Genomic DNA, 72089 nt, shown 5'->3' with positions numbered 1-72089 from the left:
AGAATTAAAATATTTTTTGTATATATCTATATTACATACTGTCACTCCTTAGCTTCTACATGATTTTATTTCTTTATATTTTGACACTCCTTAGACCAAATTTTAGCTCCGCCACTGGTGCTTAAGAGTTGTATAGTATGTTTAAGACTCAATTAATTCTATAAATGTATCTCAGCATTCATTTACCCAAATTTTCCAATGCTTTAGTTTCTTGTCAGCTTTAATATAATTCAATATTCTTTAATTTCTTATGGAAACCATTTAATTTCCCTTAGATTCTTATATAAAGTCTTAGATAAAATTCTCCATTTACTTTATTATTTTCCCTATTTAAGTTCCTTCATTACCAAATATTGACATTTTTTCCGTTATAAAAGAGAGATTTTGGTGATTTATTTGGAAAGAGAGGTCGAGTTTATGATGACGTTAGTTTTAATTGCATCTCGCCGAATGTCTTTCATATTTGTGAAAATTTCTTGTATCTTTTCTCATTGTCAAATAAATTGTAATTTGGCTTTGAATATCTCGTCGTCGTCACTTTACAGACGTAGTTAATATAGATAGTTTAACTGATTATGGTAGATGTCCTCTGGATCATATACTAAAAGTGATTCTAAAGAAGAGGAAAAATAATGAAGAATGGACAATTAGAAGGAAACTCCTAGTGGAACAGAAAGACAAAAAGCTCAAATTTGATACACCCTCCGTCCCATTTTATGTGGCTACTTTTGACTGAGCACGGAGTTTAAGAAAAAATGACGACTTTGAAATGTTTACCAAATTACCCTTCAAAAAAGTAAACTCACTTTTTTCTCTCCTCATAAATGTATTAGAGTACTATGTTTAAAATTAAGTGGGACCAACAAGGGTAAAAGAGGAATTATACCTTTAAATACTTACCCATATAAGAAAATGGGAATTGACCAAAAACGAAATGGTGCCACATAAGATGGGGCGGAGGGAGTAATTTTTTTTTGTTATGTTATCATTATAAGTAGTTTTGGTAAGGTAGAACACATTAAATCACTACTACAAATCCTAGGTGATATTCATTTTTCTCTACCTATTCATTTATTTCATATGCTTAGTATTTGATTGATGTTTATCTATACTTTGAAAAATTATTGTAATTTGTAATTATATTTTTATTAATCTATTTTTATCTTGTTTGTAGACATGTAAATACCAAATATTTATCACTTGGTTATTTTTCGTTCATAATATATTTTGGTGTCTTTGCCTACAATATGATATTAATTTTAATACTTTTTATTTATCTCGAATAGGTTTTTCATGAATTGTTTCCTCTATTTCTGTTTTTAAATTCTTTTTAGCCACTCTTGATAAACATTTGATAATCGCTTAATGTTTTCACTCTTTATTATTTTTCCATAAACATATGGAAGAAAAATATTTTCTTCTTTTTCCAGTTTTCATGTCTTGACATTTTTCTTTTATACATTTGAGGATGCTTGCATCAAATTAATGCTTCAATTTTTCCTTTACACATCTCTAAGCATTCTTTTCTTTATTTTTTTCTCTACAATCTCGTGTAGCTCATGGTACACATATTCTACGTTTATGTATTTTATTTTAGATTAAATTTATCAATTAATATGTGATACACGTGCATCACACGTGTTCAGAAACTAGTATTTTGATAAATAGGTTTGTTGAGTTGCAAATATTTTGGTCTTTTGATAGGATAATCTCTTGAATTATATGTCATGAGTTTTCTTTTTTGTAATTCTGTTTCTTCAACAGAGAAGATGTGGGATTAAATTATGAATTAGAAATTCTTTAAAGTAGTGTTTCATATGCTTTTAATTATGTAGTGCGAAGGATGATGGCTCGAAAATTGTATTTAGAAAGTTGTACTATAAACTAAAGTCATAAGTTTTGTATCGACTTTGTTGTTTATGTGATACAAATAATTAATAAATAAGAGTAAACAAAATAATTAATAAATAAGATTAAAATTTCAATAAGTGAAGCAAGTTGTTGTTGATACTCTTCTCTTAAGGAGTATGTAGTATAGCTTCGCATGTTAAATTTTTATTTCATATGTGTTTTAACCATATTTAGTTGTGTTTATGTCATTCTTTCCTTCTCTCAGTTTTAGTGGCATCACATAAACCATAAATATAGGACAAGATATAGTGTATAACTATAATCATATGTGATAATTCAGTGATTAACTATATTTGGTAAGACTCTCTTATTTCTTTATAACAATTTTTTATATTCTATAGTATCAATTTCTGAACTTTTAAAATTTGTTGATTGCGTGAAAAATATGATATGCATACATTATTATTTGGAATAAACGTGCAACACACGTTTCTGAAAATTATACGTCATTTTTTCCTTCTCTCAATTTTGGTGGCATCATATAAATCATAAATATAGGACAAGCTATAGTGTATAACTATGATTATATGTGACAATTCAATAACTAACTATATTTATTTGGTAAGAATCTCTTATTTCTTTATAACATTTTTTTTATGTTCAACAATATCAATTTCTGAACTTTTAAAATTTATTGTTTGCGTGAAAAATATGATATGCATGCATTATTATTTGGAATAAACGTGCAACACACGTTTCTGAAAACTAGTATTATTGGGAAGCTCCAAAGTAAAAAATTGAATTACCATTTTGCCCTTTTACTAAATTAAAATTAGATTAATCATTTAATTAATACAAATATTTTAATTACATAATGACATAATTTAAGTTCTTTAGCCCTTCAATAATTAAATTATTATTTTCTTGATAAATGAGTACATTGATATTATTTTTAATCTTAATTATAACTCTCATAACGGAAGAATTTTAAAAGTTATGATAAATAAAAATAATGTATCCATCATCATATCATATACCATTCATATATTATATTATTATTATTTTATTTTTTATTATCATATTATATAATTGTTATTATATTTTATATTATAAGTGGGAAGATGCTTTGTCTAAAGTTGGATTAAGAAAATGTCCTTCAACTTTTTAATTATCATTATTATATTATTATAAATAATAATTAATCATCATATATTATTATAAGTGGGAAGCTCTAACCTTAAAAGTTGAATTACCATTTTAATTCCACTTAATTAAAATAAATTAATTATTTTTTAAATACTAATATTTAATTACATAATGGTAGAATATGAAGTCCAACAACTACACTTTAGTTTTTTAGTCATGACATTATAATTATAATTAATTAGGTTGAATTAAAGTAGAGTAGAAAACAATAATGTATGGAACTCTTCGAATTTTGTTATTCTTTGAATTTTGAAATTAATATAAATTTATCTATCATAAAACAATAATGTATAAAACTCTTCAAATTTTGTGATTCTTTTAATTTTGAAATCAAAATAAATTTATCTATCATGATTCAATGTGCACCATTAAAAAATTTTGGTAGGTGAAAGGACAATCAAATATCACTATAAATACCAGTTACTTGCTTCCTAGGTCATCACATTCTTTTCTTTTATCATCTACTATTCTCTTTTCTTCTTCTTAGATTTATGATATGAATACAAGTCGTTAAAAAGCTAACTGAGGAGAAGAACAAATAGCTTCATTATGAAATTAAAAGAAAAGTTTTCTTAAAATATAGTTCAACTGTTAAACTTAACAGTATAAGATATGACTTATATATTTCTTTAGATCTTTCTTATGTTAGATTATGATTTTATGTTTTTCTTTTTCATTTTGGGATTACAGTATGGTTGTCTAAAATTGATTGGTATGCAACCCATATTTTTTTGTAATTATGTATTATTTTGCATTGTTATCAAAAGAAAAATTCTTTATTTTTGTGTTTATACTTTTAAGTGTTATTTAATTGAAAATTTTCTATTAATACATGATGAGTTTGATAATACTTGAATAGTTTTATGCAAAATATGCATAGAAGTAATTTAAATAAATACATAATAGTGATATTCACGTGCAAAGCACGTGTTGAGAACTAGTAAATAAATAAGAATAAATAACGAAGAAAAATTAACCAATGAAAAAGACAAAAAAGAAAAGAAAAAAAGAAAAGGAAGCAAAAGAGAAGTAGGAAGCGAAAAAGAAGTGTTGGCTATGGCAGTGAGAATCAAACCTGGGTTGGTTGTGTGACAGACATACTCTTCGCCAATTGAGTTGTTCGACATTTCAGTCACTAGGTGGCAATTATAATATATCTATATAGAATTATTATGCATATATACATATATAAACAATGTTTTTTCCGAGATTACTGGGTGCCGTGACACCCCCACCTGTCCACGTAGATCCGCCCCTGCCGTTAACTGATACATAAAGGAAACTTTCTCTGGATCAGATACATATGTATAGATATAATCAGGACTTGGTAGCTGGGATGGTTAATTAGAAAAGCCTCGACCATTCCACGGTCCAGACCTGTAGAGTTCAATGGAACCCTTCATGATAAATGGTTGTGGGAATCCACGAAGATCAAATACCCAACTAAACTCACCCTCAGAGGGGTCATTTTTTCTCTTCCACGACCTGAGGAAACCACGAAAACCAGTCTTCAGATCAATCCCAAGCTTCATTCCAGGTAGAGCGGTGTCAGTGGGATAGTCAAAACTATGCCACAGATAATCCTCATTTGAATCATCTCGAACAACAAGATTGCATGATTAAGTACCAAATGATGTATTTAAGTACCAAATGCATAGCAAAAAATACCTATACGACCCTGACTTAAAGTTGATGAAGTGACCTTCACAATGGGCTTGATGGGTCGTCGAAGGCATGATTTCCCGTCTAGTGGGTCGTCAGGCTTCCCTACCCGATATAGATTCGATAAATGAGCATAACATTTTACTTTGGGCTATGAATCTGGAAAATTTACTGTTAGAAAAAGGACTCAAAGAGTTTAATTTTTTGCTAAAAGATATAATCATTTGAAGTTAACCTAAAACTCAAATGTTTGATAAGTTTCTTTCACGGAAAGCTTCACGAACCGTCTAGGCATCTGTGGTCCTTAATAGGGACTTAGGTGAAATCTTACCATCAGGTGACTTGTACAGACCCCTTGACGGGCCATCCAAGTCACCATAGGCCATCAAAGGCATCGTCTAGTGGACTCCCTCCCACGCATCCCTTGGAGGGTGGTTCACGATGCCCTAGACGTGAACCCCTAGACAGACCGCCTAGGGTGCCATCCAGGTGACCCTGTGAGGACAGACCTTGTCACTAACGAAGCCCTTAACAGGTTGTGGACCCCCAAACCTCCCGTCTAGGGTGTCGTGAAGGGTCCCTAGTCTATTTTGGGTTCATGGTCTTACTTTTTTCCTTTTTAGCCCTTTCTCAAAATCCGAGGTGTTACAAATGTATTTTCTCACGAGAATTGATTAGACTTTACTAGCAACACTTAAATACCATTTTACTAATATTTTTGTCTCATTTATTTATATACTAGTTTCTGAACACGTGTGATGCATGTGTATCGCATGTTAATTGATAAACTTAATCTAAAACAAAATACATAAAGGTAGAATATGTGTACCATGAGCTACACGAGATTATTGAGAAAAACATAAAGAAAAGAATGCTTAGAGATGTGTAAAGGAAAAATTGAAGCATTAATATGATGTAACATCCTCAAATGTATAAAATAAAAATGTCAAGACATCATAACTGGAAAAGAAGAAAATATTTTTCTTCCAAACGATTATAGAAAAATAATAAAGAGTGAAAAAGTTTAAGTGTTTATCAAGTGTTTATCAATAGTGGCTAATAAGAATTTACAAACAGAAATAGAGGAAAAAATTCATGAAAAACATGTTCGAGATAAATAAAAGGTATTAAAATTAATAGCACATTGTAGGCAAAGACACCAACATATATTGTGAACGAAAAATGATCAAGTGATAAATATTTGGTATTTACATGCCTACAAACAAAATAAAAATAGATTAATAAAAATATAATTACAAATTACAAAAAAATTTCAAAGCATGAATAAACAACAATCAATATACTAAGCTTATACATGAATAGGTAGAGCAAAGTGGATATCACCTAGGGTTTGTAGTAGTGATTTTAGGTATTCCGCCTTACCAAAAATTACTTATAATGATGACACAAAAAAAAAATCATCAGATTTGAGCTTTTTCACTTTCAGTTCCACCGGGAGTTTCCTTCTAATTGTCCATTCTTCATTATTCTTCCTCTTCTTTAGAATCACTTTAGTATATGATTCAGAGGATGTGGCACCTCATCCGTCATAATCAGCTACATTATCTATATTAACTACATCTGAAAAGAGACGACGAGAAGAGATTCAAATCCAAATTACAATGTAATTGATAATGAGAAAATATACATGAAATTTACACAAATATGAAAGACATTAGGCGAGATGTAATGAAAACTAATGTCGTCATCAACTAGACCTCTCTTTCCAAAGAAATCACCAAAATCTATCCTTAAGAAAAGTCAATATTTGGTAATGAAGGAAGTTAAATAGGGAAAAAATTAAGTAAATTGGAGAATTTTATCTAAGACTTAATATAAGAATCTAAGGGAAATTGAATGGTTTCAGAAAGAAATTAAAAAATATGAATTATATTAAACTTGGCAAGAAACTAAAGCATTGGAAAATTTGGGTAAACGAATGTTGAGATACATTTATAGAATTAATTGACTCTTAAATATACTATACGACTCTTCAACACCCTTCACCTATATCTATGTGTTACAACTCTTCATTACCCAAGTCTAACTTTTTAACTAATTTTTAGTTGAAAGATGAAAGCATCTATAAAGAATGAACATAGTTATGTCCGAAAAAATTAATAGATTATACAAAATGCTGGGCACATGCAGAGAATTCTGTTAATACTAAAATTTAATTGATTAGATATTTTAATATAGTATAGGGGTATAATGGTAATTCAACTTTGAAGTTAAAACCTTCCCACTTGTAATAATACAAGACAAAACAGCAAGCAATATACATAATCATCATATCATCATATATATTATTATAAGTGGAAAGCTCCTAACTTCAAAGTTAGATTACCATTTTGCCCTTTTAAATTTTTATTTTTTATTTTTTATTTTCTTGGGAATTTAAGTAAAAAGAAGTCCAAAGGTCATAATCTTTTGATAAATAACTATGTATTCTCTAAGAATATTTCAATTAATATATTGTTATATAACTATACCTCTTCCATGAGAGATGACCAGCGTAAGTTTTTTTTTTTAATTTTCAGAAATGAAAGATAGTTTTTTTCTTTAATATTGATCAACTTTTTTATTTGTTTATTATCAATATCTTAAAATTGAAAGACTTTTTTATATTATGTATATTGCTTGTTGTTTTGTCTTGTATTATTATAGGTGGGAAGGTTTTAACTTTAAAGTTGAATTACCATTATACCCCTATACTATATTAAATATCTTGTCAATTAAATTTTAATATTAGCTGAATTCTCTGCATGTCCCCAACATTTACTATAATCTATTAATCATTTGGACATTAATATATTCTTTTTTAGTAGATGCTTTCATCTTTCAACTAAAACTTAGTTGAAAAGTTAGGGACGTGGGTAATGAAGAGTTGTAACACAGAGATATAGGTGAAGGGTGATGAACAGTGGCGGAGCCACATGTAGTGAAGGGGTGTCGACCAATACCCCCTTCATCGAAAAATTACATTATGTAGATAGAATTAAAATATTTTTTTTGTATATCTATATTACATACTAACACTCCTTAGCTTCTACACGATTTTATTTCTCTATATTTTGACACCCCTTAGACCAAATTCTTGCTCTTCCACTCGTGATGAGGAGTCGTATAGTATGTTTAAGAGTAAATTAATTCTATAAATGTATCTCAACATTCGTTTACCCAAATTTTTCAATGCTTTAGTTTCTTGCCAGCTTTAATATAATTCATAATCTTTAATTTCTTATGGAAACCATTCAATTTCCCTAAGATTCTCATATAAAGTCTTAGATAAAATTCTCCAGTTTACTTAATTATTTTCCCTATTTAAGTTCCTTCATTACCAAATGTTGACATTTCTTCCGTTATAAAAGAGAGATTTTGTTATTTCATTGGAAAGAGAGGTCGAGTTGATGATGACATTAGTTTTAATTGCATCTCACCTAATGTCTTTCATATTTGTGCAAATTTCTTGTATCTTTTCTCATTATCAAATAAATTGTAATTTGGCTTCGAATATCTCGTCGTCGTCACTTTATAGATGTAGTTAATATAGATAGTGTAGTTGATTATGGTAGATGTTCTATGGATCATATACTAAAAGTGATTCTAAAGAAGAGGAAAAATAATGAAGAATGGACAATTAGAAGGAAACTCCATGTGGAACATAAAGTCAAAAAGCTCAAATCTGATACTCCCTCCATCCTATTTTATGTGGCAACATTTGATCGGGCACGAAGTTAAAGAAAAAATGAAGACTTTGAAATGTTACCAAATTGCCCTTCAAAAAAGTATACTCACTTTTTTCTCTCCTCATAAATGTATTAGAATACTATGTTTTAAATTAAGTGAGACCAATAAGGGTAAAAGTGGAATTATACCTTTACATACTTACCCATATAAGGAAATGTAACATTCTTTTAGGAATTGACTAAAAAGGAAATGATGACACATAAAATGGGGCTGAGGGAGTAATTTTTTTTTTGTTGTGTTATCATTATAAGTAGTTTTGGTAAGGCGGAACACATAAAATCACTACTACAAATCCTAGGTGATATTCATTTTGTTCTACTTATTCATGTATTTCATAAGCTTAATATTTTATTGAAGTTTATCTATACTTTATAAAATTATTGTAATTTGTAATTATATTTTTATTAATCTATTTTTATCTTGTCTGTAGACATGTAAATACCAAATATTTATCACTTGGTCATTTTTTGTTCATAATATATGTTGGTGTCTTTGCCTACAATATGATATTAATTTTAATACTTTTATTTATCTCGAATAGGTTTTTCATGAATTGATTCCTCTATTTCTGTTTTTAAATTCTTATTAGCCACTCTTGATAAACATTTGATAATCGCTTAATTTTTTCAGTCGTTATTATTTTTCTATAAACTTTTGGGAGAAAAATATTTTCTTCTTTTCCAGTTTTCATGACTTGACATTTTTCTTTTATACATTTGAGGATGTTAGCATCAAATTAACGTTTCAATTTTTCCTTTACACATCTCTAAGTATTCTTTTCTTTATTTTTTTCTCTACAATCTCCTGTAGCTCATGGTACACATATTCTATGTTTATGTATTCTATTTTAGATTAAGTTTATCAATTAACATGTGATACACATGCATCACACGTGTTCAGAAACTAGTATTATTAAAAGTGGGAATCTCTAAAGTGAAAAGTTGAATTACCATTTTACCCCTATATTAAATTAAAATATATAAATATCTAATTAATCAATAACTATTAAATAGTAATCATATCATATTATACTAAATCTCATACTATTATTTAATACTTATTGTTGTTATTATTTTTATTATTGTTTACGAAAAATACCCATAAATCATTGACAACAAATTTAAGATGTTCTTCACCTAATAAAAGTACAATAAAAAGATTGTTAAAAAAAACTTTCGCTGTGTACATTGAATCTGAAAGTAAAATATTGCTTCGTATTCCAAAAATATTTAATACATCTTTAAATTGCTTAGTTGTTACATGTAATTATTTCAATACTGATGTTTTGTTTCTCACATCTTTCATAGTAATAACCTTTTTACATTCTTTACAACATTCTATAAATTTGCACTAAAAAGAGTATATACATTCAATAACATTATTACATGATCTATCAAATCAAGTAAAAGGTTTTCGTTAGTTCTATTTTCACAGCCTATATCATTCTTTAAAGTTTTTCTCATCAGCATGCATCATCACCTATATATTTTCTCCTTTAGTTTTAGGTTTCAATTACTGAATACTATTGATTTTTGAGTTCAAGCATTATATTTATTTCATGATGAAAGCGTCGGGGGAAAAAGACGTTATTATTTTGATAATGGTATGAGTCTTTATTTGGGTAGAGAAACATGTTGGTAGTAACTCGCATAAATTTTGTATGATATTCCTGAATATTTTTTGGGTTTATATGATGATAGTTCTTTTAGGATAATGAGTTGTAATATTATGCGTGTTTTATATACTTTTCGATAATATTTCTTACAATTAATTTGATGCAAGTCCCTTTTTATTTTATATATATTTGTTCTTTATTTTTCAACTTTGTATCTTATAATAGATTTATTCGGCTGCAATTAGTTTTTTCTTTTGATAGGCTTTTGAGGATAATCGCTTGAATTGTTTGTCAAAATCTTTTTCTTTTGTAATTTTGTGTTTAAATAGAGAAGATTTGGATTAGATTATGGAATGTCAATTTTTTGTATTAAAATTACATATGCTTAAAGATATGTTGCATGAAGGATGAAGACGTCTACAAGGAAATTGAATCTTTTGATTAAGAAAAATAGTAATTATGTCTTTGGTCTCACACTATTTTTGTAGTTGTTCTTGATGGAATGGTCTTAGAGAGGAGCTCACTTGGATAGATTATAACCGACTTTGGAAGAAGGTAACTACAAACTAAGAAATCTATTTGACGTCAGATACAGTTTGGTGATAGCTTGGGTTTAGCACCAAAAAGTTGTTTTTATATACCCATGTATTCTCCAATTTAAATTTTGGATTTAGTAGCATGGTCTCTCCTATAAATATTACCAATCCAATCAAATGAAATTATTAAGGCGAGAACTTATAAGAGATATAGAAGTACATTATATTGTACATCTTAATAGTAGGAACATAACATAGTATGTATATTTTACTAAAGATTAAAGAATATATAATTATGTTAAATTTTTGTACTTCTTCAACTTCAAATATGTAGATCTATTAACTTCTAAAATATGTAAAATAACATTATAACTATAAATAAAAAGTTTTAAAATAATAATATGGGTTACATGTGCAATTAAAAGTAGAAACCCCCCAAGTTAAAAATTAAATTATCAAAATGTCCTTGTATACTCATAATATTTATGGACAAAAATGTAAATGTACATTAATTTTAATAAATATTATCACATTCTATTTAACACTATTGTTCTATATTTATGAATAAAAATATAAATACACAATTTTTTTACTTCACTTAAAATTACTCTTACAATACTTTATGCAAAAATTGTAAATATATATTGTACTAAAAATAAGAAAACTAACTGAATACAAATTTTATGTTTCTGCATATTCTTTTAAATCATGAGTTTGTATTTGATGTAGCTATTAGCTTTCTCTGATTTTTCATCAGTCTCACTTGGTATGTACGTACAATATCTTTAGCTTATAGCCTTATTTTTCATTCTGGTTCTTGTTTTTATCCATCTTATAATTAAGATCTATAATTTACAAAATCTATTATTTCCTATACAATTTTTATTTCCAATTTCTTTTTTTTTTGCTTTATTTATTTTAATATTGTATATAATGATATGTATTTTAGTGGTGTAGTGTTGTCATGAGCATGAATATTGAAGTATTTTTATTCAATTGTCAGATATCATTTTCATATATTTTGAACTTGACTATCAACTAGCTAGAAAAGTATTACATTCATGATTTTTTTTATTTTGTCGTTTATTATCAATAACATGTTGCAATAATAGATGATTATGTAAAATATTTGTACAAAATAATTTGAGATAAGCGTGCAACGCACGTGTCCAGAGACTAGTATAAAAATGTCTTTCAATTATGAGATATTGATAATAAACAAATGCAAAAGTTGATCAATATTAAAGAAAAAATCTATCTGTCATTTCTAAAAATTAAAAAGAAAATTTACTTTGGTTACCTCTCATGGAAGAAGTATAGTAATATATCAATATAATCATTGAAATATTCTTAGAGGAGACATGATTATTTATTAAAGGGAAAAAGGACGGATTTATCCCAGAACTTTAATAGAAAGATGTCATATATACCCTCCGTTATACTATGCGTACACTTATATCCCTACCGCCCAATTAGTGATACAAATATAACCTTGTCACTAACGGACCCATATTTTATTACACGTGTCATGATCCTATTATACTACCCGTTTGACCCCTTTTTTAACCCATAACCCACTAAAAGAATCCTAAACACACACACCCTAATCTAAACATCCAAAGAAAGATCCGCCGCGTTTCACCCAAAACCTTTGTCGTCTCCGCCGCGATTCACAAACCAAAACCCTAGTCGCCGATCGTCTCCACCGCGATTCCACTTTGTCTTCCTAGATTCGAACTAGTTTTCGTCTAATCTATTGTGTGCTCGTTAAAGGTACCCATTCGATTTTGAAGTTATCCTACTTTTTGGTTTTCGTCGTATCTATCTATTATTGATGTTTTTTCTTGTTGTTTCTTTCTTTATTTTGTATAATATTATTTTTATAGTGAAAATTGTTTTAGGTTTTAGTGAAGTATACGATTTAGAAATGAAGTTCACGTTTCATTGCAAATATTATTTTTTGTTTGTTGGTTTGGTAAAGTGTTAAAGAAATATTTATTGTTTGTTTGTATTCACGCCCTACCACCACTTTATCTTGTATTCATGTCTACCTACCACTTTATCTTTTGTGGGAATCTCTTTTTCTTGTATTCATGTCTACCTACTACTTTATCATTTGTAGGAATCTTTTATTGTGGACCACTTTTAGTAAATTAGAGATTAAAAAATTGGGACTTGTCTATGCTTTTGAATTAAAAAAAAAAAAGAAGTTCCTTCCCTTGTATTAAGGATTCTAACTTGGGATTGTAACTTTGACATGATAAAATATGGACTTGTCTGTGCGGGTTATTGTGTGACTTACTTAACTAATATAATTTTCTTAACGTACTCAATGTGACTAACTTACTGTATTTGACTAACTAACTTAACTAATATGACTTACTAATTGCATTACTTAATCCTAATGTGCTTCAAAACTATCCTTCAAGTGAACTGAACCTTAGTTGAAGATAAACAAAATCAGATTGCTTCCATTGTCTTTGTTCCCTGATTAAAAAGATCATTTGTTTACTTTAAGCAATGCAATGTTAGAGTGTAATTGTTATTGAAACGCAGTATCTTTAAATTGTAATTCTCTTTAAATGATGTAGATACCATGATAGAGATATTAAATTTTCACAATCTGTAACTTTTGATGAACTACCGATTGTTCTTTTTACATAAAAAATAAACCCTTGTTAAAAGAGAGGTCGAAAACAGTTGAATAGCTCACTGTTATTTCATCTAACTGTCTTATACTTACTGTTGCGTATGTTGTTTCATAACTCGTTGTAGGTCATTAAAATGGTTGAAGTTACAATATACTTCCATCATGATGGTGAGTGACTAACTAGTCCAGAACCACATTATGATAGAGGAAGTATGATTATTGGAAAGGGTATTATCCTGACCTTATATCTTTTTTAGACTTAGTGAATGAGTACACAAATAAGTTAGGTGTTGTGGGTGTGCAAGAACTTATTGTTCTTGCTCCAACCGGAAAATATTTTGAAATAATAGGTGATGAGGGAGTTAGGACCTTAGCATCTTTTATATCTAGTGAATATAAATCAATTCACTTGTCTGCTATGGATGATTGTGAATTGTCTGTTAATGTAACTGATATTTTGATGCATGATGGGTCATTTTTATTTACACCAATTATTAATGAGGGTACAGATTGTAGTGAAAGTGATGATGACAGTAATAATGGAATGGTATTTAGTTGTTCAGATTATGACACAGAAGAATTAGAAAATTGTCACTAAAAAAAAGAGGAATATAATTGATAGTTTGCAAGAATATAAAGAGATTTTTAAGGGTATGACCTTCAAAGACATAGCAGAACCAAAGCAGTTTTGTAAACTTTATGCTCTAGCTAAGAAGGTAGAACTTGTTGTGGTGAAGAGTGATAAAAACAGATTAAGGTACACATGTGCTGCTGATGGCTGTCCATTGTTACTTCTTATTTCTGGCGATATGACTACTTCAGGTGTTAGTGTCATAACACTTGTAGAACATATAGAGTGTGGAACAACATATGATAACTCTGTAGTCTTCAACAATAGCCTTGTATTTTAAGGACAAATTGCAAAGTGACCCCACGTACAAGGTCAAACAAATGAAGGCTGATATACATAGAGTTTTTGAGCTCAATGCTAGTGAAGCAAAGTGCAAGAGAGCCAAAAAGGAGATATTGGAGAGTTTATAAGGAATCTTTGTAGACTCTTACAACAAATTAGAGGGTTATGCTACTGAATTGAGAAGTTGAATCCAGGGTCTGACATTGTGATAAATTTGTCTAAAGAGTCATTATCTAATGGTAAGAGAAAATTTCTTAGGACGTATATCTGTTTCAAGGCAATGAAGCTGGGTTTTAAGTCTGGGTTAAGACCACTGATTGGGTTAGATGGTACATTCCTTAAATAAAAGGCTAAGGGACAAGTATTGTGTGTTGTTGGGAAAGTAATAATTCTTTCTACCCTCTCGCTTGGGCTGTGGTAGATAAAGAGACTAAGAGGACTTGGACATGGTTTATGCAACATTTGCAACATTCCCTTGAGCTTCAAAATGGTGAAGGACTGACATTCATATCAGATATGCAGAAGGTAACATTATACTACTTATTTGCAATTTAATTACCTTTTCTTGATACTGTTTCCTTTACTAATTCTAGCTGTTTTAATTGGATACTTAGGGACTGCTTGAAGCAGTAAGGACAATCTTACCTGAAGCACATTAGAGATATTGTGCAAGGCATATTGAGGAAAATTGGTGCAGAAGATGGGGCAAATATGATATGAAAAAGTTGCTATGGTGGGCTGCATGGTCATCATTTACAGAGGAGTTTGAGGACCAACTTCAAGAGATCAATAAAGTTAATGGAGAGGCTGAACAAGATTTAATACACAAGTATCCTCCAAAAGCATATTGCAGATCCTATTTAGATACAGTGTGCAAAAATCAGGTTATGGACAATAATTTTACTGAATCATTCAATGTTTGGATACTTGAAGCAAGGTATAAGCCAATTATTGGAATGTTGGAAGACATCAGGGTCAAAATAGTGGAGAGGTTGGCAGCAAAAGAGGTTGTTGTGAGGAAGTGGAAAGATGATGGTTTTAGTCCCAAAAGTGAGTTGTTTTTTAATGAGTATTTGAAGATTTCCAAGGTTTGTAAGGTGAGTGACAATTGGGATAATGGTTATGAGGTTACTGCAAGTGCAGATAGACATATTGTCAACTTAAGAGAGAGAAAATGCACATGCAGAACATGGGATTTGACTGGAATTCCATGTCCACATGCAATTAAGGCCATGGAGCACAAGAAAATGATACCAAAAAAAATAAATTCATTGGTTTAATAGTAAAGAGGCAGCCTCGGTAGTTTACAAACACAAATAAAAATCTATTAAGGGAGAACCATTCTGGAAATGCAACCTTTTGCTTGCTATTGAACCACCAAAACTAGTCAAGCTTGTTGGTAGACCTAAGCTAATGAGGGAAAGAGAAAAGAATGAAGTTGTTAACAGGCAAGGAGTATGGAAGCAAACAAGAAAAGGAAAAGTGATGACATGTAGTAACTATGGAGAACAAAATCATAATGCAAGAGGATGTGAAAAGGTAATTTTCATTTTTCTTAAAAAAAATTAATTTCATCAAATACTTATTCTATTTCACTACTTAATTCTATATCTTCTATTATGATTAAGAAGGCAAAGCAGGGGAAACAACCTACTAAAAAGCAAGGGAAACAAACTGCTAAGGAAAGAAAATAATCTGGCAGGGGAAAAAAGAGGCAGACTAGGAGAGGTTTAGTTGATGAAGATGAAGATGAAGATTATGAGGAAGACATCAATTGCACAGCCCCAGAACCAACACAAGAAATTCAGTTTGAATATGCTTCTTCTAGCAGCTATCCAGTAGCTGAGGATGATGATGAAGACCCTAGGCTAAGGCCAAGAACAATCTCATAAAATCTTTTCTATCAAGATTGAGAAAGAAACAGAACCCACAAAAACCAATTGGGAGTAGAGTAATAGGCTTCAGAGGTGACAAATTTGGTGTTAGTGAACCTACAAATCTTCCCATAGCACCAACTGGCTTAACTTGGAATGAACAGGGTGCAGTTACTACAAATCAGTTATAAAAGTTGAGCCCAAGAAGGGGATGATGTTATTGTATTGGTAGTGTTTTGTATATGTTGGTGCAGTTTTTGCTACTATTTGTGTAGGTTGGTGCCTTAAATGATGTTAAGGCTAAACTTATTATTTTGGTATGCTTTGTGTAGGTTGGTACCTTAAACTTATAGTTCTAGTTTTGTTTTTCACTTCTACTTTTTGTATAGGCTGAGCGTATCAGCTAAAATTAACTATCGTTTTGCTTATATATGACCAAGTGAATTTTATCTATAGTGTCTTGTATCTATTGGGTTCTGTTAATGTATTACGCAGTTTGTGATCTGAAATGAGTTGCACTTTTCTTAAGTTGTTTTGTTATGCATATTTCCTTTGCTCTTTATTGTTGTTTTGTTATGTAACTTTCCACTCTTTCTTTTACTTTCTAATTTATGGAAACAACAAGTTAACATATGAAACCTTTATTCAAGAAAAACATAGTGGAAATACCACAAAGTTTATCCATCTTCAACCTAAAGACTAATATAACACAACTAAATACTATACACTTTAAGGCAAAAGACACAAAATAATGTTTCAAATCCAACACTTGAAATTTACAATAATTTTGAAGCAACAATTGAAAATAATGGCCAACATTCAAATATAAGATTCACTAATACATAGGAAACAATTGAAATAACTAACACTTGAAACTACAAATACTTGAAATAACTAACACTTGAAAAATGCAACAACAAATACCACAAACACAGTAAATGGCAGTATGAACAACATCTTCAACTTCGACACTTTAGCTTCTAAATTTCTTGATTTATTCACCTCGAAGTAGTTTAAACTCTCTAAATCCTCCTATTTCTTCTTCAAATTGTCTCTTTCAATCTTAACCGAATTCAATGATTCTCTCAAATTCTCCATTTTCAACGTAGAAACCTCCAATTTAGACTTCAATAAATTAAATTCAATAGAAGAATTTTCTGAAGAACTGCTTTCCCACCTCCAAAATCCACAATTTTCAATCTAATAAAAATAACAGAGAAAAATCATGAACAACAAAATACAAGCACAAATTATATTAATTTCCTGTTAGGCGAAAAATGTACCTTAGGTTTAGAACATCATAAAATCTTCTTCTGGGGTTCATTGAAGTCCTTGAAGTGAAACAACTAGCCAATTCACCACAGATAAAAGTCATTATCAAGGAATTACTAATTGAATCACAAGAACTTTCAGACATTGTTTTAGGTCTAAACTGAAGGAGACGACAGATAGATGAAATAGAAAATTATGACCAACACACGATAGATGAAATTTGAAAATATAATCGTCGCAACGAAGACAAAATTGAATTGGATGAAGACGAACTTGAATCGCGAAGAACAAGAGACGAACAGGGTTTTGGTGTGTTAAATATTTGGGTGAAACGCGGCGGATCTTTCTTTGGGTGTTTAGATTAGTGTGTGTGTTTAGGATTCTTTTAATGAGTTATGGGTTAAAAAAGGGGTCAAACGGTTAGTATAATAGGATCATGACACATGTAATAAAATATGGTCCGTTAGTGACAAGGTTATATTTGTACCACTAATTGGATGGTAGTGATATAAGTGTACACATAGTATAACAAAGGGTATGTAAACATCTTTTATTATAGTTCGGGGGTAAATCCGTTCCTTTTCCCTTTATTAAAAAACTATAACCTTTTCACTTCTTTTTACTTAAATTCCCAAGAAAACAAAAAATTTAAAAGGGCAAAATGGTAATCTAACTTTGAAGTTAGGAGCTTCCCACTTAGAATAATACTAGTCTCCGGGCACGTGCGTTGCACCTGTACCACGAATGAAAATCAATAAAGTAAGCTAAAGAGTATATCATAAACTATTAGGAGAACATGATGTTTTAATGAGTGTCCTCTTGATATTTTTGATCTACTGCACAATAGATAAGTCTCAAAGCTTACCCATCTATGAGAAATTAAATGTACATACAATCAACAACAACTAAAAATACATAAAATTTTGATCAATCAAAAAGTGATTAGATATCAACATTTGTAAAATATTCCAGAAAAAACAGAAGAAGTTAACCAATTAAAAAGGAAAAATGTGACGTTACTTAAAGTCTTCTTGTATTCTTAATGTGTGTCGTTACAAATACAACTACTTCCTTGCAGACATTCAGATATACCCAGACTTACATTTGTAGGATTAAAACTACTATCCGTCACTGCTAGAGAAGAATTGAAATTGCTACATTTGTGTAAGAAAATGTATATATTTTGCTAGCAAACAATTTCAATTTCAATATATAATTAATAATATAAAATTTTGAAAAAACATAGTTTCTTTTTTGCGGGAAACTATGCTAAGAGAGTTTCAAAAAGAGTTGATCATCATTCAACATCAAACCATATGTGTACAACACTTTTTTTTAATATGTGATTATACATTTCAAGCTATTTATTTTACCTATTAAAATAATTAGAAATTTATCATTCATATGAAGTTAACAAACCAAACAGAAAAATCTAGATTTAATAAGATTATATCTGAAAATTAGGAGACACGTTTGTACCCGCTTAACAACGGAAGCTTATGCTGAATGACTAATATTGAGTATGGTTATATAGAGCATTCTTGAAGATTTGTTGGTAAAAACTCTTTGATATTCCTCAATTACTTAATTTGACTCCTTTCTACTATTAACGCAAATAAAATAGGTTGAATCCTTTTAGTCTAACACTTAGTACTCTAAGAGTCCTTATTTACATAAGCTTGTACTCTTAGCATAGTCCTAGTCTACTTGATACATTGTACTCTTTATAACATTATATATAATATAGAAGGCTCCAATGTACTTATAATGGGAGACTATTATTATACACATTGTATCAGATAGCCTCAATAGCAGTGCAGTGATTTTTTTTTCTCACAGAATTAAGTGGTTTCTTTCTCTCACGTAAAGATGATGACAACCACTGGAACAATTTCTGACCCAATTATCCCATCTCTCAAACAGATTCTACCATCCCTAATGTACCTGCAACATCATCATCAGGTATTTCTGCCAATCTCCCCTCTCTATCTTATTCATTCTCTACACTGCCAACCTCTTTTCCTTATCAGACCTCTTCTCGCACTACTTTAATTGGTCCATCTGTTAGTAGTGTTGGTTCCCCCTTTCAATTTCCATTTACCGGAAATAAAGATCCAGTGTCTCTCTCAACATATAATCATGTTGCTGCTTCTACTGCACCAAACGTCACAAATCTGGTGACATAAAGCTTGCTTCCGTTGAAGACTACCTCACATGGCGTACTCAATTTCAATCTCTCTTGCTCTCCCATGAACTTCTTGGATTTGTTGATGGTTCAATATCTCCACCAAATACCTTTGTTTATGATGCATCTAGAACTCAATAGTTGAATCCTCTTTATCGGTCATGGATCAAAGTTGATCAAAGTGTTTGCTCCTTGTTATTTGTCAACACTTTCTCAAGAAGTTCTTATGGATGTCCATTTACTTCCTACTTCATGTGATATTTGGAATTATTTACAACGTCAGTACATGGATGCAAGTCAGGTGAAATCTATAGAACTGAAGAGACAACTGACAACTATGCATAAAATAGACTCTATGTCGATGGATCAATATCTTTGAGAGGCCAAGCAGATTGCTGACTCGCTTGCGGCAATAAGTTATCCTATTTCTTCTCAAGATTTTATTGATCACGTGCTTCATGGATTAGGCAAGGAATATGACACTTTGGTTGGGATTATTACACACTTTCCTGGTTCACTATCACTTGAAGAACTCAAAACAAAACTTTTACTCCATGAACAACAATTGCAAAGATTCAAGGATATAGATCCTGTTGTCTCACATCAAGCATTCGCTACTCAAAATTTGAGCTCAAATTCATCAAATATCTCGGGTAATCACTCTTCTCCTCAAGGAAGTCGTGGCAAAGGTCGCTCTTTCTCCTCTAAAGGTCGAGGCCGTGGTGGTAGAAGTCGAGTCTCGTTTAGTCGGAGTCAACAACATCAAGTTGCCACTGGCAACTCTTTTACTCATGGTGGTTTCTCTCGACAATCATCGTCAGGTATTGGTAGCATCCCAACAGCTTCATATATTTCACCTTCTGTTAACGTACCTTAATCGTCCACTGGAATTTTAGGTCCCTCACCTTCTCCACTTGTTTGTCAAATTTGTGGTCATCTTGGTAATTCTACTCTACAGTGAAATAATCTTTTTAACCATGCTTTTGTTGCTAACGATCTACCTAAGTCTTTCGCTGCTATGTTGGTCGGTGAAACAAATGATGCTCCTTGGTATTCTGATTCAGCTGCTTCCGCTCATATGACTCTATCTGAAGGTAATTTTATGCATAAATCTTCTTACAATGGATCAGATCATGTATTTGTTTGGAATGGATCTTTTCTTAAAATTGCAAACATTGGCTACGCACAATTACCAATTCCATCTCGTCCCTTGCATTTGAATTCCATATTTCATGTTCCCCATCTCTGCCACCATTTACTTTCTGTCAAAAGACCATGCAAGGATAATAATTGTTCTATTAATTTTGACTCATCTTCTGTTGTTTTTAAGGACAAAGCCTCGAGTCAAATTCTCCTTCAAGCTTCTAGTAAGGGCGGCGTATATCCTTTCTCTCCTTGGTCAAAGTCTTCTCCTCCCCAGGCGTGTGTTGCTTTTCCTCATCCTGGTGATATATGGCATCGTCTCTTGGGACACTGTGGAACTCATGTTTTAGCTAGTCTTAGGAAAAATAATTCTATCAGTTTGTCTAATTCGTTTAATAATAAGTGTGTCTCTTGTCGTCTAGGAAAGTCTTATCATTTATCATTCAATCTAGTGGAACATTGTAGTTCTTTTCCCTTGGACATCATTCATTCATATGTATGGAAATCACCTATATTATCTAATTTGGGTTTTAAATATTATGTTATTTTTGTTGATGGCTTCTCCCAGTTTACGTGGCTTTATCTAATGAAAAATAAAGCAGAATTTTTTCCTCAATTTTGTGCTATTCAAAAACTGGTGGAAAATTTGTTTAATACTAAAATAAAACTTTTCCCAAGTGATGGAGCAGGTGAGTTTGACAACAAAGCCATTATTTCACATTTTATTAGTTCAGGCATTTCTTTTCGTAGGTCATGTCAGGAGACTCCTCAACAAAATGGGGTTGCTTAAAGGAAACATCGACATATTATTAAAATGCTACGCACTTTTCTCACACAGATGCTACTTTTTCATTTAAATTTTGGGTTGATGCTACTTTTATGCCGTCTTTACCATTAACAGGTTACCTACACCAATTTTAGATAGTCTTTCTCCATTTGGGAAACTGTTTCATAAGCTTCTTAATTACAACTTTTTTCGAGTTTTTGGTTGCGAATGCTTTCCTGATTTGTCTTCTCGAGTCGCTCATAAGCTTACACCCCATTCGATTCGATGTTACTTTCATGGCTATGTATCTAGCGATAAAGGTTATCATTGTCTAGATCCCAAAATTGGTTGTGTATATGTCAGTCATCATGTTATATTTCATAAACTAGTTTTTCCATATTCTGAGTTGTCTAGTTCTCCCAGAGTTACCTCTCTTCATCCTCTAGGTCTGATCCTCTTGTTGTCGTGTCGCTTCAAAATCATAGGACTCCCTATACACATCTCGAATCTTTTGTATCTACCTCTGTTCCGTCCTTAAAAAATAATTCTCATGTGTCTCAACCTTCATCCTCTGGATCATTAGATTCCACAAGGTGTAAGATCTCTACTATAGAGTCTAATTTAACTGTACCTCGTTTGAGTGATTCGTTACCACTAGGATTTTCACCGCCTTTATCTACTTCTCCACCTGTTATTAATTTCTCACCTTCTTCATCTACCATTCCTCTGCATCCAATGCAAACTCGATCAAAGTCTGTTATTTCTAAGCCAAACTAACATTTTTCTTTGGGTGTTAATATCCATGAACAGGAACCTTCTTGCTTTTCTCAAGCTGTGAAAAATCCAAAGTGGCAACAAGCAATGGCCGATGAACTTGACGCCCTTTTGGAGAACAAAACGTGGATCCTTGTTCCCTGTACTACAAACATGAACTTACTTGGTTCTAAATGGGTATATCACATAAAATATAATTCATATGGGTCTATTGATAGGTATAAGGCTCTTCTTGTAGCAGAAGGATTTCATCAGAAATCTAACATCGATTATCATGAGACCTTTAGCCCTGTTGTCCGTGAAATAACGGTGAGAATTGTTCTTTCCCTTGCTGTCTCCCTTTCTTGGCAGGTTCGTCAGTTGGATGTTAAAAATGTGTTTTTGCACGGTGTCCTTAGTGAGGAGGTCTGTATGAAGTAGCCTCCAGGTTTCATTCATCCAGACTATCCTACTCATGTTTGCAAGCTATCCAAAGCCATCTATGGCTTGAAACAAGCGCCTCGGGCTAGGTTTCATCGCTTCAGTTCATTTCTTATTTCTTATGGTTTTATTTGCCGCAAATCTGAAAATTCTATGTTTATATATTGCTATTCTTATAATGTCCTTATTCACTTACTCTATGTCAATGATATTATTTTCATAGGTAGTCATAATAGTCTTCTTGATCAATTCATATCTCGTTTATCTCATCTATTTGCAATAAAGGATTTAGGCAATCTTCAATACTTTCTTGGTATTCAAGCGGTTCGTTCATCTCATACTCTTCATTTGTCTCAGCAAAAGTACATTTTTGATTTATTGCTTAAATTTCACATGCAAACATGCAAACCTGTCTGTACCCCTCTTGCTTCTCGCACTTCTATCTCTCTAATGGAGGGTGAGTTACTTTCAGATCCTAGTGAATATAGGAGCATGGTTGGTGCTCTTCAATATTTGACTATGACACGTCTATATATTTCCTATGCCGTAAATGTTGTCTCTCAATTTATGCATGCCCGCTGTACTACTCACATGCATTGTGTCAAGCGTATTTTTAGGTATTTACAGGGTACTTTGACCTAGGTCTGACTTTACATACCTCATCACCTTCTTCCATGGTTATTGCTTACTCCAACACTGATTGGGCTGGTTGTCTTGATAGTCGTCGTTCTACTTCTGGTTTTGCTGTGTTCCTGGGATCTTATCTAATCTCTTGGCGAGCAAAGAAGCAACTGAGAGTTTCAAAATAATCTACAGAGGCTGAGTACCGGGCTGTTTCATACATTGTTGCTGAGACTTGTTGGATTCACCACATCCTTTGTGAACTTTGTATCTTTATTCGTGAACCAATTTCTGCATTGTGTGATAACATCAACTCCACTTACATGACTCGCAATCCAGTTTTTCAAGATCGCTTGAAGCATATTGCTGTTGATTTTCATTTTGTTCGTGACAAGGTTGCACAAGGGGATCTTATAGTCCAGTATGTTTTGACACAATTGTAGTTAGTTGATATCTTCACAAATGGTCTGCCTTCATTTCACTTTTGTTTTCTAAGAGAGAATATGTCCATTACTTCGGCCAGTCCAGATTGAGGGGGTGTATTAACGTATATAGAATAGGTTGAATCCTTTTAGTCTAACACTTAGTACTCTAAGAGCCCTAATTTACATAAGTTTTTACTCTTAGGACAGTGCTAGTCTACTTGATACATTGTACTCTTTATAACATTATATAATATAGAAGGCTCCAACGTAGAACTTATCTTGGGAGAATCATATCATATATTATTATAAGTGGGAAGATTTTAAGTTCAAAGTTAGATTACAAAAATGCCCTTCACCAATTGTTTAAATTAAAAAATCTTTTACTAATTTTTAAAATTAAATCAATAATGACAATTAAACTAGACCAAATACATGATTAGATGTTACAACTTATCATTTTCCATTTTTTAATGAATTTTAATTGTTAAAACTTTTTAGCTTCTACCATTAAACACATTTATGCACAAAACCTTTCATGTACTTAATTTCTCCCTTTATAAATTGGATAAAAAATATTAATCCACCACACTTTGTGTTTCATCATCTAATAGTTCTTATGTGAGGAGTAATTTTTTATTGGTCATTATTTTTCTTATTGATTTGTCCCTTCATTCATTTTTTATTTTCATGGTTGTTGGAGAAACACATAATCTAATAGCTCTTATGATATTTTTTTATTGGTCACTATTTTTCTTATTGGTTTGTGCTCTTCATTCACTTTTTTTTATTTTAATGATTGTTGGAGTATTTATGTCCTAAGAAACTTCTGCCTTGGGGCTTAGTTCTAGCCTTACAAGTTGCTCATCATTCCCCAAAAAAAATTGTTGATATTTATATCTATGTTGAGCAATTTTATATCTTGGGCCTATATAAATTATAACAGTAACAGATGTCAAACGTGCAAGCCACATTTCTAGAACTAGTCATATATTATTATAAGTGGAAGCTCCTAACTTAAAAGTTGAAGTACCATTTTGCCCTTATTTTATTCCTAAACTAAATTAAATATTAATATATAATTAATTTAATATTGAATAATCATATTTAAATACATGCATCTAGACACAATGAATAAAATTCTAATTATTTCAATACTAAGTAATAATTATATTATATTATACTAAATACTAAAATAAGGTGTAAAGTCAAACTTTAAAAAGACAAAAATATTTCATAGAAAATTGTTAGGAATTGCTTTTTTTTAAAAAAAATAAAAATTCTCTATAATTTGTGTGGTTAAATGGATAAATTTGTTATCCTTTCTTTAAATTTTTATAATTAAATGTATTGAATTATTAGTAAAAACAATCAACATTTTCTCTCCCCCATGTCTAAGATCACTGACTTTTGAAAAGTAACTTAAATAACACTTCACCTTTTCATCTTATCCTATAAATCTTTAGCTATATATGTGTATCATGAAAAAGTAATTATTCTTTATCACTTGCCTCATGTTTATGTGAATCATTAGGCAATTTTCATGTTTGTTTTTTTGTTTTAAATATTAATATTTGCTTGACCCAAATTAGAGTGAAATTTTAAAACATAGTTTTATCTTTACCATTTTAGATGGTTATATTTTGTTACGGGAGAAGGTATCTTCAAGAAGTCTATTCCTTATGTATTTCTTTTTACTATATATATTGTTATAATTAAAGTCTTAAGAAGGATATAAATGTTGTATTTTTTCTTATCTGTTTAATTTTTTTGTATTCTTTACCAATTTATACTTCTTTATTTAATCTACTATGAAATTATGAATGTTATAAGTCTACTTTTATTAGTGTTGAAATTACTAATTTATGACTTTTATAATCGTTTTTAAATGTACTTTTATAAAAAAAAATTCTTTTATCCTTTCCTTACTAATATAGTTTTTTTAAGTAGATATATATTTGTGTACTTAGAGCGTAATGAGAGATTATTAAGGAGAAATCGTATAGATATCTTCATAATATTAGATGCTATACTAATATTATTTTTCCATATTTTTTGCTTGATGGTCAATGTAATACTCGATTATTATGAATTTTATTTAATGAATAAAATATAAATTGGTAAAACTAATATTTTTAATTTCAACATTTTCTATATAATAATTCAACTAGGGATAAACGTGCAGCGCGTTCCGGGAACTAGTATTATTATACACATCAACTTCTCATAATTAGCAAAATATGTTTCAACTTCAATATTAATTGAAACTTTATTAGTGTTCATCCATTACCATCAAAAGAAAGAAAACAATTGAGTATAATGATATTTTAAAAAGAATATAGTATTTTGTTGATTCACACATAGTAATTGAGTAGGACCGTTGAACTTTGTATTTTGCTCCTCTATTATTTAATTCAAATATTACTAACTAATTAGATATTTAATTTATATTTTTTGATTAATTATTTATTAGATTTTAATTTAGTATATATATATATATATATATATATATATATATATATATATATATATATATATATATATAGAAAAATGATGGGTAATATCCCTAAGAATTTGAATCATTGTGTCTAGATGCATGAATTTAAATAAAATTATTATTTAATATTAAATTAATTATAATGTTAATATTTAATTTAGTTTAGGAATTAAATAAGGGTAGAATGGTAATTTCACTTTTAAGTTAGGAGCTTCCCACTTATAATAATACTAGTTCTCGAAACATGCCTTGCACGTTTGACCTCTGTTACTATTATAATTTATATAGGCCCAGCTTTTGTTGATATAAAATTGTTCAACATTGTCTGAAGTACTCCTATATGTGTTTTTTGTGCATATAAAATAAACTCTTTTTAATTTTACTTTCTGCCTAGAACTTAAATATCAACAGTATTTTTTGGAGGGATAATGAGCAACTTGTAAGGCTAGAACAATATTTTTACCAATTAGAGTATCACTCAAAAATTCAAAGCCCCAAGGCTGATGTTTTTTGCGACTCAAATGCTCCAACAATCATTAAAATAAAAAAGTGAATGAAAGGCACAAACCAATAAGAAAAATAATGATAAATAAAAAACATTACATGAGAACTATTAGATTATGAGTTTCTCCAACAATCTAAAAATAAAAAATGAACGAACGCACAAATCAATAAAAAAAAATAGTAACTAATAAAAAAATATAACATAAGAACTATTGGATGATAAAACACAAAGTGTGCTGGATCAATATTTTTTATCCAATTTATAAAGGGAGAAATTAAGTACATGAAAGGTTGTGAATGAATGTGTTTGATGGTAGTAGGTAAAAGGTTTAACAATCAAATTCATTAAGAAATGGAAAATGATAAGTTGTAACATCTAATCATGTTTTTGGTCTAGTTTGATTGTCATTATTGATTTGATTTTAAAAATTAGTAAAAGTTTTTTTAATTTTAAAAATTGGTGAAGGGCATTTTGGTAATCTAACTTTGAATTTAAAATCTTCCTACTTATAATAATAATATATGATATATGATATTAATCAAGTATAAAAGTGTTTTTAAGGCTATTATTAGTTGGGGGACTTAAGTAATAATTCAGCCCAAGTTTAGGAATATTTTCAATATTTTTCTCTATTTTTTATAGAATAATTATATATTTGTTCATTATAGTAAAATTTACTTTAAATGAACTATTCATATATTCATCTATGTTATTTACTTATATAATAGAATAGGGGTGTCAAATGAGAGGGTTAGACTAAAATTAGATAAATTAAAATGAGTTGCACTAGAAATCAGATTTAGTCATGATCCACCCAAGTTTACTTTGAGATCAAAGTCAAATGGGTTAAAAATTGGATTAGGTCATGACCCGCCAATTTGACCCACTTAATATCAAGAATTTTAGCCTATTGCTATTTAAATTTTATAACCACAAGTTGAATTTCAACTAATTTTTTTCAGTAAACAAGTTTTCTGTTTGAAGGGTGCACAAATCAAATATTATAGTTGTTGCATAAAAAAATTTCAAAACTCAAAGGCAATTGAAATTCGTTTGGTGAGACGGATAAAGATAAATACTCTTTGGATAAAAAAATAGTCCAGGAATAAAATTTGGTGTCGTGTTTGGTTGTCAAGTTTACGATAACTCATTCCACCATGTATATAATAGTGATGAGATAAGTTATCATATATACTGATAGGATAACTGTTAATGATAAAAAAAAATATTCTCAAGACCAAAACAGATCAAGTAGAAAATCTCTGCTCAATCAAAACCCCATGAAAGCAGTAGCCAAATCAGATTAGTGATAGTAATTGATTATTATATATCAAATCACTTGATTTTAGGGATTGTATGAAATTGTATTGGTGTATATGTACACTTGTAGTCTACAGTAAATTAAATGTAGTTTTTTATTCTCATATATCAACTCTCTCATATGTTATCAGATAAAGTCTTTGCCTAACCGCAATCTCGATCCAACCTCTATTTTTATTTTCTCTTTTCTTCCTTCCTCCATCGATACTGATCCAAAGGCACCAGACAACTTTTCTCGTGCTACATTCACCAACACTCCCAACAAAACATTGCACTGGGGTGAGGTTCTTGTGTGCATCAATGCTGCTGCACAATTACCATTGAAACTGACTTCCACCAACTTTGTTTCATAGAAAGCCTAATTACACTCTCTTCTCATCGATACAATCTGATGGGGTATATCAATGGCTCCGTGCAAGTACCCAATGATGTAACTAATGTTCATAAAAGAAAAGACAAATTAATCATTCATGTTATCTTGGCCTCGATTTCAGAGGCTATTGTACCATTCATATCCTCTTCTAAGACTTCTCACCATGCTTGGATGATAACCCAAAAAACATATGCAAACAAATCCAGATAAAGAATCATGTCTTTTAAAGAACGTATCTTCGTGATTCAACGAGGTGAACAAATTGTAACTAAATGTCTTCAGCAGATCTGCACTATGGCAGACGACCTTTATCTTGTTGGTTCACCTATTTTACATGATGATCTCATTCTTTACACCCTTGATGGAGTTTGCCCTGATTACAAGGAAATAGTTGTTGCTATTAAGGCCCGTGATACCTGCATCTGATTTGAAGATCTTCATGCATGGAAAACTCACATACTTTGAATCCTATTTGGCCAGGTCCAAATCAATGGATTCTGATGTCTCCATTGCCACAGTGAATGCAACAACCAAGTCACTTAAATCAAAACACCGCCACAAATATTTCTACTCTAATCACAATAAACCGAACATGTATCACACAAAATTAGGACAACATGGGGAAATTAGAGATCTCACAAGCCTCGTGTCGTCTGTCAATTTTGTGAAAAGCCTGGGCATGTTGCAAAGAAATGTTACAGAGCCAAAGAAATCCTACTAGGAACTCCAACAACAAACAATACAAATGTCTCTACTCCAACAAATCAAAGATGGTTTATGTATTCAAGTGATTCACATCATGTCACCAGTCACATTCATATCAAAACTCATATGTGTCTTTGGATTATGATGGCCCTGATAAAAAGCAAATAGGTGATGGCTCTGTTTGTATATTACACATGTTGGCACATCCAAAAGAAGATCTTCCTCAAACACATTACACCTTTGCAATGTCCTTTGTGTCCTAACAAATAAATCTAATCTAATTTCTGTTAGCCAATTCTGCAAAACTAACAGTGTACGTTGAATTTTTTCCACAATATTTCTCTATAAAGGATCTCAACACTAGGGAGGTCGTGCTACAAGGAGAGAATAAAAATGATGTCTATGTTTTTCCAACGTCATCCCCACCTATAGTTCAAACACTATTAAAGAACCTATTGCTAATTTGCATAGTCGTCTTGGACATCCTTAAGATAGAATTCTTCGTCACATCATCTACACCAACTCTCTACCATTTTTATCATCATCTCTTAAGTCAAAGTCATGTGTCTCGTGTTCTTGTAATAAAATCCACCGGCTTTCTTTTAGTTAGTCTACTCTTCGTAGTTCATCTCACTTAGAGTGGATTTTCAATGATGTATGGGCCTACTTTAGTTGAATCTATTGACAGTTTCAAATATTATCTGATTTTTGTTGATCAATACTCTAAGTATATATGGATTTACCCATTGAAGAGAAAATCATATGCCATCAACTTGTTTTCCAAATTCAAATCGTTGGTTGAAAACACTTCAACAAAACAATAAAAACTCTATTTACTGATGGTGGTACTGAATATCTTAAACTCAAAGAGCTTTTCTCGACTCATGTAAAATAGGTCACTTAACATCTCCACCATATAGTCCACAACACAATGGCTATGTCGAAAGAAGGAACCGCCAAAAAGTTGAAACTTGTCTCACTCTTCTTCACCGAGCTTCTCTACCTCCATCATATTGGTCACATGTTTTAAAGCAGCCACTTATGTAACTAATTGTGTACCTACCCCAACACTTGGTAGAGGATAACACACCTGTATACGATGCCCTCCTACATTTACATAAATACTGAATAGAAAGGGGAACTCTTTCCATTTGAATATTCATATGGAACAAAGGTTATTTCAAAGCATAGCGTTATTGCCAGTGCCTCTGAAGTGGAAAAAGTGTCTCCACTCAAAAGTAAATATGTTCTGACCATTTCAAGTTTCATCCTTTTTCCCATTTTACATACCAATGACCATATTTATTGCAGAATGTAGAAACTTTTTCCGCTTTAGATACATTGGCAATAATGTTCAGCATGCAAATCACCTTTACTCATTTGTAGATGCAAATGCAAAATTAACCTTTTTAAATTTGGTAATGATGTAAATTTTGGAGGGCCTCGTATTCATGTTTTTCATCCTATTAACTTATCTTGTCCTCTATCAATAATATTTGTACCCTGTCCAATTGTTGTTTGAAAAGGGCTCATCATTTTAAAATTGAACATACTGGATGGGGTTGAGATATTATTGGCAAAGGATGAGAGAATTTAACATTATGAAATACCTTAATACGATGCCCTCGTACATATACATCAAAACTAAATTGAAAAGGAAGCTCCTTCCATTTGCATGTGAAGATAACAATGGTGATCTCCATGCTTTGTGTTATTACAAATACTTCTGAAATGGAATGATTATTTGCATTCATTAGTAAGTATGGCCTCACCATTGTTTGATTTAATCCTTGTTCCCCTTCTACGTGTCGATGGCTATATTGACCTCAAAATGCAGACACTCTTTCAACTTTAGCTAAAATTGCAATAGCATTCAGCAGAGGAACCGTCTTAGGCAGATGCAAAAGGAAAAATCTTTCTTTCCAATTTGGTAATGATGTAAATGTAGGAGGGCATGGTATTAAGATATTTCACCGTGTTAACTTCTCTCGTCCTCCACCAATAGTATTTCCACCCCATCCCCTCTTAAAATTGAACATGTCGGGGATGGGGTGATGATTTATTGGTAGAGGACGAGAAAAGTTACCAAGATGAAACACCTGAATATGATTCCCTCCTACATTTACATCAGACTGAAATAATTAGGGAGCTCCTTCCATTTGCATCCTCAGATGGGGAAGAAGTGGTTTCCTTGCTTAACACTTTTTCCGATGCATCCAAAGTGGATAGAGTGTCTGCATTTAGAAGTAAATATGGCCTCACCATTCTCAACTTTCATCCTTTTTTTCTTCTATGTACTGATGACCATTATTAGTCAAAATATAGACAATCTTTCCGCTTTAGCTGCATGGAAATTATATTTGGTATGGAAACCTCTTTTGCTCCATTTGCATATGCAAATATAAAGAGATCCCTATACAATTTGGTACTAATGTAAATGTATGAGGTCATCATATTTGGGTGTTTAATCCAGTTAAGTTCTCTCATCGTTTATCAATAATATCCCTACCCCGTCAATGTCGATTTTCTTTGAAATAGGCTCATTATTTAAAAATTGAACATGTTGGATATGGGCTAGGGACTTTATTTGTTGAGGACGAGAAAAGTTAATAGGATGACGCATTCGACTATGATTCCCTCCTACATTTAGTTGAAATAACATTGATGTTAAGCATGGAAACCACATTTCTCAATTTGCATATGCAAATGGTAAGAGATCCCTTTTGTAATGACGTAAATGTAAGAGGGAATATATTTCAGGAATTTCATCCTATTAACTTTTCTCTTCATCAAATAATAATATCTCCACCCCGCCCATGTTGGGTTTGTTTGAAAAAGGTTTATTATCTAATATTTTAACTAACATGCTGGGATTGGGGTGGAGATGTTTTTTGTAGAGGATGAGAGAAGTTAGCATGATGAAACACCCGATTATAATGTCCTCATACATTAACATTAGTACCAAATTGAAAGATGGATATCTTTACATTTGCAATTGCAAATTGGACAAAGGTGGTTTCAATGCTAAACATTATCGCCAACACACTTGAAGTGGAAAGAGTGTCTGCATTTAGCAGTAATGGCTGCACCATTATCAGTTTTCATCCTTATTCCCTTTCTAGGTATCAATAGCCTTATTTATTGCAGAACTCTTTCCACTTTATCTTCATTGACAATAACATTAAGCATGAAAGCCACCTTTTCCCCATTTCTAAATCCAAATAGCATGATCTCCCTTTTCAATTTGGTACTAATGTAAATGTAGGAGGGCGTTGCTTTGGGTATTTCATCCTTTTAATTTCTCTCGTCATCTACCAATAATATATTTACCCCGTCTATGCTGATGTTGTTTGAAAAAGATTCTTCATCTTAAAATTGAATATGTTGGGGATGCAGTGGAGATATCATTGTTAGAGGCTGAGAGAAGTGAACAAGATAAAACTCTTCAATTTGGTGCCCTCCTACATTTACATCACTACCAAATTTTAAAGGAATCTCTATCCATTTGCATCTCCAAATGGGGCAAAGGTTGTTTCCATACTTATCAATATAGACAATACAACTAAGGTTGAAAGAGTGTATGCATTCAACATTACATATGGCCAACGGTATGTAGGATGGGAATAAAGATGAAGGCTTAAAATAGTGAGTCCATATTTAGTGTTGAATGCAAACACTCTTTCCACTTTAGATATATTAGTAAAAATGTTAAGCACGGAAACCACCTTTGCCTCATTTGCAGATGTAAATGGAAAGAGCTCCATTTTCAATTCGATGCTGACGTAAATGTAGGAAGGCATCATATTCAGTGTTTCATCCTGTTAACTTCTCTAATCCTCTACCAATAATATCTAAACTCGTCCCTAAAATGTTCAATTTTCAGATGATGAGCCTCTTTATAACAAGATTGGCACTGATTATACCACCTTACCTTCGATCCTCATGGGATATTTATCTGAATTACCTACAATTGCTCAAAATGTGCAAAAAATTGCACCTCTTCTTAGAGTAAGGGCACCACCACTAATGGATTTTAACCTATAATGTGCACCTATTGACCTAGTTGTGGTACTAGATATCAGTGGGAACATGAATGTAACAAAGCTTACTTTCTTGAAGAAATCAATGTGTCTTGTCATAGAGAACTTAGGGCCTTTTGACCAACCTTCTTTTGTTAATTTCTCAACTATAGCTCATAGAAGCTCCCTGTTATGATGGACTATCGAACAAGAACGTCAAAGTTGTATTGGTTATAAATGGTATTTATTTTAATTGTGGAATTGAAAAAGGATTCAATATGGGGAATCGTGTGATGAATTTTATTATGACATAAATGATTTATATGATGATATAGATATATTCAGAGATCAATGATAAAATATATGTATTTACAATATTGGGTAAAAGCTAAAGAAAACATAAAATAATATGATAAAATAGAATATAATGATTGAACCAAAAAGGTTTGAAATTTGGCAAAAACGAAGTAATAATATTTATAAGATAAAATTTATTAAAGACCCAAACAAATTAAGTAAACTTTTTAAAATTTTGTACTTTGTTCTTTTTATAATTATTTTCTTATTTTGACAAGTTATTGTTAATTGTTCATTTTCTATATTGTACGGTTTAACTTTTTCTAATCATTTTATTCCTAACTGTACTTCTGGACATAGTTATCTTCTCCATTGCATTTTGAACATATATGTTCCTGATACTTATGTCCAATCAGTTTGCAATATCTGGTTAATAAGTTTTTTGAAATAAATCCTTGCTTCAAAGCTCTAGTTGTTGGTGGTAATTTTGGCTTTAACAAAGACAATATCCATCTCTGTACTTTGGCCATATCTGCTGCCTTAACTTCTTTGGAATTTGTATATATCATTAAATGATCTCTGGAATAATAACTCCAAATAGCAATTCCTTGTAGATAATTTGTAGCTAGTATCATTCTGTTGTCTGATAGGAGAGACACCTATAATGGTGATACCGTGAACAAACACAACATAAATCAAACCTTAGATCCTCAAAACCAATATTGATCCCTTATCTGAATAGGTTGCCTTCTTCCACTTTTGAGTTAGGTTCAGAGTATGATTCTTCTGCTCTTTATGCTATTTCTAATGCATCAAGCAAAAAGTTTTCATTTATTGAATTGTTTGTTACTGTTCAATATGCCTTTTCAATGTGTATTAGTGGTATCCTTAGTGTTGTATTCCAAGAGTTTCAACTTAGTTGCATAGCAGCATCACCCACAGGTTAGAATGTTTCCCTATCTTCTGACAGTTATGTAAGTGAAATTTGTAAATGTTAAGAGCAAGTTGTAATTACAGAGGAGAAATGATTTATTGTATAATTTCCTATTCCCTCCGCTAAATTTACTCAAGTTGTGGAAATATCTCTCTTAAAAATGGTACGTTGTTACAAAAATATTGTGTCCAATAAGATGATAACAATAGAGGGTGACACGACTAAGACATGTTGCCTCTTCCCTCTGAAGTTGTCTCCCTGTGATTTAATAGTAAGTTTGGAGGTTCATAGGCAGATAACTGGATAGATACAAATGGAATGAGCTCCCATTTCAATTTGGTACTAATGTAAATATAGGAGTGCATCATATTCGGCTATTTTGTCCTTTTAACTTCTCTCGTCCTTTACTAGTAATATCTCCACCCCTTCTATACCGATGTTAATTTAAAAAGGTTTCTCATCTTAAAATTTATTATGTTGGGGGCGGGAGTGGAGATATCATTACTCAAAGGCAAGAGAAGTTAACAGGATAAAACACATAAATAGGTTGCCTTCCTACATTTACATCACTACCAAATTGAAAAGCGATCTCTTTCCATTTGCATATCCAAATGGGCAAGGGTTTTTTCCATGCTTAATATTATTGCCAATACAACTAAAAGTTGAAATAGTATATGTATTCGAATATAATATTGCCAACGCTATGTAGAATGGGAACAAAAGATGACGGCTTAAAATGGTGAGGCGATATTTACTATAGAATGCAGACACTCTTTCCACTTTAGATGCATTGGGAAAAACGTTAAGCATGGAATCCACCTTATCCCATCAACAAATGCTAATGGAAAGAGCTCCCTTTTCAATTTGGTACTGATGTAAATTTAGGAGGGCATGGTATTCGGGTTTTTTATCATGTTATCTTCTCTCATCTTCTACCAACAATATCTATACCTCGTCCCTAACATGTTCAATTTTCAGATGATGAGCCTATTTTAAAAAAGATCGGCACGAATTATACCACCTCCCCTTCAATCCTTGTGGTATATTTATCTGTTTTTCCTACAGTTGCTCTAAATGTGCAAGAATTTGCACCTATTCTTAGAGTAAGGGCACCACCTCTAATGGATTTGAACCTAGAACGTGCACCTATTGACCGAGTTAGGTACTAGATGTCAGTCGCACCATGAACGGAACAAAGGTTACTCTCTTAAGAAAGTAATGTGCCTTGTCATAGAGAACTTAGGGCCTTTCGACCAACTTGCTATTGTTACTTTCTCATCTATGGCTCATAGAAACTTCCTGTTATGATGGACTATCGAAGAAGAACATCAAAATTTATATTGTATATTAATGGTATTCCATTAAATTTTGGGATTGAAAAAGGACTCAAGATGGGGGATCGTGTTCTTGAAGAGAGAATCCAGTTGCGAGTATCATTCTCTTGTCTGATGGGAGAGACACCTATAATGGTGATACCATGAACCAACACATCATAAATCAAAACTTAGATCCTCAAAGCCAATACCAATCTTTTATCTGAATAGGTTGCCTTCTTCCCTTCATTCTCGCAATAGACAAAGGGCAGTGGGTATGTCAACTTTCCCTGCTCATACTTTTGAGTTCTGTTCAGATCGTGATTCTTTTGGTATTTATGCTATTTCAGATGCATCAAGAGGCATATTTACATTTATTGAATTGTTTATTACTATTCAAGATGCCTTTGCAATGTGAGTGAAAGCAGAGAGAGGATGGCAAGCGAGAAACTCTACGAGCAAATGGGACGAGCTAATCTACTCTCAGGTTTTGAGATAATACTACAAGATGGAGGTTCAAGAAATACATGTGTCACGGACTATTAAAATCCAATTATTTACATGGTGTCAAATTCATGAAGCTTAACATTTGACACTCCTCGTTGAACAATTTTTGCTATCATGTTTTATTCACTAAGTTTTCTTCTAGTATTCTTCCCTATCCTGTACCCAGTAGTCATTAGTGAATCAGATTATTTTATTTTGAATGAAAAATTTAGAGTTTACAACTTTATATCTGATCAAATATTTTGTGTTTAATCTTAAATCTACCTTCTTAATACTTTAGTTCAACATAATTTAATATTTGTATATTTGTTATAGAATTTAGTTTTTATTAATTAATCTTGAATTTTAGTAATTTAAGACAAGTATTCCTTACATAATTGATTATTTTATCAGAAGTTGGACGATGACACAAAGATAGTGAAATTTCTATTTCGAAACTATTTTAATATAATTTCTTATTGTAAGAATTCATATGTATATGAATTTTAGGCTCTAAAAATGTACGTAGATGCCTCAAATAGTTTATACTTTGTTATCGATATGTCAACTATGATGAGGGTATTAGTCTTTGGGCTTAACAATAAGTGAAAAACTATGCTGATGTATTATCTAGTATGTCCTAGAAGAACAAAAGGTTTTGAAGGGTTTAAATGTTTATTTTAAATAATTTTTCCTTTTATTTGTTACCACCAGAGCAGAATTTATTTACGAAGAGGATAAGTTGATGACATAATGAGCTAAGTGATAACATGTCACGTCCCAAGCCTACACCCTAGAAGTGCATAGCATCCAAAGCCATTTTTGACCCAAGTGTACATACCAATAACATGGCATGAAACATGACCATATATCTACACATAGAAGAATATAAAACACACTCTTCGGGAAATCCATCATAAAAAGGAAAATAGGTCTTCAATAGAAGTTTTTCTTTAATAAATTATTAAAGTCTTGAAGCATAATGACACTAATTGTCTATCTCATGAATGAGCAATGTCTGTTGGGACAAGGCCTCCAGCCTACTTTTGGATAATAAGATAACTACTAACTATAAAGATGAACTCAACATAACTACTTCCAACAAGGACCCACTTAACTACAACGATGAACTCAACATGACTAAAATGATGCACTACTGAATGGCGTGACTATATTGGATGTATGGTTTGTAAAATAGCTTAATTAAAATGGGAATACCACAAATAAATCTTAGCAATTGAACATGAATATGATAGGCATGAAGATCATGAGATATCTAAGTACACGAATGTAAGAAACATATAGATTATCAAAATCACTTCATGCAACTAAAGATCTTAAACTGAACTTCTGAGACTGAGTAACCAATGACTAAACTGAACATCTAATGCAAGCATTTCTGAAAATTCTTTTCATATGGTGGGGAAAATCATTATTCATAAAATTATAATCATAATAATAGTCTTTTAGTTTCATAAAATATCATACCTTTTAGGTTATCCTAACATAGCCACCATGGGAGCACATGGAGTTTGATCTTCACCCCATCAGCTAAACCACCACATACCTTGTCATGAGGCATACATTTATTTTGGATCCATAATAAGCTCTTACAAGGGGAATATTGAGGAGTCCTCCGAACAAATAATATGTTCCTTCACTTACACTGGTATACATAGTTTCGAGAATTTGTTATTTAAGCTTATGCCTACCAATAATTCAAAAATAGTAATGAAATAGCTTTAAGCTAATACATCATAATTTTGCATAACACCCATAAGAAACCTGTTTAGCTTGATAATCCATACTTCATAACATAAATCATGTACATGTCTGGTAGAGATAATGTGAAAGCATACTTCAAAATTCATAGGATGAAATTCCTTGAAAGATATTTCAAATTCATATATCATAGTTCATAATTTGAAATCATGTGAATCATATCATAAATCACATGGTTCATAGTTTTAGGTAGAACTTCATAGGACTAATACTTCATAAAAATCATATTTCATACTTTTGTAATCACATGTGAACAGGGGACAAACTCTTGAAATAAGATTTGCTAAGAGAATGACTGATATTGTAGGGTTTTAGAGGTCATAAAGAGTTTTCACAAGAAACATGAATTTTTGTACATACATAACTTCACAAGTTCATGGAGGTAATTACATGGTCTTTATAGAATTAAAAAAATGTGGAAGATTTTATAAGGGCATTAAGAATTGAGGAAATATATGATAGCATGTTAAGATTTATTTTTTGGGAGAATTTCATTGCTCTTAATTCTAGGGTTCATAATATAAGAATAATTTTTCGGGATTCATCAAGAAAACATCAAGTAACCATTAAGAAATTATCAAGAAGCCATTAAACTTACTTCGCAAGATGGACACAACTATTACTTTCATAATTGTTCATAATTTCATGGAAGCAATCTTATAAAATTCACGGTGGTAAGAAATTCATTGGATTAGGATACTTTTATGAATGATTCTTGGGTTTCATAAAGATTCAAGAATATTCCTAGAACATATGATTTCGTTCTAACCCTGGTACATCATAATAGGTACTCTTAAAACATGAAAACGTAATTTGTGGGGGAAGAAAAAGATGTTCCCACACACAGACATAGCCTTACATACCTAAAATAACCAGAGTTCTTGAAGAAAAGGTTTTGTGCTTGGAACCTTATAGTTTGAACATGAGAAATCATCCTATTGAATTCTTGGGGATGAAGTTTGGGAATAATCTTGATTCAAAACCCTGGGATTGTTGGAATGAATCTTGAACATGAAGGCTTTAGATCTGGAAAACTTGGAAGAACCCATTTTTAATGTTCTAGATCTTTGGGAGAAGGAGAATTATGGATTTGGGAGTTACTATATGTATTAGGATGTTATTAAGTTATAGAGGATTTAGGGAACTTCATAGAGTGTAGAAGGTCAATAATACCCCTTTCGGAATACAAAAATAGCAGGCAAATCAAAGAAAATGACCTTGTAAAGAATCTTGTAGGACAATTCGGCAACTTAGAGGCCCCATCGCCAAAATATATTGAGGATCGCCAAAGTGGGGCTTTGAATCATCAAAATTAACAATTTATGATGTTTTTTTAGCCATTTTGGTGATGCAGTTTGGTAATATAAACGTGTCAATCGCTAAATTCAACCCAGTACGTTTTAGTAAAATAACAGTAACTTTCTACTCCATAATTGAATTATAGATGGTTGGTGGAATTGAAAAGAAGATTCAAAGTCCTTTAATTTGATAGTTTGTGTCTCACCTAACTCTTCATATTCTAAGATATATAGTTGTTTCAGTTTTACTCTTAATGATCTTATGAAAAACTTAATTGATAGGGAAACTTTGTACTCGACAAAGTGCTAGAGGTTCCTTATGACCCTAATTTACATCTAATACACTTTTTACACTTAGAAATTGATCTTAACACATGCACAATTGAGAATAACCTGGTATATGACTACAGTCGTACAAAGAATAGTCCAGATGTTAGCTTAGAACTTTTTGGGGTGTTACATAACATACCTTATGGATAGACTGAATCTGATAGTTATTTTAAACTTCTTCCGTTCACACATAAGGGGGTACTCAAGTTCCATCAAGTTGAGGAAATATTCTTCATCACATTCTCTTGCATCATTTCTTACAAAAAAATGGGTAATGCAATTGGCATAATATGAAAGAACTTTTCTTGCTCTCCGAGTCCAAGTGATCAACACCCAACACACCCCATTTAAAGCAGACCAAACTCATATGGTTAACCCCAACATATGCATTAAAAACAACTGTGAAATTTATATATTTTCTAATGAATCATGAATAGTTCTTAACTTTAAAAAAACGACCAAAGAAGACGGAATGAAACAAAAAACAAAAGAGTAGAAAAGAATACAAGTGGGCTCTTAAGCAATCAGTAACGTGAACAATAGAGTATACACTAAAGATATTTTAGGTAAAAAATTTAGCAAGTCACTCTTGAATGAGAAAGAAAATATGGAAGTGTCTACCACTTTTTCCAATGAAGGAGCATGACGAGGTGTCGTCAAAACAGAGAAGAAGAAGAAGAGGAAACACTACTACAGTAAATTCATATTGCAAGGTAGTATTTTATTTCGTTGACAAGACTATATACATATTACCATGATTTAAGTTAAATTTCCTAAGATAAGATCCAAATCATTCTTCATTTCGTATAAGGTCATTTTGGGTGATTCTTAATTATTGCTCTTAAGTGTTAAGGTTTTTGTATGAGAATACATGGATATGAATTAAGGTCACTAGAATCCCCCAACACAAAGTTGAGTTGAAAGCTTTCCTACCGATTATATTTTGATATAAAATATTTCTCAACATATAATGAATTATGTGTCACATAACCTATCAAATTAAAGATCTCATTTTGAGTTTTGAATAAAAGGTTATCCCGTTTTAGTAAAACCCTGTAGTAGAAGTTCTACGGATGACAACTATGGATAGTGGAATACACCACTAACCATAGAGCCATCTGTGGAGGCTTGCTGCAATTTTTTTTCCAACAACTTCTTGAACGCGTTCCAGGGTTATTCTGATCATTTTTCAAGCCTTTTAACCCTAATCTAAGTCAGTTTTTGAGTATTTTAACTAAGTACATCATTCAACTAACTAGCTTTCCTCTCAAAGTTCATCAATCTAAACATTCAAATATCTAAACATTCTCTAAGAATCACATAGGTTTCCCTTTTTCCATCAAGAACCCTAAAACTTTCATGTCAAAAATTCAATATATAAAAAGAAACTTTCCATTGAATATTTTCCTTGGTTATTCCGCTCTTAGAACTTTATAAAAGAGTTTCTTCTCTCAAAATCACTCCGCCGAATTCCATGCTCAAATATTTCCTCTAAGAAAACTAATGTTCTTCCTCAAACTCAAGATAAAGTAGGTCTCCACGAAAGTTTTCAATTTAAAAGTTTCTTAATACGGTATGTCAGTGTCACGCCCTGAGTCTACACCCTGGACGTGGCCAGCACTCGATGACCATTGTTGGCCTCGAGCGGACCCTTGGCCTAGATTACTTAACATAGCGGAAGACTTAACTAAATGAACTAGTCTCATTCAATAACTTAAAGTAAATAAGTTGGCAAAAATGACACTTAAATCTCATAAACAAAATATCTGCAATACCAAGATTAGAGACTCAACACTACTGTCTGACTATCTATGAAGCCTCTATAATACTAATATGGAAGTTTGGGCAAACCCCACAACATCCTATAAAGAAAAAAAACTGAAAAATGAATAACAAGAGTCCTCCGGAATGCAAGGAGGCTCACCACTTACTCATAGTGCTCGGTTGGTTCAACGAGGTGCTGGATGATGCTGATCCTGGTTACCTGCGTCTGCATCATAAGACGATGCATAACAACCAGCATCAATACACTAAATGTACGAGTATGCGAAATGGAATGGTAACAACAATTTAATCTTGAAAAAGAGTAAGAAAGAACAATTACCTTGGCTCTGTTCAACTCATGAATAACTTGACTAAATTTAAAACAATTAGACACATGCAACATATAAAATCTTGTAAAACAGTGAAAACACTTAGTTCGTTAAAAAAATGCAATAATAAACTTAACTTTACTTGTATATGAAGTAATATATTTTTTGTGGGAGATTCTCTAACCTACAACCACCACTATGAGCATAAGTGGTGATACAACGTCTTGCCCGAGCTGCCACTGTCCTATACTTTGTTGTCGCATAGAACTACTTAACTTAGTGAATCCACTAGCTTAACTTACGTGATCATCTAAAAAGTATGACCCGTTAATACTCATGATGACTACATGGTTTTCATGGAGACTTGAGTTATTATGAACTCGCATCCCCACATTTATGCTCAATACTACTCCTAAAAATATACTTAGCTCATGTGTTTTTAAAATAATTCTTTCTTTGGGTTGAGGTAATTGCACAACAGTTAGCTTTAAAAAGCTATCTTAGAATCAATTTTCCTCTTTATTGTTTAAAACTCTCTTGGAACTCTTAGTTTCCTTCTTATCTTAAATGTAAAAATATTTATAAACTTTTAGGGAATATTTGGTTCCCTTATAGCTTTTGAGAAATGGACTCAACTTTTACTCTTTACTTAGCTTGAAACTCGAGTCTTAAATCAACTCTTAGGGAATACTTAGTTCCCTATTACTTTTGAGTCATGAACTCAACCCTTTACTTGTTACTTAACTCGAAAATGGAGTCTTAAAAACAAAGTTAAACACTGCTAAAGACTCTTGAAAACCTTTTAAGATCTTCACTTTAACATGCTTCTTAACCTTTAGAATTGACTCTCAACTCCTTTGACTTTGATCATACCTTTCCTTAAATTGGATTAGGGATTCACTATTCATGATATCATATTTATGGATGATTTCATAATTTTTAGACCTACCTTAGAATGTTAGAATAAACTAACAAAAGGAGGTACATCATTTACGAACTAGTACGAAAAGGTGGAGAAAGAATGGAGTGAACTGGCATCCTTGGCGCTCTGAGAGGCGTGGGGTTCCAGGCCCCAAACTTCATATGCCAAGTTGGGGATCTATGGATGGTGTATCTCCCCAAGGACCTACGAACAGATATTGTCATGTGGGACTATGGGAGGCACGGCACCCTAAGGCCCTACGGACAAGCGTTCTCGACTTTTCTCCTTCATTTTTCATCTCTAAACCCTCTAAACATCCATGGTTCTTTCCCCCAAACACTAAGGATCATTAATACATTCAATAACCCAATATATTTAACTTGAAAAGCAACCCAAAAATACAAATCAAATCAACACTAGGCATTCAACAACTCAACCAACAAGAATTAAACAATGTTCTTCAAGAACTTCACTTTTTATCATTCAACCAACTCGAAAATCAATGAATCTAAACATGTTTGGTGTGTGGGTGAAATGACCCAACACTAAAATATATCACATACCTTGATAGGGATCACCTTCGATAAATTCCACTCGCAAAGCTTGACGTTCTTGGCGAATTCTTGACTTCTCTCCCTTCCTTTTTTCTTCTCTCTTCTACGAGCCTAAGAGTTATTTTGATTTTCCAAAACTGAGTTAAGACTTGTTTTTACCCCAAATAACCCCTAAAAACTAAATAGAAATTAATTGGTGAAAAGACTAGTTTGCCCTTAAATCCGGATTTAGACTTTCTTTACTTCAACAGCCCAACTTTCAATAGGCATATCTCCCTCATACAATATCAAAAATCCGTGGACTCGGTGGCATTGGAAATATATCTCCAATGGCTTGCAAACTATATCAAGAACTACCTCTAAATCATTCTCAGCTAGAAGTTATGGCCGATTGGAAATAGTCAAAACTTACTTTCTTAACTCAGTCAATTTTCTAAATTTTTTTCTTTCTTTCTAAAAATGAATGTTTTTAGTTTCTTAGCTTATTCCTAGATATTTCAAATTGTGAGATGTTACCGTAAGTGTTAGACTAATTCGTCCTCAAGTCCTTTATCTAAATTCATTTAGTAAATCCACTATTCTACTGAAAGATCCATGAAATTCTATATTCAAATTATATTTTTATATAGAGTTCTTATTTCTTAATTATGTAGAATTAAACACACATATAATAAAATGTATGGCATTCGAATTTGGAAGCATCACTGTCTGACTAATCTACCTAGAAAGTATAATTCATGAAATACTGATAATCAACACAAGTTGGGGTTTTTGAGTTCTATTCACGGGATTAAACTAATTCTCTAAGAAACATGTAATTAACATTATAGAGACTATAACATCGTAATTGCTATGGATCCCTAAGATTTAGGATCCTAGGTCTGAACAATTTATGGAGAAATGAAGAATTGACTTAATTCTAGGGACCTAATGGGTTAAAGGAACCCACTAGTAAAATCTCACATTCCTGGTGACGAAAACTATGGACAAATCTTTGAAATTTGGGGCTGAACTTGAAGAAGACCTTTTCTTGTTCTTGGGAGAAATTGTCACATCTTTCCCTTTCTTTTTTTTAAGTCAGATGATTTTAGGAGAATAAGGGTTTTAGGTAGTTTAAAACTAATTACTTAGGCTTAGAATAAGTAAAACGATGTGGTTTAGGTACCAAAAATGTAGTTTAAGTACCAAATGCATAGGGAAAAAGACCAATACTACTCTACCTTAAACTTGGGGAAGTAACCTTCACAGGGGCTTGACGGGTCGTCTAAATAGTGGCCCATCTAGTGGGTCGTCATGTTCTCCTACCCGATATGGATTCAATAGAATGAGCATAACTTATTACTCCGGGCTCGGTATCAGGAACATTTGACGCTGGAAAGAGAATTCAAAGACCTTTAATTTGATAGATCATGAGCCACCTAATTCATTTTGTGCTAAAAGATATGATCATTTGAAGTTAACTAAAAAATCAAAGTCTGATAAGTCTCTTTCACGGACGACTTCACGAACCTTCCAGGCGTCCATGATCTTTCATAGTGGCCTTGGGTGCAATCTCACGACCGGATGACTTGTACAAACCCTTTGACGGGCCGTCAAAGTAACCATGGGCGAGCAAAGGCACCGTATAATGGACCCCTCCCAGGCAGCGCTAGGATGGACTTCATGATACCGTTGATGGGTCGTGAACCCCTAGACGAATCGTCTAGGGTTCCGTATAGGTGAACTTGTCAGGGAAATCCTGGATAGTCACTTATGAAGCCCTTAATGGGTCATGGACCCCATACGCGTGTCTAGGGTGTCGTGAAGGGTCCATGGTTTGTCTTGGGTTCTTGACCTTACTCGTTTTCCTTTTTAACCCTTTCTCAAAATCCGAGGTGTTACAAATATAGTTTCTCACTAGAACTAAAAATGAAAAGACTTTACTAACAACAGTTGAACATCATTTTTACTACTACTCTTTTCAAAAAGAATGACCCAATTTTCTTTTTAGTTTGTTTCAAAATAATGACCCCTTTCCTTCTCTTTTTTTTGTAACACTTTTACTTCAACTTTTCACGTGGCATGTTTAAGGCCACAAGATTAAAGTTTATTTTGATACATTTGACATAACTTAAATATAGAACCACACAATTAAAAAAACTTTTTCCTTTTCTTAAACTCCGTGTCAAGTCAAACTAGATCATTCTTTTTTAAATTGAGGGAGTAATATTTTGTCTCCTTTATTTATTTGTTATTTTTATCCTTTATTTGCTTTAAATATTTACCTTTATAACTCATAAATAATATTTAGTTACTTATTCAATTTCTTCTATTGATATTCATAACTCTCATACTTTCATATTCTTTTATTTAAAATAAATATGAAAAAAACATAATTTTATTCATTAAGGTTGCGGGTACAATTATGTTGATCCCTTGATTCTTCTTTCATAAGATGTTTATCCATAATTTGAGGGTCGTTTGTGGCGTATTTTTTACTTAGGATAGTTTGGACTTAATATACATAATTTGAGGGTTGTTAGTGACATATTTCTCAAACTAGGATGATTTAGACTTGATCTACATAATTTGAGGGTCGTGAATGACATATTTCTCAAACGAAGATGATTTGGACTTGATCTACATAATTTAAGGTCGTTAGTGGCGTATTTCATATTTATTGCCTCAAAGCATTTAATTTTAAAATTTAAGATATTTTTTTGGTATGCCTCCATCTTTATCTCTATAAATTCATATTTTTTATTTCATGAGACCCCCATCCAAGGTTACCCATTTCATTCTATAGTTAAAGTTGTGAACACTTATATCACTATTCCATTTGATTCATGTTTTAATTTGACTCGTTGAAGAAGACTCTTGAATTTTGATTGATTTTGGAAGAGGGTTGGCAAGAACACAAAATATTGTATAATGATTCTGTATTTCTTTTTCCGTATATATTGATATAAATAAAATCTTAAGAAGGGGATGTGTCTGTTGTATTTTTTCTTCCCTATTTATTTTTTTGTGTTTTTTCTCTATTATACTTCTTTAATTTAATTTTTTATGAATTTAAGATTGTTGTGAATTTGTATTTTTATTTGCACTTAAGTTAATTTTTTGTGACTTTATTGGAAATTTTCTAAGTACTTATGAAAGTTAAAAAATTATTGTTGGTTGCTTAAAAGTAATTAATTTTAAGCATTAAAATACACCCCTAATTTGGTGTTTCTTGTCACTTTTAAAGATTTATTTGTAATGTTTTCATAATATTTTAATCATTCAAATGGATCTGTAAAAATTAACATGGGATACACATGCAACGCATGTGACCAATACATGAGGCCCAATTGTTGTTCTAGAAACAAAGAACATGGAAGCGAGGTTTTCTATAATGGTGGTGTTTGGGCAAGTGTACACGCACCTCAACTATTTTCCAAGTACCTATGACCCTCACGTCGAAATAAGTATCATATAAATTTTCCATCAAGTTTATGCAAATGGGAAGGAATCACTGAATTATATAGGTAGCGGATAACTCTATCTACTAAGGCATAGATAGATGCAAAGAAATTAAAGTGCTTTTGCTTTTGCTTATATTTGAATTCAACCTCATGGTTATCAACCCTCTTCATTGTCCACTAGGCGACAACATTTTATACAAATATGCTCAGGATTTGAATTCTTTGGTTGGTCTTCAAGATTCTTCCTCTGTAGATACTCATTTGAAATTGGATGTGAAGTATCGTAGTGAGGAAGGCGATATTCTTCTTGATCCAACTATGTTTCGACAATTAGCTGGGAGTCTAAATTACCTTAATATTACTCGGCCTGATATCTCTTTTGCCGTTCAACAAGTTAGTCAATTTATGCAAGCTCCCCCTTATCTCCACTTGGTGGTTGTTCATCACATCATTCGCTATCTTCTTGGGACATCTACTCGCGGATTTTTCTTTCCAAGTGGTTCTTTTATTCGTCTTAATGCTTTTAGTGATTTTTTCTAGGAGGGATGTCCTGATACTCGACGTTCAGTTACTGGTTGGTACATGTTTCTTGGAGAGTCATTGATATCTTGGAAGGGTAAAAAGCAAGATCATATGTCAAAATCTTCAACGGAGGATGAATATCGATCCATGTCTACTACTACTTGCTCTGAGGTTGTACGGCTTCGTGGATTACTTACTGATATTGGATTTACTCAATCTCATCCCACTCCTCTCCATGTTGATAATACAATTAGTGCTATTCAGTTTGCTACTAATCCAGTTTTTTATAAGAGGACCAAACACATTGAAGTAGATTGTCATTATATACGAGAAGTTGTAGATATATGAGTCATTGCTCTTTGACATGTGTCCAGTGCTCTTCAAATAGCTGATGCGTTTACAAAATCCATGAGTTTCTAGTAGGCAAATTGATGCTTCTTGATCGACCAACATCAATTTGAGGGGGGGGGGGGGGGGGGGGTGTTAGCATGATGGACATCTAAATGATTGTATATATTATTGTAATTAGATAGTGATATATATTAGCATGATCATATAGATTTGTTGTAGAATCAAAGGAATAAATATTGTGATAGAATAGAGGATTCGGAGCGATAGTAAAACATATTTAAGGGGATTGAATAGCAGATTTGTAGTTATAGAATAGTTGATCTTTATGGACTGGAATGACAGATCTTTAGGGATGTGTAATCTTTATACTCTCTATATAATTGAAATACTCTCACTTTGAGAGGCATTTAGCAAAAAAAATGACACTTTCTTTTTCGATTAGGTACTAATATTAGAAGGCCAAGAGCTAGAACTAATTTGATGCACAAATTTCATATTTCCGACAAGTTTATGAGAGAAGCTTAAAGGAAAATATACAGATCTTTATTGTTTGACCAATTTTCTTAATATTTGTGTGAAGCGGAACACGGGAGTACATTGCTATTGGATGTTATTTCCACAATAAGAAGTTTCTTATATTAGAAGATACTCTTTTACCTTTATGATGCATAATTTGATAAAATCGCTCTTATTTTAAGACATCAAAACACTTAACTTCCCTATGTCGTTAATGGAGCTAGAATTCAGGATTACTCATAGTAATGCATCAAATTAAGTGTCTACTAATCATGTTGAACAACTACTAGTTATTCAGCTATATGACAGGAACAATTAAGCAATGTATCCTAAAATTTATCTCCTATCTTGCATCCAATTGTGTGATGCTTAATTCATTGATAGAAGTTTCACCATGCTTGCTAGATGAAGTGTCTGCTTCGGTGGCTGTGGATTGGCTTCTTCCATTGAAAAATCCGGGCTCTTTCGGCAAGGGTAGTGCAACATCACTACCCAACATGAGCACAACTGACGCCATACTCGGCCTATCTTCTGGACATTGCTGCACACATAATAGACCTACATGGGCTGATCTTTCAACTTCATACTGATTGCATGACTGCCTTAGTTGTTCATCTATTACTTCCATAACCCTGCTTTCTTTGAAGAGGATATAGACCTGAATATTTGATATTATTCAGTTAGATGTTATAAGTTTTATATTACTTAACATATAAGATAGACTAGAAGTGCACCTACATGTCCTAGAAGATTATGGTTATGGTCTGGATGGAAGAACCCTCTATTTCTCTTCCTGCTTAAAATCTCCAATACTAGAACTCCAAAGCTAAATACATCTGATTTCACTGAAAATTTTCCTTCTTCTGCATACTCCGGAGACATGTAGCCACTGTAGGATAAGTCAGATAAACAAAATAAGTAGATTTTTAATATACTGCAAATAGTTCATTGGTTTAAAGATTATTACTATGTCCCAACAACTCTTTTTGTCATGGCTCCAGTCTCATTTCCTCCGAAACTTCTTGCCATGCCAAAATCAGATATCTTCGGGTTCATATCAGTGTCTAGCAAAACATTGCTAGGCTTAAGATCTCTGTGTATTATCCTCAATCTAGAGTCTTGGTGTAGATAGAGAAGTCCGCGAGCAATTCCATTAATAATATGGAAGCACTTAGGCCAATCAAGCAGTGACCTCCTATCTGTATCTGCAAAAATCCAGAGCTTATAATAGGATCATTTCAAATATCTGATGATTTAACAATTTCGAGATATGATTAATGAAAATCCAAGTGCGTTAAGAGTTGAGAGAAGTGATAACCAACCAAAAAGGAACCAATCCAAGCTATTGTTAGGCATGTACTCATAAACCAACATTTTTTCTCCTGCTTGTAAACAACAACCAAGAAGCTTCACAAGATTCCGATGTTGGAGTTTAGCAATGAAGATAACCTCATTCTTGAACTCATCCGTTCCCTGGGCTGAATATCTTGAAAGTCTCTTTACAGCAATTTCTTGTCCATCTTTGAGTACACCCTAGGTTTTCAAAGATAATTTAGTTGAATGAGATTCTCCAGAATATTTGACTGACAAATAATAAACTAGAGCTTGACATTGTTGTTTAGTTAAAATAGGAAAATGACAGATAATTTTTCTGAGCAGACTTGTATTTTCTTTTTAAAGGCACAGATGATTCTCGATGGCTGAACACAGGTTCTCCCATAAGTTGAGAGCCTTTAACTAAGCTTTCATCTTGATGATCCCAATGTGATAGTTCTCTCCGGTAAAAGTTGGAGGACTTATCGTTGATTTATTTTCAGGAGCCATGAATTTTTCCAGCAATCAAATTCAAGAAAACATAGCAAGTAGATGATCGAAACAAAGAAATTTTTATTCAAATCCCTTAGGAAATAGGCTCAGATGCCATATTAAGAAGAAAAGGAAGATGAAATGAAGATAGGAAAGGTTGAAGTTTTTCTTTGAGTTCTATATTTCACTCTAGCTGTTCCATTACATAAGGTCAATATATAAATAAAATGTGAGAATTACAAGCATACGATAAGTAAATATTCCACACCAGACTATGCACACACCACTCATTTTTAAATCAAAATACTTATCTACTACAAAATATCTACAATTTAAGAGTTTCTAGAGAAATCTTACTTTACTAACAGCTAAATCATCTGGCTCCTGATAGTCTGCTTTTGGTTCAAACTGTTTACACTAACAATGAGCCAACTTTCTATGAAGAGGCAGCGTTGCTCCTTGCTTGACAAGCAGCAATGAAAGTTGTCTCCCTGCCAGTGGAAAGGAGGCTGTAGGCTGTAAATGGGTATATAAAATGAGACATGAGGCAGATGGGTGTATTGAGAGGTTTAATGACAGGCTGGTTGTCAAAGGTTATACTCAACAAGAAGGATTAATTACAAAAAATTTCTCACTAGTTGTTCAGATGACTACTATCAGAGCCTTATTTCTCTATTTGATGAAAATAATGGATTTCTCCATGGGTATTTATTTACATGTAGAAGTCTACATGGAAGCTAAACAAGTTACTCTATGGTCTCATACAAGCAAGTAGGCCGTGGTATTGCAAACTAGCTAATGCATTATGTTCCAGAGGACAGAGGGTACACTCACTCTCTGTAAAATTACTCCTTGTTCTACATAAAACACTTTTCCGCAATGTATATTTCTGTGTATGTAGATGATGTTATCATCACAGGAACTGACTCAGGAGATATTGCGTAGCTTAAGGATTACCGACATGGCAGGTTACACTATATTTTGGGTTTGGAAGTTCTATACTGAATGGATGGAGTCTTTATCTCACAAAGGAAGTTCGGTGGTGACTTGAAGGAGTATGATTGTCTTAGTTTTGGCATCTTCACTTCTCTTGATCTCTACCGTAAAACGAAAAGATAAGGAATGTCCAGCAATATCATATCTTTCCTTTTGTAGAAAGTTAATAGGGAAGTTAAATTTCTTGACAAACACTAAGCTTGAAATTGCCTATAATGTCCAATATCAAAGCCAGTTCATGCAAAATCCAAGGGAACCCCACCCACAAGCAGCTTTCATTTGCTCAGGTATCTCAAGACATATGCTACACTTGGCATTTTCTTTCAAATGATCCTGACTGCACCATAATTGGTTACTGTGATTCAGATAGGGCCACATGTCCCGACTCTAGGAGATCAATCAGTGGTTACCTTTTATTTCTAGGAAACAGACCTATAATATGGAAATCCTTGAAGCAAGAAACAATTTCCATATCATCAGCAGAATCTGAACACTAATCCCTCAAAAAACTGGTTGGAGAAATTACTTGGTTGTGCAGGTTGTTCAGAGAGTTAGATGGATCTTTTCCTCAGCCTGCTTCAATCTTCTGTGACAGTCAGTATGCCATACATATAGCAAGAAATCCTGTATCCCGTGAATTGACAGAATACATTAAGGTTGACTGTCACTTGGCAAACATTCTGCTGTACTCACCAAGTGGCTTGAGAACCTCACCTCCAACCTAAGGGGGATATTAGAATATATATTTGTAATTACAATTACAGATAGAGGTATTGAGATATATATATTTGTAATTATAATTATTCTAAGCAGTAGTTAGTTTGTTAAATATTAGGTAGTTAGATGCCTACCTTAGATGTTGCTTAGCTATCAATTTGAAGTCACTTAATATAGGTTGGATATTTTTTTCATGCTATGTATATATGCTTTGGATATTCGGAAAATGGAATCAGTTGAGTATTCCACCAAAATATCTGTATCTCTTCTTGAAAGTCGCCATTACATTGCTCAGTTTCCATGGCTTCTGATCTTATTAGTTTGTTTGGATGATACAGAAAAAGTTTCTGTTCACATTGTTACCTTGTAAACAGGTCCAAAACCACCCTCTCCAAGCTTGTTGCTCAGCGAAAAGTTATTGGTAGCATGAGATATAGTTTCAAAATCAAACAACGGTAAATCTAGCTCTTCATCTTTGCTTTCGTTAGTGGAGAACGTTTCAGAGCTTTTTGTTCCTCTTCCTGTTAAAATAAGGACATAATTAGATGTGAAGAGAAAAATTCTGATATTTACCAAATGTGACTCCAGAAAAAAGGTACCACTAATTCAAAAGGAGCAAAAACCTGTAGTTTACCTTTGCTAAAATGTTGCTGATTCTGATCCTTCTTCTTGCGCCATACGTACAAGATTAAGCATAGAGCTAAGAGCAGACCTAATGCTGCCACGGGCAAGCTGATACTCAATATCTTTACTTTTTCTGTACTGGAGTTACCTGAGGATCAAATTAAATAAACTCATCAAGTTTCATAAGAAGGAAACCTGTTTTGTTTCGTTTTGTTTAATGTAGAGAAACCTCAACTTGCTCATTCCATGACATTTAATTTGGGCTAGAATAATGCTCAAAATCTAATGTAGCATTCTTAACTACCTTACATGAAAAGGTGAAGAAACAGATTTGTACCTAACTCGGAAGCGTCCAACTTTACATAGATATCTTGCCCACTAGCACCAAACTCTCTGATGTCCATCAGCTCATTAAACCAAAGCAAGCAGCCTTCATTTGTCCCTGTTATGTCTGGATTTGCATAAGCCATACATGAGCAGTTTCTCAAGCACAATTCCTCGCATGCATTTAGAGTCACTCCTCGACGGTACCAAGCAAAACGAGTGTCTGGAATCTTGATGCCTGGATATTTCAAGAATTTTACTTCCTTTTGGCAATTCAATGATGTCTTTCTAGCACAACCTTTTGACCAATTTCCCCTTTCCCATTCTCTTGGATCCTTCGGTTCAAATTTATCCGGACATCTGCAGATTGGAGAGTTGCCACTGTTGCACAAACCATATGCCTGACACTGGCCATAAATGTCACAGTTATCAGCTGGTACACTAACATACTCATCCCAATTCTGAGTTTGATTATTCCATATTGAGAGTTGTAGAACCCCACTTACTTGCATCACTACTCTTGCAAGGATAGACCTGTCCGTTAACTGATACATAAAGGAAACTTTCTCTGGATCAGATACATATGTATAATTATAATCAGGACTTGGTAGCTGAGATGGCGAATTAGAAAAGCCTCGACCATTCCACGGTCCAGACCTATAGCGTTCAATGGAACCGTTCATGACAAATGGTTGTGGGAAACCACGAAGATCAATTACCCAACTAAACTCACCCTCGGAGGGGTTATTTCTGCTCTTCCACGACCTGAGGAAACCACGAAAACCAGTCTTCAGATCAATCCCAAGAATCATTCCAGGTAGAGAGGTGTCAGTGGGATAGTCAAAACTCTGCCACAGATAATTCTCAGTTGAATCATTTCTAACAACAAGATTGCCTGAATCAAGAAGTTGTGCTATTGGATTTTCCATATGTCTAGTGGAATTGGATGACCAAATGACTCTGCCAGAACCATTCACAAGAGTAAGAATCCCTTGTCTGGTTAAATTTAGCGCGCTTGATGTATCATTGAGTGGAGTTTCTCTATTAGCAACCCATACCACTGTGTGAGATTAACTGCAAATATGTTACTTTTTTTTTCTTTAATATCAATTTTTAATTGATAAATTTATGTCCAACTAACTTTTCCTTAATGAATTAATGTAATCACGACTCATTTTTGAATTCCCATAATCAAACACATTTTCAGTTAATGAAATCATTATTATATGTAGAAAATAATCTAGTCAATAGTTGACTAATAAGTCAAAATGAAAAATACAATTAATCCCTCAATTAATATTAGCCATTTTTATCCCTATATAAGAAGCCATCATCTGCTCATTTTCATCATTCAGTCTAATTTCATTTTATTCTTATTGCTTCATGATGGCTAATTTCCCCTTCTTTGTATTTGTTGGTATGTTAGTATTGACATATCTTCAAATAATAGGTATTTTCTCATCATCTCATTAGCTTTTTTTTCATAAATATTTTATAAAATTATTATATTTGTTATTGTTATTTGTTTTTGATCTAGTGTAAGTCCACTTTAGCAAACTTCGGCTGCGATTCTCAGTTTGACTATAGGTTTTCCTCTACAGCCGATCTTCCTCAACAAATTCAGGTTTTTTCTCTCAAAAAAGTGGGCTTATTGAATATCATATTGGTTTGGCTTTGTTCACTTTCATTTTATTAGCAGTAATGTTTTTGGCTGTCTTGTAGCTCTTTGTGAGCAGGTCTATGTACTTTTTTTTTATGGGTAAGGTTTTGACATCCTCCCCCTTAACCCCCCAACTTTATTGAATAATATTCCTAAGTACCTTTTCCCTGATGTCCCAGGTGAGAAAAATTCTAACTTAAACTTGGCACCAGATGAAATAATGGTACTTCCATCTGTTAGAGGTTGATTTAGAGGTATGGTATCGAGAGCAGTGGACAGAATCCATATAGATGAGAAGAAGAAAAGTATGTTTATGGCTTTCATTGTTATCTTAGCAGATGGAGTTTGTTTTTTCTTACAGATGATGGTCATGGAGATGTTTAGAAGCATGATTAGTCAATTTGTTGTGTGGACTTTGACAACAAATGATAGGTTCATCAATCTTATTAACATAGTTCGCGTGGAAATTAATCATGTTCACATCTCTTTTTATCTTAATAATTTATATATAACTATGAATTAAATCAACTATTGATACTCTTTAAAACACTTCTCTACTTGATGAAGTTATTTAAAAATACTGTTCTACTTGATTAAATATTTTAAAAACATCCTCTTGTGCTACATGTCATCCATCCAAGTATATATGTGGAACTTTCTATTGATTTGGCATGCACATAAATAAATATACATATATATATAGATATTATCTATTGATTTTCTAAGTAAACACAAATGGTAAATTATATCTCTTAATTTTTAAAATTAGACAAATATTGTTACACAATCATTTTTAGTATAGCGGACAACTATTGTTGGACGGAGGGAATATGTTTTTTAATAAGAGAATAAAATATGATAGTGGGTGGCTATTAGGAAAATGAGGCCCGGATCATCTGGCGGCTCTATGTGTTGACTAAAGACTCTTTTAAGTCTTTGTTGATACTGCATGTTCTTCCACAAGACAATTTTTGGTTGCTCTGCTGCAAATAACACTATCTGAAAAAATGGCAGAAGTCCTGCTAAGTGCTTCAGTAGAGGTTTTACTTCAAAAGTTGCTTTTGCTTGCAACAAGTGGTACTAGCCATTTGTGGGGTTCCAAGAAAGAACTGAAAAAGCTCAGGAGATGTTTAGCTATGGCTAGAGCAGTGTTACGTGATGCTGAGAGGCAACAAAGAAAGGACCAAGCACTAAAGCTTTGGCTGAAGAAACTTGAAGACTTAGCTTATGATGCTGACAATTTGTTGGATGAGCTCAATTACACAACACTAAAGAAAAGTGAGTGGAAGGTATGTTTTCTTTTATCACTACCAATCCACTTTCTTGTAAAATGAGGGCCAAAATCAAGGAGATCATTGTGAACCTGAAAATGATTAATGAGGAAGCCAATGACTTTGCTATCCCAAGGGGAGTTGGGAATGGAATTGATCATATCAACCATAAGGAGACTGACTGTTTCAATGGTGATTCCAATATTGTTGGAAGGGAGGATGATGTTTCAAGAATGGTTGAATCCCTAATTTGTCAGACCAACCAAGTAGTTTCAGTTTTCCCTATAGTAGGGCATGGGTGGGCTAGGTAAAACTACATTGGCTCGGTTGATATACAACGATGAACAAATAGTTAGATATTTTGATGAGAGAATATGGGTCTGTGTATCTGAGATTTTTGATGCGAACAAAATTATTAGACTGGTTTTAGAATCATTAACACAGAGAAGTATTGATGTGCAAAGTAGGACCGCTTTACTTCAAATCCTTCACAAGGAACTAGGTGGTACAAAACACTTGCTCCTTCTCGATGATGTTTGGAATGAAAAGCTTGAGGAGTGGGATGATTTTAAAAGGTCCTTAGTTGGCATTAATGCAACAAAGGGAAATGCCATTATTGTGACCAATCGAAGTGAACGAGTGGCATCCACAGTAGCAACACATCATCTTCATTTTTTGGAGAAATTATCAGCAGATGACTGTTGGTCTGTGTTCAAAGAAAGAGCATTTCCAGAAGGTGATGTGCCCATGGAATTGGTAACAATTGGTAAGCAAATTGTGCACAAGTGTAGTGGTTTGCCTTTATCATCTAACTTGCTTGAAGGAATGTTGCATCTCACGAAAGAAACCAGTGAGTGGTCAGCAGTTTTGAGAAATGGCCTCTGGAACTTAAACGGGGATGAAAATGCAGTCTTGCAAGTGCTGAAGCTGAGTTTTGATCATTTGCCATAAAAATCTGTCAAGAAGTGTTTCGCCTATTGTTCAATTTTCAGTCTGGATCATGACATTGAAAAGGATCAAGTGGTACAATTATGGATGGCTGAAGGATTTCTCCAACTGAGTCAAGGAGATCATTTTGAAAATGGAAAGCTTGGGAAATGAGTTTTTCAACATTTTGTTGCAAAATTCCCTATTGCAGGATGTGAAAAGAGATGACTATGGTAACATTACCGATTGTAAGATGCACAGCCTTGTTCATGCTCTTGCTCAATCAATTTCGAGATATGAAGGATTTAATGTAGGGTGCAGTACAGAAGATGGGCATCCACATGTTCGGTATCTTTCAATGAAGTCCTTAAGGGAATCAATGCCTTCAGTTGTCAAGGAAAAAGCAAGATCGTTACGCACCTTGTTTTTAGCAGAGAATGTTTCTGGGAGCATGTTATCAAACTTTTAGTATTTGCGTGTATTAAGTTTCCATGGTGTTGACGTTGCTGAGGTACCGTCATCAATCAACAAGCTAATACATTTACGATATCTTGATATATCAGGCACCAAAATTCAAGCTTTAGCAGATTCACTTTGCATGCTTTTTAATCTACAGACTTTAATATTAAATGGATGTGACTTTCTTGAGCGTATTCCGAGTCAGTTGAGCAAGTTGAAAAACTTGAGACACCTACACTATTATTCATTCGATGCAACTTGTCTAATGCCATTCAATATGGGACAATTAACTTGTCTGCAAACATTGCAATTATTCAATGTTGGTTATGATGATGGTCAACAAATTGGTGAGATTGGATTTTTGAAGGAACTTGGAGGGGAACTTGAAATAAGAAATCTTGAGAAAGTAAATAACCAGCAGATCTGTGTAGAAAGGAAAATATTTATAAGTTAATATTTCAATGGAGCAGTGGGAGGCAAGGCACGGTCAATGATGATTCTGTCTTGGGAGGCCTTGAACCTCATCCGAATTTGAAAAGCTTGACAGTACAGAACTTAATGGATGACAAGTTACCCACATGGATTATGACGAAGATGGTCAGTACTATCGAGGAGCATTTACTGGGACTAGACAATCTGGTGAAGATCAAATTAAAAGGTTGTAGAAAGTGTGAAGAACTACCAATGATTGGGCACCTACCGCATCTCAAATATCTAGACCTCAGTAGACTGGATAATTTGAAAAACATAAGTCATTCCTTTTATGATAGAGACTTTTGTTGAATGCCTTGAATTGGGCCCTTAATTATCTGTCAATTCTGTATGTTGGGCCCAAGCCTGTTAGGGCGTAGTTTAGCACTATATATAGACGCTATGGCAAACCCTATTCTGTAATTCTGTTCTTGCCTCTCCATAATAAAACTGCTCCCCCTCTTCCCGTGGACGTAGCCAATTTATTGGTGAACCACGTAAATCTGTTGTCTTGTTTTTCGCATTTATATTTTCTCGTATTATATCAAATTCCGCACAACAAATTGGTATCAGAGCCTCTCGGTTAATCGGTGTTCTTGGAGAATTCGAGATGTCTGCTTTGAACGTGAAAATCGACAAATTCACAGGGAGGAACAGTTTCAGTTTATGGCAGATCAAGATGTGGGCTTTGTTGAAACAGCAAGGCTTCTGGGCGCCGTTGTCGAAAGACAAGAACGCCGTCGTTACTCCTGAGATGGCGATTCTGGAGGAAAAGGCACACTCGACGATCATGCTGTGTCTCGCGGATGACATCATCACGGAGGTCTCGGATGAAGAGACTGTTGCTGGTCTGTGGTTGAAGCTGGAGAGTTTGTACATGACAAAATCTCTAACCAACAAGCTGCTTCTGAAACAACGTCTATTCGGTTTACGAATGGCTGAAGGTACACAACTCAGGGAACATTTAGAGCAATTGAATACTTTGTTATTAGAATTACGTAATATCGATGTGAAGATCGAGGATGAAGATGCTGCCCTGATTCTGTTAGTATCTATCCCAATGTCGTTTGAGAATTTTGTTCAATCGTTCATTGTTGGGAAAGATACTGTGTCACTGGAAGAAGTCAGATCGGCCCTTCATAGCAGGGAATTACGGCATAAGGCTAACGGCACAAGTACGGACATACAGCCTTCCGGTCTGTTCACCAGTAGCGGAAAGGGAAGAAAAAACGGCGGAAAGAAAAATAAGCCGATGTCGAAGGGTGCAAAGCCGAATGATGTTTGTAATTACTGCAAGGAGAAGGGACATTGGAAATTTGATTGTCCGAAGAAGAAGAAGCAATCGGAAAAACAATCAGTGTCTGCTGCTGTTGCTGAAGAAGGCACCAATTCTGAAGAAGACATTGCCCTAGTTGCGGATGAGCACACTCATCATTCAGATGTGTGGGTTCTCGATTCTGGGGCATCCTATCACATTTGTCCTAGGAGAGAGTGGTTCACGACTTATGAGCAGATAGACGGAGGCAGCATCTCAATGGCCAATAGTTCTGTCTGCAAGGTGGTTGGGACAGGCTCGATCAAGATAAGGACACATGACGGTAGCTTCTGCACATTAAACGAGGTCAGGCACGTTCCATTGATGACGAAAAATCTGATATCTCTCAGTCTTTTGGACAGCAAGGGATTCAGCTGGTCGGGAAAAGATGGAGTCTTGCGGGTCTGAAAGGGTTCAAATCTAATTCTGAAAGGTGTCATGCGTGGTACTTTGTATTTTCTACAAGGTTACACGGTTACAGGTTCATCCCATGTTGCATCGTCAGAAGTTCACCAGGAGGATATGACTAAGTTATGGCACATGAGACTTGGTCATATGGGTGAAAGAGGGATGCAAATTCTGTCAAAGGAGGATCTTCTTGCTGGTCATAAGGTTAAGAGCCTAGAGTTTTGTGAACATTGTGTCTTTGGAAAACTACATCGCAACAAGTTTCCAAAGGCCATTCACAGAACAAAAGGCACACTTGATTATATCTATTCTGATTGTTGGGGTCCATGCCGTGTTGAGTCTTTGGGAGGCTGCAGATTTTTTGTGTCCATTATTGATGACTACTCAAGGATGACTTGGGTGTACATGATGAAGCATAAAAGTGAAGCTTTCCAGAAGTTCAAGGAGTGGAAAATTTTGATGGAAAATCAAACAGGGAAGAAGATCAAGAGGTTGCAAACTGATAATGGGCTGGAATTCTGCTGGTCTGAATTTGATCAATTCTGTAAGGGTGAAGGGATTGCTCGACATCGTACAGTCAGTAATACACCACAGCACAATGGTGTAGCTGAGCGGATGAATCAAACACTTCTGGAGAGAGCAAGGTGCATGCTCTCTAATGCTAGGCTAGATAGAAGATTCTGGGCAGAAGCGGTTAGTACAGCTTGCTACTTGGTTAACCGCGGACCACATACAGGTATACAGTGCAAGACACCTATGGATACGTGGTCAGGAAAAGCTGCTGATTATTCAAATCTGAAAGCTTTTGGTTGTACGGCTTACTATCACGTCAGTGAAGGTAAGTTAGAACCAAGAGCTAAAAAAGGAGTATTTGTGGGCTACGGAGATGGAGTGAAAGGTTTCAGAATCTGGTCTCCAGCAGAAAAGAGGGTTATTATGAGCAGGGACGTTGTCTTTGATGAAAGTTCTCTGCTTAGAACCATTGTGAAGCCTACAACTATGTCAGAAACTTGGAGTCTTGATAAACAGGTGGAGTTTCAAGTCATTCAGAACGAGAGCGATTTGAAAGAACCTGAAGAGGAGGATCAAGAGCCACAGATAGAAACTGATATTCCAGAATCTATGCCATCAGATATCCATCAGAGTATAGCTCAAGATCGGCCAAGGAGGGTTGGAGTTTGGCCACCTACGAGGTATGGCTTTGAGGACATGGTGGGTTATGCACTGCAGGTTGCTGAAGAGGTAGATACATCTGAGCCGTCTACTTACAAAGAAGCCATTTTAAGTCCTGATTCTGAAAAATGGTTTGCTGCTATGGGAGATGAGATGGAGTCCCTACACAAGAATCAGACATGGGATTTGGTCATACAGCCTTCGGGGAGAAAGATTATTACTTGCAAATGGGTTTTCAAGAAGAAGGAAGGGATATCACCAGCAGAAGGAGTCAAGTATAAAGCCAGGGTTGTTGCCAGAGGTTTCAACCAAAGAGAGGGAGTGGACTACAATGAGATCTTCTCACCAGTGGTCAGACATACTTCCATCCGAGTGTTACTAGTGATAGTTACACATCAGAATCTGGAGCTTGAACAACTTGATGTGAAGACAGCGTTTCTACATGGAGAGTTGGAGGAAGAGATATACATGACTCAGCCGGATGGTTTCCAAGTTCCAGGGAAGGAAAATCACGTCTGCAAGTTGAAGAAGTCCTTATATAGACTTAAGCAGTCTCCAAGGCAGTGGTACAAAAGGTTTGACAGCTATATGGTGAAGTTGGGCTATACTCGGAGCTCATATGGTTGTTGTGTCTACTACAATAGGCTCAAGGATGATTCATTCATCTATCTGGTGCTTTATGTAGATGATATGTTGATAGCTACGAAGAAGTATGACATTCAGAAGCTGAAAGGTTTACTTAGTGCTGAGTTTGAGATGAAGGATCTGGGATCCGCTCGGAAGATTCTAGGGATGGAGAACATTAGAGACAGAGAGAGAAGGAAACTTTTCTTGTCACAGAGAAGCTACATTCAGAAGGTCTTGGTGAGGTTTGGCATGTCTTCATCTAAGCCTATTGATACCCCCAGTGCTGCCAATATCCATCTCACTGCCATGTTCGCTCCACAGTCAGAAGAAGAGAAGGAGTATATGTCACGAGTCCCTTATGCCAGTGCCGTAGGAAGTTTGATGTATGCTATGGTCTGTACAAGGCCAGATTTAGCACATGCAGTCAGTGTAGTGAGCATATTCATGGGACAACCAGGGAAAGAACATTGGCAGGCTGTGAAGAGAATTTTTCGGTACCTTAGAGGTACATCTGACGTTGGTCTCATTTATGGAGGTGATACTCAGTGCTTGGTTACTGGCTATTCTGATTCTGACTATGCTGGAAATGTTGACACAAGAAGATCGATGACTGGCTATGTGTTTACCCTTGGAGGATCTGTCGTCAGTTGGAAGGCAACTTTGCGACCTACAGTGACTTTGTCTACTACGGAAGCGGAGTACATGGCCTTGACAGAGGCTGCAAAAGAAGGGATTTGGCTGAAAGGGCTGGTTAGTGATCTTGGTCTGCATCATGATCAGGCTACGGTGTATTGTGACAATTTGAGCGCAATTTGTCTAGCCAAGGATCAAGTCCATCATGAGAGAACCAAGCATATTGACGTGAGGTATCATTTTCTGAGAAGTGAGAAGAGAATCAAGGTGAAGAAAGTAGGAACTGCTGATAATCCTGCTGATATGTTCACAAAGCCGGTTCCACGGAGCAAGTTTCAACACTGTTTGGACTTGCTCAACATCAGAAGTTGTTAATTGCCCTGCGGGGCAATTCTGAGGAAGAGGGGGAGGCCTGGCACTATCATAGTGCGTCTGAAGAATCTATTTGGAGAATTCAAGTCAAGGTGGAGATTTGTTGAATGCCTTGAATTGGGCCCTTAATTATCTGTTAATTCTGTATGTTGGGCCCAAGCCTGTTAGGGCGTAGTTTAGCACTATATATAGACGCTATGGCAAACCCTATTCTGTAATTCTGTTATTGCCTCTCCATAATAAAACTGCTCCCCCTCTTCCCGTGGACGTAGCCAATTTATTGGTGAACCACGTAAATCTGTTGTCTTGTTTTTCGCATTTATATTTTCTCGTATTATATCAAATTCCGCACAACAACTTTCTCAGATCAAGAACCTATCAAGGTGATAATACAAATATCGTATCGTTCAGATCACTAAAAAGACTTGTTTTCTGCAACATGCCCAACTTAGTTGAGTGGACTGAACCAGAAGAGGTGACAACAGAGAAGTTGTTCCCTCACTTGGAGGAAATAGAGATACACAACTGTTCGTAATTAACTACCACTCCATGTTCTTTTCCCGGCTTGGAGGAATTGAGGATTTCAAATGTTAGCAGTTACCAGCCATTGGAAAATATATGCAGTAGAGATAACTCATCAGGTCTTACATTTCTACATACTGATGGCTTGCTGGAGCTTGCTTGCCTTCCGGACAATCTTCTAAACAATATTAAGAATCTGGTATATCTGGCTATATATAAATGTCCTAATTTGGTGCATGATGTTCCACGTGGGAGGGGTTTTGGTCCCTTTCTTCGTGTGTTGGATATCAAAGAGTGCACAAATCTCAGCACATTACCTGATGATTTACAAACTCTTCAGTCTCTTGCAATGCTGTGGATATCTAGATGTCCAAAAATTACGTCAATCCTAAGCTTGGAAGGCCTAACGACCCTGGAAGAACTGAGAATCAGCTACTGTGACGAGTTGGCTTCTCTGCCAAATGAAATGCTACTGTCATGCATGTCTCTGAAATCTTTGAGCATAGAAAACTGTGTTAATTTAACCTCCTTTCCAAATTTGCAACAGTTGAATTCCCTTTTATCCTTGAGAATTGTTGATTGTCCACAGCTGACTAGTCTCTCCTGTAAGAAATATGAAAGGAAAAATAATATCTTTAAAGAATGCTCAAGTTTATTATAGGTTATTTAAGGCCACTTGAGATAATTACAATCAACCACATCACTGTTTATACTACTCAAAATAGAAAATAAAAAGTCTTGCACAAATAATTAAATACGTGTATCATAATTTACTAGATATATGTACTACGAAATTCTAAAGAGATTCCTCGAAAAACTAAGAGACAGTTTCGAAAGACTAAACATTGATGCATTAATTTCAACACTCGCCCTTAATGCATTTGCTTGATAACTCCAATACGTTCTCGAAGATAGCAAAATTTTTCTCTAGGAAGTGCTTTGGTGAAGATGTCAGCAAGTTGTTCTCCTGTCTGACAATAATACAACTGAATTTCGTCTTTCTCTTGTGCTTCTCGGATAAAATGATACTTGATGAAAATATGCTTTGATCTTTCATGGCTGACTGGATTCTTGGCAATTTCAATTGCTGATTTGTTATCACAATACAGAACAGTCCCCCCTTTTTTTTTCCCACCAATGTCTTCAAATATTCGCCTAAGCCAAATAGCTTGAGAAGTAGCCTTGGATGCTGAAACATATTCTGTTTCGGCAGTGGATGGAGCAACAACACTTTGTTTTTTTGATAACCAAGAACAAATGCTTGATCCAAATAAGAAAGCATAACCAGAAGTACTCTTCATGTCATCTATACTTCCAGCCCAATCATTATCAGAATAACCAATTAAGTTCAAATCTCCACCAAATTTGTACATTATCCCATAATCCATTGCTCCTTCACAAGTAGCGTAGAACATGCTTTGCAGCTCCAAAATACACTTGGCTTGGTTCTTGCATGAATCTTGATAATAAACTAGCAGCAAACATAATATCTGGCCTTGCTGAAGTAAGATATAGCAGACTTCCAATAAAACTCCAATAAAGTGAGCTATTTACTTTATTTTCTCCATCATCTTTTCTAAACTTCTCATTTGCTGCTAACGGTATGGCCACAGACCTACAATACATCATTTTGAATTTTTGAAGAATACTTTTAGTATACTTCTTTGGAGAAATGAAATTCCTTCTTTCACTTGAGAAACTTCGATGCCCAAGAAATAATTTAGCAGCCCAAGATCACTCATTTCATAAGCTAGCATCATATTTTGTTTTAAAATTGCATCATCTTTACATCATTTCCTGTAAAGAGCAAATCATCCACATAGAGACAAACAATGATAATGTTGTCATGTTCTTTCTTCATATACAAAGTGGCTTCACTTTTACTTCTCTGAAAATTATTTTTCAGAAAGCATGTAGCAATTTCATTGTACCAGGCTCTTGGAGCTTGCTTCAGCCATAGTTTCTTTTAACCTGTACACCTTTTCTTCACCCCCTTGAACAAAAAATCATTGAGGTTGCTCAACATAAATCTCTTCATCAAGTATTCCATTCAGAAATGCTGATTTAACATCAAGTTGAAACATCTTTAATTTTTTTGTGCAGCAACAACAATTACAATTCTAATTGTCTCAATACGAGCAACCGGAGAGAAAGTTTCATAAAAATCACTACCTAGTATTTGCGTGAAGCCTCTAGCAACCAACCTTGCTTTGTGCTATTGAATATCTCCTTCCTGATTGAGTTTGATTTTGTAAATCCATTTTAGACTTACAACTTCTCTTTCTCTACGAATAGCCACAAGCTCCCTAGTAATATTTTTTCAATCATTCGAATTTCTTCTTCCATGGCTTTCTTCCAAGCATCATGTTTTATTGCTTCTTCATAATTTTCTGGCTCAACACCAACAAAATTAAATCTTTGATAAATGTCACTCAACATTTTTGTTCCTCTTGGAGGCGGTTCTTCATTATCGGAATCTGGGATTTCTCCCCCTTGAGAGACATCTTCATCTTTCTCATCCTCTTCTTGATTTGAAGATATGATGGCAGTATTCTCAATCTTTTTATCCTCCCAATTCCATGTTGTTTTTTCATCAAAAATGACATCTCTATTAACAACAAGTTTGTTAGTTTTGACATCGAGAAGCCTATATCCTTTTGTCACATCACTATAACCAAGAAAGACACATTTTTGACTTTTTTTCATCTAATTTTTTTTGTTTTCTCGGCAGTACATGAGCATAACAAATACACCCAAAAATTTAAAATGATTTATAGAAGGTTTAATTTCACTCAAAGCTTCAAGTGGTGTCTTGTCCTTTAGTGTCTTTGTTGGACACCTGTTAAGGATGTGAACTGTTGTATGCATTGCTTCTGCCCAAAAATATTTTGGCAACCCTTTCTCATTCATCATCGTTCTGGCCATTTCAACAATTGTTATATTTCTTCTTTCAGATACACCATTTTCTTGAGGAGTATACCTTGATGTAAGTTGCTTCTGAATGCCTTCATTTTTGTAATATTATTGTGTACTCACCTCCTCGATCACTGCGAATGGTTTTTATGTTGCAACATTTTTGCTTCTCAACAAGGGCTTTAAATTTATTGAATGTAGCAAATGCTTCTAACTTTTCTTTCAAGAAATAAATCCAAGTCATTCTTGAGAAATCATCAATACAGATTAGAAAATACCTTTCACTTCCAAGAGATGGAGTCTTCATTGGTCCACAAATGTCGATATGAATTAGTTCCAAAAGTACACTTGCTCTCCAAGACACCCCCTTTTGGAAAAAGACTTCATGTGTTGCTTTCCCATTATACAACTTTCACATGTATCCACCTCAGTATGTATCTCAGGAAGGCCTTGCACCATGTCCTTTTGCTTGAGAAGCTTTAAACCATGAAAAATCAAGTGACAATTTTTTTTGTGTCAAAGTCATGAATCATCTACAATTTCATTTTTTAATGCATTGTAATGAAATTGCTAAGGGAAGTTTCTTTTTATCATTTTTACTTCAACAATGACTTGATTTGGCTCAATTTTATTATCTCTAAATACAAGAGAATAACCATTTTCCATGAGTTGACCAACACTAAGCAAATTTTCTTCTAAGTCAGGAACATAAAGAACATCATGAATTTGCTTACCGCTTCCTTTCATGTTGATCGAAATAGTACCTTTACCTATCGCATCAACTAAGGTTTCATTCCGCATCTTCACTTTAGTAGTGATGCTATTATTAATTGAGAGAAAAGTCTTTTTATCTCCAGTCATGTGATTACTACAACCACTATCAACATACCATTCATTGCTTTTTGTTGAAGCATCAGATTTAGAAGAAAAGAAAAGGTTTTCTTCCTTTTCTTCCTCCTGTTTTTTCACAAAATTTGATTGCTCCCGTTTCTTGTGCAACAATCCTTTTCAACATAGCCAAACTTTTTACAAAAGTTACATTGGGGCTTGCCTTCGTGCCAACATTTTTTTGCATTGTGATTAGTCATTTTGCAAACTTTACAAAAAAGACTAGAGTTTTTCTCACCTTTTTCTTCAACCTTCTTGGAAGAACCATCATGATCCTGCTCTTTTTTGGCTTGTAATTCTTCTTCAATGATTTTTGAGAAATTTTGAGAATTCTCATTTGTTTTGGACTGGAAAGTCGTCTCTTTGGGTTGATCTTTACGAAAAAATCTTCGCTTCTTCTGTGCACGAAATGATCCAACTAGTTCGTTGATGGAAAGCTTAGAAAGATCTTTCGTCTCCTCAGTGATAACAACGATGTACTCAAACTTTTCTGTGACACTAATTAGAATCTTTTCCACAACTTGTTCGTCAGAATTGTATCATTATGATTTCTCATTTCATTAACTATATTCATGACTCTTGTGCAATATTCATCAATTTTTTCAGATTCTATCATCTTTAAATTTTGAAATTCTCTTCTAAGAGTTTGAAGATTTATAGTGCGTACCTTTTTGTAACCATACACCTCAGTTTTCAGAAAATTCCAAGCTTCCTTTGCAGTCTCACAAGTAGCAATTTTTGCAAAATATATTCTTGAGACTCTCATTTGGATTTTGCTCAAGGCTTTTGCATCTTAACGATATGTAGCCTCAAGATTTTTCATCTCTGCTGTTGTAAGATCACCATCGTTGTCTGGCTCTTCAAAGCCATTTGCAACAATAGTCCAGAAACCTTCAACTTTCAAATGTGTTCTCATTCTTATTTTCCAGTATTAAAAATCAGTTCATCAAAAAATGAAGTAATAACAATTGAAGAATCAACACCTTCATTTGTTTTGGATGTCATATTTTTTTCTTCACCTAACCCCAGATTAAGAACGAAAATCTGCTCTTGATATCAATTTGTAGGAAATATGAAAGGAAAATAATATTTTTAGAGAATGCTCAAGTTTATTATAGGCCACTTAAGGTCACTTGAGATAATTATAATCATCAACTACATCACTATTTATACTACTCAAAATAGAAAACAAAAAGTCTATCACAATTTACTAGATACATTTACTACAAAAAAAACTAAGAGATAATTTTGAAACACTAAACATTGATGCCAACATCCCAAAGGGGTTTCATTCTTTTTCTTGCTTAAACTACTTAAGCATTGGTCCATTTTCAGATAATGTCACTTCATTCCCGGATTCTTGATTACGAAGACGCTCCTAACAGTGAGATACATGAGGAAAAATTTCAACTTTTCTCTCTTAGAAGTTTAACACTTTTTTGGCGACCTCATTGGGACTCTCTGCCTGCATGGCTTCAAAATCTTTCTTATTTAACAGAACTACATCTTTATGATTTTGGATTTGAAGCTGTGCCTGAATGGATAAAATACATGTCTTCCCTAGAACGATTGGGCCTATACTGGTGTGAAAAGGTGAGTTTTCTTCCCTCCGTTGAAGCCACAAAATGCCTTGTCAAACTAAAAGAAGTGGAGATTTATAATTGCCCTGTATTGAGTGAAAGATGCTCTTCTTTGGGTGGATCTAATTCTGAATGGTCCAAGATTTCTTATATAAACCAAATCAAAGTTGATGACAAGCAAATCACATCCGAGGCTTCTTATGAAGTGTTACCATCTCCAACTCCCACAAAAAAAAGAAAAAAAGCGGAGGAAGAAATAAGGTGAAGAGCAACAACTAGATGCAGATTTCCTTCCGTTTTTTCCCCCTTTTGATGGATGATATTTGGTAATTTTGTATCTTTGACTACTTCAATTAATTCGTACCTCCTGTTCATTTGAATCCCCAACTATGTATATGCTAATTCATGTTCTTTGCATATCTTGTGTTATTGAACTATATATTAAGAGTCTGATTCTGATACAATTTATCATGAAGAATAACTGATTTTACATTTGGAAAGGTCGTTTGTCTATTTACTAGTCAATGTTCCATAATAGTTTATCATAAAACCTGCCTCAGGTAAACATTGAACATCATATTTGACATAAACTCAATAATGACGCAGATTATGCACTTCCGAAAGGAAAATGAAATAACTAGAAACTACTTTCAATAAATTAAACACTAATTTATCTAGCATAATGTTGGTGCATTACTTATCCTGATCATAGGGAGGTTTAATTAACACTCCAAGCTGGTTCTCTTGTGGCCCTCAAGTTGCCAAACAATAGTCATATTTGCTTTTCACGTTCCTTCACAGCTTAGCAGAGAAACTTCAATTTTATCTAAAAGCTGTCATTCAATGTAATGTAGTGTGGGGAAGCTATCAAAGATGACAGAAAATCTATGCCTAATGGGGTAGGAATTGCAACTGGATCAGTTATGCAAGAAGTTCTTGGTTATGGTCGGTGGAGAAGTTCTCTTGGTTGTGTAGCTAATCGTCATCTTAATAGGCATTTGGACATAGATTTGAAGGTCAACCCTTTGTAAAATTTCACTTGCTTTAAGTTGGATGAATGAATGCTTCCAAAATCTAAAAATTATCATAAATTAGCTTTCTGGAAAGACCATGCACATAATTGTTCTCGCTAGTTTTACATTTGCAGTTATCTCATTAATCTGGTTTGAACAACATAGTTGTTAGAGCTAAACAAGCATTGTTTTCTTCTTCTTGATTTGAACGAATACACAATTGCTAAATAGCTTCTGTTTCCAGGTACATACGTAACAGAACCAGAAGTGGTCAGTCCAAACACAGACACCACAAGTAATAAAGTGATAAGTGTTAAGGGTCCAGCCCATTGATGGGTGACCCATATATTTTGGGCTTTGTTGACTTCTTCTAGAAGTCTTGGGCAGCTGATGTTGGGGCTGGGGTTTTTTGTTTTGGAAGAGAAAAAAGAAATAGAGAGAGGGTTTTGAGAGAGAAAAGGGTTGCTGGTTTTTCTGGACAGCAAGACAAAATTTCAGATTGCAAGAGATCCGACCGTTGGATCGTTCTGAAATTTTCACAGCTGGTTCACAACACATAGCACTACATCTTGACCGTTCAGATCGTCAATCGGAGTTCTTGATCGTCTGTTATCGCAGCTGGCGTAACCTGCATTTTTTTGGTGATATTTCTCAATTTCTCTTCTCTTTTGTGTTGGCTCTTATGTATGTTGTTGTTGGTGGGCTGTGACATCCTTGTAGACTGATTTGGGTGTTTTTACCCTCAATTTGCATAATAAGAGAAGAAGAAGGGTGGACTCCTTCAAGTCCCTTGGTTTTTATCCTTCATACCGAAGGGGTTTTCCACGTATAAATCTTGTGTGTCACTTGCGTATTATAATTCATATTTGCTTGTGATTCAATTGATGTGTTGCTGATTTGAGCTTGATTAATATAGTGGTGAATTTCTTTTGGTAAATTGGTGAAGTATATTTGGTTGATTGTCTTGAAGTCGATCCTTGTAGGTGTTGTATCCTACTTGTGTTGTTTTGTGACTCCCCTCACAATTGGTATCAGAGCTGAGTGTTAAACCATAGACATGGAGCATGGAAATAACTCTATGGTTAAACTGACATCAACCAATTATTCCATTTGGCGTCCGATGATGGAAGATTTGCTATATTGCAAGGATTTGTTTGATCCAATTGATGTGGATAAAACAAAGAAACATGACCAGCCCACTAAGCCAGAGAAGATGACAGAAAAAGAATGGGAAAAGCTGAAGAGAAAGACCTTGGGGACAATCAGACAGTGGATTGATATTAGCATATTCAATCATGTATCCCAGGAGACTGAGCCGCTTGAGCTATGGAGAAAATTGGAGGGTCTTTATGAGAGGAAGACCGCTCATAACAAGGCCTCGTTGATTAAGAGGCTTGTTAATCTCAAGTTGAAGCCAGGGAAGTCTGTTTCTGAGCATCTTAGCGACTTTCAAGATATTATTAACAAGTTGACTGTTATGAAAATTGTCCTTGATGATGAGTTGCAGGCTTTATTCCTCTTGAGTTCTTTGCCAGACAGTTGGGAAACTTTGGTTGTGTCCATCAGCAACTCAGCTCCAGATGGTACGCTTTCATTGGATGTCATCAAAGAGAGCATGTTCAATGAAGAGCTTAGAAGAAAGGAGATGGGTGTTGATATTTCGCAGGCACTTGTGGTAGAGAATAGAGGAAGAAGCAAGAGTAGAGGTCCCAAAGGGCGTGGCAAGTCAAAGTATAGGTCAAAGTCCAAGGATGGGAGAGAACCTACGATATGCCACTATTGTAGCAAGCCTGGCCACATTCAAAAGTTTTGCTACAAGTTGAAAAGAGACCAGCAAAATAAGAAAAATGACCATCATAAAGAGGGTGATGACAAGAATACAGCTGCTACAACTTCTAGTTCTGATGATCGCGTTTCTTTGATATGTGCTACTGGAGAATGTTGTCATGTTGATAGTTCTGACACTGAATGGCTTATTGATACAGGAGCTTCCTATCATTGTGTTCCTAATAAGGAGTACTTTATTGACTACCGAGCTGGAGATTTTGGTAGTGTGAAGATTGGGGCAAGCTTTGTTGCACCTTGTATAAGACACATTTGAAAGTGTGTAGTGGTGAGTTGAATGCTATTGAGGAGAAAACATCTCCTAACTTATGGCACCGAAGATTGGGGCATGTTAGTGAGAAGGGTATAAAGCTGTTGGCCGGTAAGTCTCTTATTCCTGCTGATGTTACTATTTCACTTGACCCTTGTGATCATTGTTTAGCAGGAAAGCAACACAGAGTTTCTTTTCTGAGGACATCTACAAGAAAGAAAGTGAAGTTAGAGTTGGTTTACTCTGATGTGTGTGGTCCCATAGAGGTGGAATCACTTGGTGGTAACAAATACTTTGTTACTTTTATTGATGATGCTACTCGGAGAACTTGGGTTTATATGATGAAGCACAAAAGTGAGGTGTTCGGTATCTTCCAGAAGTTTCATGCAATGGTTGAAAGGGAGACAGATTGCAAACTGAAGCGTCTTCGAACTGATAATGGAGGTGAATACACTTCAAATGAGTTTAAAGCATATTGCTCAAGATATGGCATTCGACATGAGAGAACAGAACCGAGTACCCCACAACACAATGGCGTTGCCGAGAGGATGAACAGAACCATTATTGAGAAAGTGAGATGCATGCTTAGAATGTCCAATCTTCCTAAGTCATTTTGGGGTGAAACAGTTGGAACTGCTGTGTATTTGATAAATAGAGCACCATCAGTTCCTTTGGAGTTTGATATTCCCGAGAGAGTTTGGTTTGGGAAAGACCCCTCTTATTCTCACTTGAGGGTGTTTGGATGCAAGGCTTTTATGCATGTGCCGAAGGAACATAGATTGAAGCTTGATTTCAAGACTTCTCATTGTGTGTTTGTTGGATATGGTGATGAAGAGTTTGGTTACAGACTTTATGATCCAGCAAAGCAAAAAGTTGTGAGAAGTAGAGATGTTGTCTTTTATGAGCACGAGATGGGTTTTCATCTCTTGGGTGCTGATAAAACTTATTATTCTAATTTCTCTCATGATGTTATTGATATGCCCATGCCTCATGTTTCTGCTTCAGATGATCAATTAACAGGTGATGCTCCAGAGGATGGTCATGAAATTGCTCATGAACATGACCATATTGAAGAGGTACAACCTGATGTTGTTGTACCACAACCTGATGATGAAGCTGTAGATGTTCAACATGGAGAGTCTTCCAATCAGGGGGAGAAATCCAGCCCACAGGTAGAAGATCCAACACTTAGAAAATCGACCAGAGTTCGTCAACCTTCAAGACTTTATCCAAGTTCAGAATACATCCTAATCACTGATGAGGGGGAGCCTGAAAGCCTTCAAGAGGTCTTGTCACACTCAGACAAAGACCATTGGCTCAAGGCTATGCAAGAGGAGATGGATTCTTTGAAGAAGAATGAAACCTATGACTTGGT

The 72089-nt window shown here is 33.8% G+C and overlaps 2 protein-coding genes across 3 annotated transcripts; one reads left to right on the top strand and one right to left on the bottom strand.

Annotated features, from left to right (window-relative positions):
- Positions 1-48076: 48076 nt before the first annotated feature.
- Positions 48077-54467, bottom strand: LOC101245411 (G-type lectin S-receptor-like serine/threonine-protein kinase At4g27290). Of its 2 annotated transcripts, none has more exons than XM_069293291.1 (8): positions 54183-54467; positions 52401-53461; positions 52074-52211; positions 51803-51960; positions 49243-49453; positions 48888-49125; positions 48659-48809; positions 48077-48578 (listed from the first exon to the last, which is right to left on the bottom strand). In XM_069293291.1, exons 2-8 carry the CDS (start codon positions 53314-53316, stop codon positions 48264-48266), a joined length of 2127 nt encoding a protein of 708 aa, XP_069149392.1. In that variant the 5' UTR covers positions 53317-53461; positions 54183-54467; the 3' UTR covers positions 48077-48263. The 2 variants fall into 2 exon arrangements, with proteins under 2 accessions (XP_069149392.1, XP_069149393.1); XM_069293292.1 differs by having other exon boundaries at positions 54175-54437.
- Positions 54468-55054: 587 nt separating this feature from the next.
- On the top strand, positions 55055-56714 carry LOC138342035 (putative disease resistance protein RGA3). Its single transcript, XM_069294217.1, has 4 exons — positions 55055-55336; positions 55429-55625; positions 55738-56236; positions 56457-56714. The coding sequence occupies exons 1-4, from the start codon at positions 55055-55057 to the stop codon at positions 56712-56714; spliced, it is 1236 nt and encodes a 411-aa protein (XP_069150318.1).
- The last annotated feature ends 15375 nt before the right edge of the window (positions 56715-72089 follow it).

The sequence above is a fragment of the Solanum lycopersicum genome, chromosome 2, assembly GCF_036512215.1.
Source record: "Solanum lycopersicum chromosome 2, SLM_r2.1".
NCBI lineage: Eukaryota > Viridiplantae > Streptophyta > Magnoliopsida > Solanales > Solanaceae > Solanum > Solanum lycopersicum.
This window is presented reverse-complemented; position numbering and strand designations above follow the sequence as displayed.

Coding starts and splice junctions, on each gene's coding strand:
- LOC101245411 (XM_069293291.1), bottom strand. CDS start 53,316: ATGGAAAATCCAATAGCACAACTTCTTGATTCAGGCAATCTTGTTGTT. Junction 49,126..49,242: donor CTTGGATTGGTTCCTTTTTG/GTTGGTTATCAC, acceptor GGATTTTTGCAG/ATACAGATAGGAGGTCACTG. Junction 48,579..48,658: donor ACCATAATCTTCTAGGACAT/GTAGGTGCACTT, acceptor TCAAATATTCAG/GTCTATATCCTCTTCAAAGA.
- LOC138342035 (XM_069294217.1), top strand. CDS start 55,055: ATGGCAGAAGTCCTGCTAAGTGCTTCAGTAGAGGTTTTACTTCAAAAG. Junction 55,337..55,428: donor TAAAGAAAAGTGAGTGGAAG/GTATGTTTTCTT, acceptor ATGATTAATGAG/GAAGCCAATGACTTTGCTAT. Junction 55,626..55,737: donor GTAGGGCATGGGTGGGCTAG/GTAAAACTACAT, acceptor CAAAATTATTAG/ACTGGTTTTAGAATCATTAA.